Raw genomic sequence first — 67,999 nt, forward strand, 5'->3', positions numbered from 1 at the left:
GCACTGACACTTCCCTCTGCTGGACTGACAGGGAGTCTTAAGAGTTCTGCTGCTTCCTGGGAGCCAGGATCCGGGACGTTACTGGAAGGGTGCTCCACTGTATCAAGAGCACAGACTACTATTGCCTGTAGCTCTTCCATGTGGGTACAAATGATGCTGGAAGGTGGAATGTGAGAAGAATCAAAGAAAGCTACAAAGCTCTGGGAGCACAAGTGAAAAACACTAGAGCCCAGGTTATCTTCTCTTTCATTTTACCAGATAGAGAAAAGAGGGAAGCCAGGAAAATATGCATAATACATGTCAGCTCCTGGCTATGAGGCTGGTGCTGTTGTGAGGGTTAGGGGTTTTATAATGATGAGACCTTCTGTGAAGATTATAATCAGTTAGGGAAGGATGGAATCCACCTGTCTAGAAGGGGCAGACCAATTTTTGGGAACAGGCTGGCTAAGCTAGTGAGGTGTGCTTTAAACTGAAAGAATCAGGGAGTGGGGTCCATAATGGCAATTCTCATGCCATTGCAATTGACTGGAGAATAAGCTACAACTGTAAGAGCAATAAATGTTCTTTAGCTGCTTCCAGTGACAAAATCAGAAGGCCAGCCGCCTTAGGAGTATGTATGCCTATGTGAAATCTTCTTGTATTCCTCTAGGTATACCTACACCCTTTTCTTCCCTAAAGTGCCTGTATATTAATGCATACAGCATGGGAAATAAACAAGAACCAGAGATCTGTGTGTGATCACAGGCCACAATCTCATTGCAAACACGACGACATGGTGGTACAGCTCATATGACTGCAACAGGAAAGACAGGCTAGCAAGGCGAGGTGGTGGAGCTGCCATCTGTGTTACTGTGAGGGTACTTATAAGTTGGGGCAGGAGCTCAGAGAGTTGTGAAATCTCCAACCTTGGACATATTCAAGTTTAACTGGATGTTGTCCTGAACTGCCTGTTCTAGCTGACCCTGCTTTGAGCAGGGAGATGAACCAAATAACCTCCAAAGATTCTTTCCAACCTAAATTATTCTGTGGTTCTAATTGTATATATAAATATATTTTAATAAAAAATACTTTGAAAGGCACATTCATCAGGCTGGAGCCCATGGCAGGGGGATTGGAACTGGTTGGTCTTTAGGGTCCCTGCCAGCCTAAGCAATTCTATGATACCATGATTCCTGAATAAAGTGCAACCCAGTCTGCAAACAGAAAACTCTAGGCTGTGTCTTTTCAAGCACTATTTCCATAGTCATTAAAGTGATCAACTTAAAAAAAAAAAATAAAATCCAAACTAGTTTATTTAGTCCAAAGAACAGAAGCTGTGTATTGGAGAGGTCATATTATAGGCTGCAGTTGCACAGATGGAAGTGTTAAATGTTATTCCATGCAGACATCAGAAAAATGTACTTGTAAGAAGTCAACGAAGTCTGCCAGAGGACTGAGGAGGAGTTTTCTTCATTTCTGGGACAGAGTGTTTGGAACAAAGTCATGCTATCAACATGTTCTAAGAAGATGCAAATGTTGATGATCCTTGGGCATTGTTATGTCTGCCTTTCCAGTGAGGCTATAATCTTCATCTGCCCTTTGGCTCTTCTAATGTCATTTATGACAGTGCCAGGGCTGGAGGACTGAACACTGGAGGCAGTTATGTTTGAATGTGATGCCAAGTGACCTTTGAGATCTTGCTGAGTATGACTGAAATTAATGTTCATGTTGGTTTACTCAGGCCTCTAAGGCACTATGTCTGCCACAAAAACTGATTTTTTTCCTGGGTCACACCTCAGATGAACAGGCCAGACCCAGCACACTGATGTCATTGGAGGTGAATGCTTGGCTCCCAGGTTATTTTCTTGTTACTTCTGCTCCTACAGAACATCTGTTTCAGGGCCTGATTGTCCAACTAAAGGCAGATGTGTTTTAAACATAAATGAGGGACTGTCTTCTCATTTTCAGCCTAAAATTAATAAACTAAAATACACATGCTTTTTCTTTACTACCAATCTAATTTATTTTGAAAAGTTTATTTCATTTTCCAGCGTTTGTTCTCAGTGCATTTTTTAACAGCAGCTTTGTCCACATCAGCATCATTTACTAGAAAAATAAGCCATACTCTCATGGTCTCCTGCAAATCTTTTTGCATTTTTTGTCCATTTGTCTTGAACATGACTAACTAGCATGTGCGCCATGTTTCAGAATCTATTCAGATACATGTCTTGATTTCAGCTTATCACAGAGTTTCAGCATCACAGGATGGCTGAGGTTGGAATGGACCTCTGGAGGTACCTGTCCCAGCCCCTAGTCCAGCAGGGACACCCAGAGCAGGGTGCCCAGGCTCACATCCAGGCGGCTTTGGAAGATCTCCAAGGAAACTCCACAGCCTCCGGGCAGCCCGTGCCAATGCTCTGCCAACCGTACAGCACAGCAGTGCTCCTGCTGTTCATGGAGAGACAACTGGGTGCCACTTTGTGCCCATTGCCATTGTGTGCCCTTTGTGCTGCTGCTAGACGTTTCTAGCTCATGGCCATTGTGAGAACAGCAAGAACTTCTTTGTCTTAGTTCCTAATTGTTTCCAAATAATGAGCATATGCTACAGGTATTTGTTACTGTTTTCCAGATAAGTGGTATCATGTTTTGTAGAGATTAATTTAATCTCAGTCCTACTACTCAAGCTCCCAAGGTTGCACAGTTCTTCCAAACAGCTTTCAAGCATTTTTTAACTGGCTTTTGACTTGGAAAAGTAAGAAGACAATCATGAAGCAGCAGATGAAATCTGCGTTCTATGTTGTTCTATTGTTTGAAATGCATATCCTGATTTGGGTAGTTAGTCTTTATTTGTTTCTAAGAGAAAATAAGTTATGGTGAAGAAATAGTGTAAATTAATGAAAAATTAGAAATGTTACATGTGCAATTGTTGAACTAAAAAATAAAATGACGTATTTCAAAATAAAGCAAAAATCTCTATTAAAAATTCTGAAAAAAATCTTCAACTTTTTACCATAAGAAGCACAGAAAATCACTGCTACTCTAAGATTATATTATAGTGCAGAAAATAAATTTCTTTGTAGGCAGTAATCTTTGTATTTAGCACTCTTAAAGATCTGTAGTAAAAAATGTAGAAATCATAATTTGACCACGAAGGACCTCTAGTGGTATAAATACTTCCAATAAAAAAAATCCTCACAATTCTGCTTGCTTGAAATTCTATTTGGAATCATTTCAGCAGTTTCAGATTAAGTTCACCCATGATATTTTGTTTTTCCTTTTGTAGATAAAGTAAAAGCAGAAAGCAGTAATATACGGTTGTCTGTGTGTGCAGTATAGCATTTCACTTTACTTAGAGCAGATGCTGTCAACATAAAAATTATTTGTTTTTTACCATTACAGAAATTACAAAAATAGCATAGAGGAAGACAGTTGGTCGACTGCAGGCATTGAGCAGATGAAGATAGGAGATAGGGCTGTGTCTCGTGTATGGCTGTGCTAATACTTTTATACCTTCTCTAAACAAAAGCAGTCTCCATCGGTGAGGCAGCAGGAGGGAGCTGTACCACCAGCTCCTGGGCTGCATGGAAGGTGTCCCTGGAGCCACCAGCATGGCTCAAGGCAGCCGTACGGCTGACATCCCAGAATGTGCAGATGTGGTCACACCTGAGGCGAACACAGAATCGCAGTAAAAGCAGGAGCCTGAAGCAGGACTGCCTTAACGCAAAGTCACGTTTAGATATCTCAGGTATTTCTGCGTTCATGGCTGTGCTTATCCACAGGTCATAAAACCTTCCTCAGGTAGCAAAGTTTATCATACTGTGAATTGAACTTAGTCCCAAAGTCTAACAAATGTACCTGTAAGACACAGCCCACCTAGGCTGATTCCAAGAGAAGAGCTTGACTGGAGGCAAAAGGCAGCAGAGACTCATTTCCCACCTCTGGAGAATCAGCAGATCGCAGATGAGAGAATAGACTGCAACTGTGGAGAGCAGTCGTGACAACATACGCAATGTCTGCTACTTCTGCTTCAGCCCCGCTAATCTTATTTGTATTCTAAGTTATGTTTCTGCATGACCAGCGTTACCTGACTCATAACTATCACAGCACTGAAGCTAATCTTCACAGACTGATTTCTTGTGGGAGTTATAGCAGAACCTCTTTTTCACTCATTTTTATTAGGAACCTCGGGTTTGAATCCATCACCCGTGATGCAGGCAGGAGTCAGCCACTAAAACATGGTGCAAAACGCCACCGGCTCCTCCGGGTGAGCTGCGTGCTTTTTGCTAGGGTGTGGGTGGCGGCATCCGGGCTCGATACATCCTTAGGGTGGCACTCGTCGCCAAAGGTGGGGACCGAAGGCTCGGAGGAGCTCAAGGCCGTATAGAAATCTGGGAAAAATCAAAGGGTGAAGGTCTGGGGCAACCACTGGGACTGAAGAAGGATGGGGCTCGGGACTCCCCACGACAGTCAGGCCAGGCCCACCGCGCCGGCGGGGCCGAGCTCGCTACGGCAGCGAGGCACCGGCAGCTCCCGGCCGAGCCATGCCCCTCCCGGGGGCGGCCCCTCGGCGGGCACAAAGCTCGGCTGGGCGCGAAGCGGCGGCTCCTCCCTTCCTCCGCTCGCAGCTGGACCGCGTTACCGCGGCGCTCGCTCCGTTCCTGCGCGGCGGGCGCAGGTTTGAGGCAGCGCCGCGCCATGGAGGCCGAGGATGCCGCTCGGGCCGCCGCTGGGGCCGCCGCTGGGGCCGAGGCGGCGCCGCCCGAGACGGCGCCGCCCGAGACCGCCGCTGCTGCTCCGCGCCGGCTGCTGGCGCTGCTGGGCGACAAGCTGTGCACCTGGTGAGCGCGCGGCCCGCTGCTTCCACGTGGAGCCGGGCTCGCGTCCTGGAGAACGGGCTCGGTAGCGCGGCCGGGCTGCGTTGCGCTCGTGCCGATGGGCTGGGAGCTCTGGGCGGGGAGGTGAGGGCGGGAACGGGAACCGAGGGTCCGGGAATCTGGTGTGCGGAGCCGGAGGTGTGCCGGGTTGCGGGGCTGTGGGTGTCATCTCACGTGTCCGCTGATGCACCGTGATTTATTTGTTTATTTTTAATCTTAGCAATTCTGGCTTAGTATTATTTTTTCTGTTTTCGTCTCTGTCAACTTCGCGGCAAAGAAGGAAAGGGAAACAGGAGGGAAGAAGGTAACAGAACCAAATAGCTGACGTGAGTGCGGAGTCTAGAAGGACTTCCCTTCCTCTCGTCTCTGGAATCAGCTCGGGGCTGAGTCCCACTGATGTATATCGCTTAGCGCGGCAGCGCTGGTGAAGCATGGAAAAACTGGCGGAAAGCAAGCGGTGCAGGCATGGCACGTGTCCCTGCGCTAGTCAGCGCTGCCTTAGTGAGTGCAGATGGCCTCCTGTCCTCAGCCCTCGGGAGTTTCCGTTCACTTACAAATTCAGTTTGCGTCTGAGGGAGAAAATAAAGAAGTGTCAATTTAAAAAGCTTTTTTGTGGGCTCCGGACGTGGTTTCAGGTAAGCACTGCACCGGGCATTCCCTGCTAACAAGGAAGCGCTGGCTCCTGCCAGCATCGTGCTTACACTCCAGAGTGTGATGGCAGGGATGTGCAGGGATTTGTGCTGGTCAAGTACAGACCTATTCTGAAGTGTGAAACCTGCCTCTCTTTTTCTGGTTACAAGTTTTCTGTTCCTCCTGCATTTCAGGAGTGCCCCAAAATACAAGATGGAACTAGCAGGAAGTGCTCAGTAATCTCACAGGTACTGATGTTGCCAGATGTTGCCAGAGGGCTGTATTGTTTAGTCTGGGTGCTGCTTCAAAGAAAATAGAGCTCTGGCTGTCTTCTCCAAAGGCTTCTCTGTTGCTACTGAATTTTTAATTTTTTTTTCCAGGTGTTTGGAGGCTCTGCCACTTGAGATTTAGAGGCCCGAGTTATACAAACGTTTAATGTATACAGTAGACTAAATGGACTTTGTTGTTTTTCCACTCCAGTTCGTTGCCTTTTACAAATTAATTGACCTCCGTTTCAAAGCAGAACACTGAAACACTGAAAAGGTTGACCTAGAAAAACCTTTTTCTCCTCATAATAATGAAATAGGCTTCATCTTGCACTTGTGTTTCCTGTACCGATTCACATAACTGTGCGAGGTGGTTCAAACAAAGTGGTCTCTCCTCTTTCTGTTTCCCTCATTTGGGAAGGGTTCAGTAGCTGAAGCTGAAATGTGAGTAAATGCTCTGTTTGAGGTTGCCAGGCTTGACCTGTTGGTGTTTAACTGGTGACATCAATAAAATTTTTAATTTTAGAAGAGTGGTATTTTTTTTTTTTTTTTTGTGAGGAAAAAGATCACATGAAAATTACAGAGTTTATTAAAATAATAACCAATAAAACCGTTAGCAGTGGGCCTATTAGAGGTTCTTGAACTTTCTGATCTATGAACTAAGTATGTTTTTATTGTTTTGATATGCTCTTCCTCTGTGTTTCACCCGGAGCCACAGAGCCACCAGCCTGGTGTTCTCAAGATGCTGAAGGCTGTATGCCAAGTGGCTGGACCAGCAGTGGCCATGGAACACATTGTGCCAAGTTCTCACTTGTTCCAAAAATGTCTCTCAGCTCTTATAGGAATAGTCAGATAGGATGTATGGCCTGATGGTATATCAGTTCGGTTTGGTGATCTTACACTGTTATTTCCAGCCTAAATCAGCCTTGATTCTAAAGGGAGAGATGAAATGATAACTCAATAGCCACTTGCCAAGCGGTTTAAAAAAGCCAAAACAAAAAAAAAGCAAACAAAAAACCTATAATTCTGGCAACAACAAAAAAAGCCCCACACCACCAACAAAAAACAAACTTATAACTAAAAGGCTGTCTTAGACCACTTTGTGTCATCAGAGTCCAGAATGATTTAGTCCTTACCAATGCATTAAAAAAGAAAGACCAATTTCTAACATGGAAGAGTTAATTATTAATAATGTTTAAAAAACAAAAACAAACAACATGATGAATTATTAAGAATCACATTAATCAATAGCTATATCATGAAGTGAATGGAAACAGACATCTTGCATGCATTTTTCTGATAAGAAGTTGTCTTGCAAAATGTAACCAATAGAATTTAAATTTTACTCTGAAATTTGGCAGAGGACAAAGCACTTTGGGTAAGGTTGATTTGGGTAAGGTTAATTTGCTGTGTAAATTTGGTGGGCACTGAACTCATACAACACAAGGAAAGCACTTGAGCACATGTTCCATGTGGGTAGCCTTACCGTGTTGAACTGCTGCTTTGAGCACTGGGAATGTGCTCTTGGTTTCTTGGTTTGAAGAAACTCACTTTGGCATGAAAATCTGTGAGTAGGAGAAAAATAAAGAGAGTGAGGCAGAGACACAGCCTTGCATTCGCCTTCAGTGCTGTAGAAGGGAATGCAGTAGGAGTGCCTTGGCATACATTAACCACATGGCAATCGCTGATGTGGCAGCCACCAAGTGAGCAGCTCTGCAGGTTCTGAGCCTGCTGCTCTTCCCACTGTAACAATGGGAGAACATAATTTCCTGAGTGCTTCAAGCTGGAGAAACTTAGTTGTTAGGATAGCTGAGGGTCAGCCCTATTGAGAACCAGGCTGGTTTTGGTAACTGGTGGTTGAAGCTGATCAGTCATTAGCAGATGTGAGTGTCAGCAGATTTTCTTTTTGCCGGGTTATTCTCCATGTGCCAAAATGCTGCGTATGGAGACCTCTGCTCTAGAGAAGTGCAGGTGTTTGGGAGATGTGAGGGCTGCCTCTTGCAGAGCCTGTGAGAGTGTTGACCATCTTGACTCAACTGAGGCCCATGTTGAACAGGTGCAGGCCTGCAGGGTGCTCCTGCCTGTGCTGCTGGAACCATGTTTCCCGTTGCTCCTGTTCACCATGTTATTCCTCCTCCATATTGTAGTGAGACTTCTCCTCTCATTGCCTATGGGGTGGCAACAGGAGAGCTGGGAGCAGTGTTCAGCTTCCTGGAGGGAGGAGGGAAATCTCATCTTTGAAAATTTAGCTGGCCTGTGTTATGTTCTGAATGGTGCCGGGTGGCCTGAGTTCTTCAGGTGAACGTAAAAAGACATTTCTGCATCAGTCAGAAGGAATGGCCAGGATGTGTGCCAGATCTTCGCTCATATGTTTACCAAGTGATACAGTCGGATCTTTGCCAGAATAAAAAGTAATCCAGTATTACGGAAGTAGAGTAGCTTAACAGATTTTTTTTGCTTTTTATTTCTTTTTGTCAGCAATCGCTCCTTATGTAGGTGTGCTTTACAGCAGTGTGTACAGTTAATTCTGTGCTACAAAGTAGCTATGAAAAAATTCTAGCTGAAACATGGGAAACACGGTCTCTCCTTACTTCAGCATTGAAAGTGCTGAAGATGAGACTGCTTGTTCAAGCACCAGAATGAGGCATTCACACTTGACAGTCTTACAAGGTTGTCACAAGATCAACTGACAGTGTGGATGTGCACCATTACTGGGGTGCTCAAGGCAAGCTATAGCAGAATGTAGTACTTGTCTGTCTTGGAAGTAAAGTACCGCTGGGCTCACAGAGATTTGCTGTCTCATCTAAGAGGGTTTGGAGAAAAATGTGTTTAGCAGCAGTTAAAGTCAGGTGAACTCTGAGATCAGGCTGAACTGAAAATGAATTTCAATTCAAACTGCAGCAACTGCAGCAAATTTCAGCGCAAAGAAGTCATGTTGCATCCAAAGGGAGGCATGGTTTGAGTTGGCTTTGACTCCCCAGAGCACACCCTTCTTGTAGATGACATTGGCAGCTGGATTGCACGTTGTAGCTGGATCACACTGTAGCTGGATTGCACATCATAGCTGGGTTAGCTGGTGATTACTACATTCAAGTGACACGTTAGAAAAAAAACAAGTGGTATTACTTTCTGGTAGTGTGTCTGGAATGACTTGCCCTGTGTTGTCAGTGGAGGGCTGTGGGCACAGGGTAGATGTAGAATCCTGATGAGATACTCTTTCCTTTCTCAATTACTCCATAGGAACAAATTTGCTGCGTTGTGCAGCCAGATAAATTGTCGTTGGTAGTCTTCAGAGTAAACAAATTTAGAGGTGGACAGACCCATGCAGGCAATGCAGCACTGAGGTGATCTCGCTGTACATTACTTGTGAGTGTGCAAGCAGTAAGGTGGTAGGACTCTGCATAGCTTCAGTGGCAGGAAAAGGATATACAGCAAGCTTTGCATGGCTCTCTGTGTAGGGACATCTAGGTTAGTCACTTCATACCATGGGAGGAACTGCTATTGAAAGAGCATGAGCTTTTCATTTCCCCTAGCTGTGAATTGCACTTTAGAAGATAGCGTGATTGTTGGCACAAATGTGCTCTTAACTCCATCATCAGCTGCACCAGAATGTAATCAATTGTAGCAGAAAAAATCCACAATAAGTATTGATGTTTTTGTATTTCCATAGCACTGCTCATCTTAGGGACTCAACTCACTTGCAAAGGCTCAAATCTTCTGAGATAATTGTTGTGCCACTCTTCACACTGCAGATTCCTGATGAACAAAGTTGAGATGAGGCAGTGGAGAACAGGAGGTGTAACTCAGAATGCGCGTGTCAAAATGTGATGAGAATAGATCATTGGGCTGAGCCTGCCCAGCTGAGTGGAGGTGCTTGCAGCATACTGCAGTCTTTATTAGCTGATTTGGACCAGCCTTACCAATTTTTGCTGGCTGTTGTGTGGTCGAGACCTTCAGTATGGACACAATGCTGCTTGCTGGTGAAGTGAAAGAACATCGATAGGCAGTAAAAAAAAAAAAAAAAAGAAATATCAATCTATAAAATGGCTTTTTCCCTGTAAAATAATTAATGAATTGGAATGTTTAATTCTAAGCTTACTTTGTTCTCTTTCATATTTACAGGCATATTTTGAAAACAATCCTCCTGGGCCAGATGCTGTCCTTGTTTATCTGTGGGACTGCTGTTACAAGCCAGTACCTAGCAGAACATTACCAAGTGAATACTCCAATGTTTCAAAGTTTTATCAACTATTCTTTACTTCTTCTAGTTTATACAACAATGCTGGCATTTAGGACTGGTATGTAAAATGTGGGATGAAAGAATCTGCTTCCTTTTTTTTTTTTTCCCCACAGTTTGAAATTACAGAACTTACTCAACAGTTGGCCTAGCTTTTGTAAAGATCCTGCTGAAATTACCGCCTTGCAATAACACATGGGAGTGAATTGCATTGTTAAATGTGCATGTAACTTGCTTTCACTTCATATTTGTTTTATATTGTTCTTTTTTATTTCAAGTCCTGTGTCATATTAGGGGAAAATCGGCATTGTAAAAAAAATTCTTAGCAAGAGTCTGCTTAATATGGTTGCTATACTGTATTAATTTACTCTTTAAACATTCTAGTTTATATATGTATATATATCTTTGAAACAGTGTCTCTGCTTTTCACCATTTCTATGGTCTTCTCTCTGGCTATATTTTACTTTTGTTATACTTTCCTTAAGCAGAGGCAACCCAAATTCAGCATCACAGTATTACTTATACTTCTTAAAAGAAAGATTCCTGTGCAATATTTGATTGGAAAGAAACACACTGACTGCTGCTCTTTTCTAAACAGGCGGTGACAGTCTTCTTCAAATTCTGAAGCAGAGGTGGTGGAAGTATATTTTTTTGGGACTGGCTGATGTTGAGGCCAATTACATGATTGTAAAAGCCTACCAGTACACGACTCTCACGAGCGTTCAGGTAAGGACTATCTCTATTTTGAACTGCTGCTTTGATTGCGGTTTTGGACTCATTTCTGAAATGAGATTCATAGGACAGACATGGAAGCTATTTAAACCTGAAAAAGCCTTTCAGGATCTATTTTCTCTGCAGTACAGAGAAGAGCATTCTGCAACATTTCCAGGAAGCAGAGAAAATTGGCTGATATTATCCATTGCCAACTCTTGAGTTGAACTCTAATTATTTTGATAGAAAGCACTTCTAAGAGTTTGCTGACAGCCACTCAGGGTTTTTTTTTCATGACACAGTGTAAAGATTTTGGACCAGATAACACTGGCTCAGCTTGAGCTCTGAGTATGATGGGAGTGAGGTAGATCAGCCTGGAAGCAGTGGGAAGCTTTGCAAGATGTAACCCCACGTGTGAGGACATATTGGAAGTCAGCTGGTGTTTCTGAGCATGCAGTGAAGAGCCAGTGCTATGGCTTTTGGCTGTGGCAATTCAGAACTCTCTCTATGAGATGGGAGGGAGGTCAGTATACCAAAATATCAGTCAACAGTCATGTCCTCAGGAGTGCCAGTGCTTGATACTTCATTGCTGCACTGGGACACGTTTGTTCTAAAATAACAGCAAGACTGTGGTGGCAGTTTTTGCCACGCTCCACAGACATGAACTATGTCTGCCAGGACAAGGGAGGGGACAGTGCAGAAGCAAGAATGGAGGGTGGCAGCCTATGCCTGCTTTTAACAATGGTGAACCTGTGGATCAGGTCCTGGCCTGATATTACCTAATAAAAATTTTTATTACCTAAATAAAGGCATAATGTATGATACAAAATCAGCTGTTAGTTGAAAAGGAATGTGTAGATATCACTGTTCTTGAGTCAAAGTAACAAAAGTTAATATTTAAAAGAAATATCTATAAAGCAATGAACACCTGTGGTGTAGGCTTCCTTTAGAGAGCTGTGGTAGTGTTTTCTTGTACTGTTGAAGGAACAGTAATGTGCCTTAGGGGTTATTCTTGTCGCATTGCCACTTCATAATTATGTATAATGGCTCATTAAGTCTTTAATTTACTTACAAATAATGCCTCAGAAATTACAGACTTAAGAATGGTATGTTTCAGGCTCAAGATCAAGCTAAGCTGATCATTGAGATGCTGTTTGATCATACGCTTTACAGCTGAAAAAGCCGGGACTTTGATCCTTCTCAGAAGTGGTGAAGTGTTCCCACGATATCTTTCATAGTCAGAAGAAAGAGTAGATACAGTGGGTCATGGAGTCCAATTGCCAGATTCAAACATTTACTAGATGTGCATGTGAGAACCTCCAGACTGCTGCTTCAAGTGCCAGTTCAGTAACTGTGAATTTACTGTTAACTACCAGCTGCAGTCAGGTTTCTTGCACATTTTCTGAAGTCACGGGGTTGAAATGGGATTCAAGACAAAAAAGCCTGCAGTTTACTCCCATGCAAAGCATTTGCTGTCAGCAGCCAGCATCTTCTGCAGTTACATTAGAATCTGTGGTTCCGAGCCTCTGGCTTCAGTAGTGGCTGTAAGTGGAAGCTCAGCGTGTGTAAGAGCAAAGCAGGAGTATTCAAGACTTTCCTGAATACAGTTTAATTACTATAAAAATGGTGGCTGGCTGGAGCTTTCCCTTAGCTTTATCTTTTTGTTTAAATGTAGGTTTCCGCTCAGCAAGGGACTTCCATGTGTTTTCACACAAACACAGGAAAAAAACCAAACCACTTGGTTTTCCTTTAGTTATGAAATGCTAGCATTGCAGGGAGGGGTTGGAAAAATTTTTAGAGATAATATCAGGATGGCAACTTCCCTTTCTCTGTAAATACAGAAAAAGACTTTGGTGCACAGCTGGATCTCCTGCTGGGCTGTGGCTGAGACTTCCTCAGTGCTGGTGTGCTCCAGGCTGGAGGGAGGACGTGGCTGTATTGCTGTCCGACCATGTATTTCATAGCAAAACTAGAAGTGGTGCAGCTATGGTTTTGTGTTGCCAAAGTTATTAGGCACAACTAGCATTTTCTCTGTTGATAATTCAGGTGGAGAAATTTTATAGGTAGAATATCAGTTTGTGGAAGAGTATGAACCTTCACAGGAGAAAATCCAGGCTGGAAGCTTGGCTTTCAGCAGGAACCTGCCTGTTGGGAACCATGGGGGAGAGTGTGCAGGCTAAGCTGCTTAGCTTTAGTGCTGGAGCCAGCAGTTATAACAAACCAGTGACCTCCTGCAGTCCGTGATAATTGATTAACCATGTATTAAAACATCTTTTAATGATTTACTCACTCTATCCTTAAAACCTTCCTATGAGCAGTGTGGCCATAACCTGGCTTGGGTCAAAACACTCATAAATCAGATCAAGATGTTACTGTTTTTTTTCCCCCCTGTGTGAAAATACAGGCTGGAATTGAGTAAGGTGAGTTTGCTGAGGCTCTACTGACAGTAGTAGTCAGTACCACAGTACTGCCATAAATGTCATAAAGTCTGAATAAATAAACTTCATTCTTTTAAACAGTTCTACTGACACAATTAATTGTGATGGTGTTTCTGCTTTGCACCTCTGTAATCTCGATCCTGTGCAGGTGAGAGCATTTTCTACCAAAGAGCTTTGTAACATGGTAGATGAAAAACAGGCAAGATCAGTACATGGAAATCAGATACATTTTTTCTGAGTGTAACTGCCCCCTGAAACAGATTGCAAGTATGTGTTCTTCATCATTTGATGACTGGATGTGATGGCTGCAAGTCCACTAACAGGGATGCTGCAGCTCTACAACGTGTTATTGGTCTGGATGCAGCAATTTCCTATCTGATGTTACCAAAAGAGATCATGGCTGATTATTTACTTCTTCCTTACATAATTTTTTTTTTTTTTTTTCCCCAAAGGTTTTGATTCCATTCTCTGTTTGAGTTGGAAAATAGCTTGGAAGTTAGAAAGCTGCATGGTAACATCTCAATAAACAGGGAAGCAAAAGCTTACTTATTAACAGAGGAGATGTCTACTCTTGGGGAGATGTGTGTGAAAACATTTTTTTAATTAGTATTTTTGTAGTATTTCTTCACAGAGAAATTCCTATTTCAGAGAAGTCTTTGTTTAAGACTGTGCTTTCAAATACATTTCAGAATTGATTCAGAACAGAAGTGGAAAATCTTGATTCATGAGAGCTGAACCGTACTTGTTGGTGAAACAGATAAATGACTCTTCTTGATACTTGTCAAAAAAGTCAAAGTAGGGGGAAGTGCCAGAAAATCACAGGGCTTTTTGTTGTTGTTGAGTTTGTTTGTTTCTTTGTTTTGTGTTTTCGAGCCCAGACAAAAGGTGAGATAAAGTGCAGAAACTCATAGAATATTACTTATTCAACAGCGAAGTTGCCCTGAAATACGTGATAGGATGTATTACAACCTGTGTGGTTCTGAGGTCTGATGATACAGCCTGGGCAAGCGCCTGTTCCTTTATGCAGACCTCTCATGCTGGACAAGCTGGAAACAGTCCAAAGAACAGAGACAAATAGGTGGAAGGATTAGAGAGCACCATTAGGGTTTAATCTGTAACAACCTCTTTCATGCTGTATTGGTAAGGCTTTAATATTTGTAGCTATGAAAGTTCAAGCTTGCAAGGCTTTATTGAGTCTGTTTTGTTAAAATCCTTGTGGGCAGTGGCTGAACTAATGAGCACAAGAGTATGGTGGTAGGTAGAAGCTGGCAAAAGCTGACCATGGAAGGACTGCTGGCTCTTGCCTTTATTTGTAATGCCTCAGCCATGGCCCCAGTGACGTGGACCCCATCCTTTGCATTGATTTTAGGAAGCCAGGTTTTAAGGGTTTAAGACTAATTTGTGAGCAGGCTTTGGAAGGCTCACTACATGTTCTGCTGTAAACTGGTCTCTAAAGTACGGCACTCAACTGAGGCAGGTCAGAAAATCCACTTCATTTTTCTGTAGTCAAATTAGGAAACAATGTCTATTTTGTTAATTAAATATTGAACCAATTATGATTAGCTGACTGTTCTTGATATTAGTTGGTTATTCTGGAACATTATGTCCATTTAATGCTGCTACCCATTTTTCTGCATTAAATATACAGCTAACTCTTGCTTATTTTTTTCCACTGCGACAAGGGAGAAATGAGTATAGCACAAGTGAGGCAAAGGTGTGTAAGATTTTAGGAACACACAGGGAGGTAGTAATGAAGAAAGAAAACAGAAGCCAGTGTCACTGCTTGCCATGGAGTGCAGACATCCTTGAACTTAAAATCTGCTCAGGGCAGTGTCTGCAAACACATCCGAAATGCTTCTGTGCTCCTGCTTTTGTGCGTGTTTGCTGTTGTGGCAAGGACAAATCACAGAATTACCTGTTTCTGACTGAGAGTCAGCTTTAGCAGAGTAATGAACTGAAAAAGCATTGAATTGTACATAATTTTAGGAAGCTGGGAGGTTGAGAAGCTGACTTAAGGAAGCTGCTTTTCTCATCTTGTTCTCCTTTCACTGATTTTGCACATGCTTTTCAGCACCTTACAATGCTTTTTGGTAAGATCCACTTGAAGACAAAAAGGAAAGGAAAAGAGAAGAGAAGAAAAAGAAAGAAAAAAGAAAAGGAAAGGAAAGAAAAAACCTGCAGATTTTTGCCTTATTTGCCTTGCCTTATTTTTGCCTTGGTGTAACATTGGATCATCTGTATCCTTCAGCACTTTTGGACTTTAGCACTGTGTAAATGCATCCCAAACTTCAATCACAGATTTGAGGAGTGAAAGATGAGCTAGACAAAACGTGGAGGGGAAAAAAGGGAGTGAGTGAACAACCTCCTTGTACTGGTGTCACAGGAAGCGGCGTGGCTTCAGTGCAATGTCCTAGCACTAATTTGTGAAGCTGCAGGAATTGATTAGATCCGTCACTGCAGGTGTTTCCAGATTAGTGAGTTTTTTCCTAGAGGCAATGCCCACCAGCCCCTCCTCACTTTTGAAATGCATTTTATGATAAGATGTGGGTGTGATCCCTCCTGCACTGAAATGAATCCACAAGGGTTGTTTTGTGTCTTTCAGTAACATCTGGTTGTGATGGAAAATAAAATCCTCAGCATTTGTTTTCAGGATAGAGAAATCCAGATTTGGAGTGGCCTTCTAATCAAAATCATTTCTGCGCACACAGCTACTGGATTGTTTTGGGATTCCTGTGCTGATGGCTCTGTCCTGGTTCATTCTCCGTGCAAGGTACCGGCTGATCCATTTCATTGCGGTTGCTGTCTGCTTGCTGGGTGTCGGAACGATGGTGGGTGCTGACATTTTGGCAGGGAGGCAGGACAGTGAAGGTAAGGAATTCTGTATTGTGCAGGGAAAAATGGGGTCGTGGCTTCCACAGTGGGCTAACTTGCAAAGGAGGAAGAGAAGCAAATGCAGGGGGAAGGGTGTAGCTTTCTTTTAAAAATGAAGAAAACACATTGCTATTTGAATTTCTTCTCCAGGAAGGCCCTTTTAACTGGGGTTAAAAGGGAAACACTGGTGCTACATTTCATTCATTGCTGTTTATCAGACCTGATGAAAAGACTTATTCCTGAAGGCTTGTTCATTTCATATGTGAGATGGTCTGAGAAAAGATGCCTCCTCTCCCTACAGACTTCATCTTATTTGCACTCTGTCAGCCTATGAGCAGACTTTTCTAGTGTGCAGTTTTCTATGTGTGTAAAAAGCAGGATAGGAAACTGTCGTTACCGTGATCAGGCAGTGTACAGCTAAGCCTTGTTGGCATTATTTTGGGACCTCTGCTTTAGGTAAGGTAGAAAGATAAATTCAGGTTAAGCTTTAATTCTGTGTTACACAAATATCTTGGCCCTAAGGGAGACAAATGCTCTTTCCCTGCAGGGCACCTGAGCATTACTCAGTGACTTGCTTGTTGTTACTGTTGGTTGCCTTCATATTGCAGATCTATCTTTGCAGTGATCGCCAACTGGCTTAGGGAAGGAAGTTTGAAATCAATTCAAGGTTTTAAACAACAGCAATTGCCTTGCAGAATGGCTGATCCGTGATGGCATTTACTGATAACGGTTGTATTACAGGGAGTCCCACTCGGATGGTACACACACATCACAGCATGACACGTGTGCCACCCATCTACAGTACCTACTTTAGATCTGCCATAAACCTGAAACTCAGTCCAGGTGCCACTCAAATGAACAGATGCATTTTTGCCTTACAGCAAAATCAGGGGTGATACTCAGAAAAGTGTAGAGCATCTCTAATCTGTACTTTTCTCCAGTTTTTCTGCCTAATGTTGGCAGAAGCAGGACTGGACCACACTGTACAGCAGTGGCTTGGTAAGTGTCGTGCTCAGCTCCTTCCAGATTATGCCAGAGGTATGAGCAGTTAGCAGGGTCAGCCAGCAACCTGCTTGCACACAGACATTTCCTTACCCCCTGCTTGCTAAGAAAACAGATACTAGAGATACATTTGCTTGTCTATTTAAGGAAAGTTGTTTTTAAAAAAGTGTTTGCAGCATTGCCCTTATTGTGGATTAATATTTCTGTACAGGAAGTGACGTGGTGATTGGAGATGTCTTAGTTCTTCTGGGTGCTTCTTTGTATGCCATATCTAATGTGAGTGAGGAATACATTGTGAAAAATCTGAGCAGAGTCGAGTTTCTAGGAATGGTGGGCTTGTTTGGGACTATTATCAGCGGTCTGCAGCTGTAAGGATCTAATATTTATTTTAAAACTAATTAAGACTATTCTACAGATGATTGCTTGTCTTCAATGAAATTACGTTGTTAAATTAATTCTTTGTTGCCTGTCCATTTGGCCTACATGGGACTCCTATTTGAATTTTATTTTTGTGGCTGGTCAGCATTCACTTTACATCCTTTTTGTTTGTTCTGCTGTTACTACAGCAATTCTAAAGCTCAACTCCTGCAACTGAATAGGTATGATACTTGGCTTTATTTTGAATTTGGTTGACCTTCATGAGGACATGCAGTACACTGAGGACTGCTTGCAGGAACGTATTTCTTAATGGCTTTTCCCTGTGGAAAGGTTTAGGAGGTAATCGTTAGAGGTCTTCTGTATTAAACTTTGGTTTAAAATAAAGCCATGGATACTCTTACAAATAACCCTAACAGACCACATGCACTTAAGTCTAACTAATTAATTTTATGTTCTTAATTTCTCATCATTATAGTTAATGATTTCCTCAAGTGGTGTATGAAATAAAAGTAAATCTCTGAAGGATGAAAAAGTCTGAGAAGAAGGCATAAGAATTAAATAAAAGTGCTCTTCACTTTCAGGCACTTTAGTTTTCAAGTCTTTTTTCAGGCTTTTTAGATGTTGGAGTTAGTGCCATTCAAAAACATTTTAAACATAAATTAAAGGATTGCAAATCAAAATGTTTCTTATATATTCTGCTCATTAACTTCTCTACTTGAACACAAGTAGGTGTGTTTGTTTATTTCTTTTTTACTTGTTATATCTTTTCTCTAATTTTAGAGCCATTCTGGAGCAAAAGGATATAATGAAAATTCAGTGGAACTGGAAAATAGGTATGTGTGTAGCAAAAGGATGTTTCAGAACACTGAAAAAATGATAATCATTTAGATTTGACACGCTGATGTTTTCATTTGCTTTCTCTGAATTTTAAGCAACATTCTTATTATATTGTCACAAATTTATTGTCTGTAAACTTTGAAGCACTCAGCAAAGACACAAGGTGTGCAGCGTTGAACGTGGAAATTTGAGTTCAGAATTTGCGTTTTCCTTATAAAAGTCCAACTCACTTAATTACAAACATGTTTGGCCTTGGAAATTTGCAAGAACATTTTTCTGTTGTCCTTCCTACGTGAAATACTGGGAGAACTGGTTTTGTGACTCATTTCGATCTCAACAGAACTGCACGTTATTAGGAAATGTGATTCTAAATGTCTTCAGACAGCTGCTGTGTTAAGTAGGGAAGAACAAGCACAATCTTGTATAGATACAATCATCTTTGCAATAGTGGGTGGTCTTGGAAAATAAGTATTTTGTTGCTTTTTTCTTAAATTTGCATTTCCTTATATTTTAGCAGTCCTTATTCTGAAAGATAAACGTGTAGAGTTTTGAAACATCTGAAGAATGTCAGTGATCTGTAAGATTATTATTCTCTGCCTTAGAAGTAAATTGCCATTTTGTTTTTCAGCATTACTGTTCATAGTATTTGCCCTGTGTATGTTTGGGCTGTACAGCTTCATGCCAGTGGTGATTAAAGTTACGAGTGCAACCTCGGTCAACTTGGGCATTCTTACTGCAGACCTCTACAGTCTTTTCTTTGGACTCTTCTTGTTTTACTATAAAGTAAGTAATTTCTCTCACTATAGTTAATGTTTTTATTCCAAAAATATAGATAAAACATTTTATGAGCCCTTGAACGATTGTTTGCAGTTGTAAATTTCTGTATCAGTCATCACTGACAGATGTCAGTTAGGACTCACAGTTAATTACCTAGCATTGCACCATTAGGCAGTTAAGTGATTTTTTAGAAACAATTTCATGCTTCATGGGCTGTGTATTCATTGAGAGATAATAATAATTTCCCAAGGTAAATGGTAGAGTTTTTGCCGTACTCCCTGTGCGAAGCTCTGTGGTTGATTTGGTTCATCTCTGCAAGCATCCAAAGAAAGGGTTTGCATCTGACTGTTCTGAAAGAGTAGCAGTTTGGCTTGATCTCCATAAATCAACATTTTCTTTTAAAAATGTAATGTGTTCATTACAAACATAACAAAGAGAGGACTTGAATTCTTAGTACTGCTGAGGAGTAACTAAAGGAATTGAAAAAAAGCAAAAAAAGCAGATAAATGTATTATTCTGATTGCTGTCCAAAAGGCAATTACATTTTCTGCTCTCTGAAATACTTTTTGTAGTGCTTGTCCAAGCTTAATGACAGTGCTGAAAACGTTTCATCCCACCCAACACTTTCCATCCAGAGTCATTCTGGGAACATAGCAAATTACAGCAACTGGAGTAATTAAATCAGTTGCTCAGTGACTAGAGGGGCTCAATGAGAAACTTGTGAACTTTGCTTAAATTACTTAATTTGTATGTGGTTACTTTCTCTTCAGCATTATGGAGAACCAGTTTTGGAATGGTAGGACTCAGTGACAGCTAGATGTTAATTTTCAGGAGACTCTTACCTCAGTTTTCCTCTATGTTTTGAGTTCCAAAATTTGCTCCAAACTGCTCAAAACTACAGAGCATCCATCGTAAATGAGTATAGAAAATGAACTGTACTTACATTTTAAGATTTAAAAATATCCTTTCAAAGTCACTTCCAAAAATATATTTTGCAAAGTACAAATTTGTACCTGTGTTTAGAAGCAATGAAGCAGCCAAAAAAGGGAGCGATAATAATGCCACAGCCCTCAAGATATGTTACCTGTGGTCTTCAAACATTTATGTTGAATAAACTCCTTTACAAAGAGTATACTGAAAATGCAGACGCTAGATGGAGTTACAGTCCTCCGGTAATACCTCAAGTATTCTTTCAGCTTGGTATTGAATAAGGAGATATGACCTGTATGGACTAAAATCAGAATCTGCTCAAGGATGGGTTAATTCTCAACAGTCTCTGGAATCATCAGCATCAAGTGCAGCCACTTCTTTGTGCACACTGTGAGAGGGGTCTGGCAGTGACGGTGAATTTCCCAGCACAAGCGTATGGTGACATTCAGTCACATCCTTAGATTCTACCCTGGAAAAGCTCTGCAGGTGCTGTGACACAGACTGAAGGAGAAGAGCAGATATCACAAGGTTGGGGTGCTTTAGCTTGCTTTTCCGTTTGTGTGGTGATTTCCAGGGTCTCTAGCCAAGTGATTACCAGCTAGGATTTGGAGTGACTTAATTTTGGTTCCCTCTGTCTCTTTTGGATCAATCTTCTGCTATTTCAGCTCCATTCACTTCATCCAGCTTTGCTGCTTGACTAATATAACATATTTTTCAAGGAAATCTTAGGAAGCTGGTGAGATTCCTGGCCTGCATTAGAAATAGTGTGGCCAGCAGGAGCAGTAAGGTAATCATCGCCCTTTATTCAGCACTGGTGAGGCCGCACCTCCAGTATATGTGTTCAGTCTTGGGTTCCTCACTACAGGAAAGACATTGAGGCTCTGGAATGTGTCCAGAGAAGGGCAACAAAACTGGTGAGGGGTCTGGAGCACAAGTCTTATGAGGAGCAGCTGAGGGAACTGGGATTGTTCCGTGTGGAGAAGAGGAGGCTCAGGGGAGACCTCATTGCACTTCACAACTTCCTGAAGGGAGGTTGTGGTGAAGAGGGATTTGGCCTCTTCTCCCAGGCAACGAGCAGGACATGGGGAAGTGGCCACAAGTTGTACCAGAGGAGGTTTAGGTTGGACATAAGGAAGGATCTTTTCTCTCAGAGAGTGGTCAGGCACTGGAATGGCTGCCCAGAGAGGTGGTAGAGTCACCATCCCTGGCAGTGTTCAAGAGGCATCTGGATGACATGCTGTGTGATGTGGTTTAGTGCTTGTGGTGGCAATGGTGATGAGGAGATGGTTGGACTAGATGATCTTGTAGGTTGTTTCCAACCTTGTGATTCTATGATTCTATGATTTGGGTACGTTTTGGAGTTTGGCAGGCTGTGTTGAAAGTAGAAAGTATTGCAACCTACCGTAGGGAACCTGCTTTAGCAGGGAGTTGGACTAGATGATCTCCAGAGGTCCCTTCCAACTGCTACAATTCTGTAGTTCTCTGAAGATGCGCTATGTCCATCGTCCCACTTCTTAATCTGTGGTTTGGCAATGGCAATGCAGAAGATCTTAACAAACTTGATGAAAAAGTATTCTTGGCTGCGTATAACTTCAGCACTTTGTATTATTGAATCTGATATATGAAGAAAGCATTTATTTTTCTTTCAAGATAGATGAATCTTGGCAGTTGTTAGACTTTGAACAGGCAAGTGAGTGATAGTGAATCAAATGTGTGACGTCCCTCAGCAGTTTGTGACCTTACCTCACACACTAACTCCTCACTTGCAGTAAGGCACCCAGACACCCACCTTGTAGAAGGTGCCATGGTCATCCTCTCTTCAAGGACTTGCTGAATGTAGGGAGGAAACCAGTTTTGGTTCCACTTACTTGGCTCTGCAGATGGTTGAGCTGTGCAGAGAGCCAGATGCTTTGGTGAATTGCAGGAGGGAGAGGTTCATTTCTTGCCAGGAGGTAAAATACTTGTGATAACTGAAATTCTCTGGAGAGCAGTGTTCTAGCCTTCACATGTATAAAAGCTTCCCTTAGGTATCACCACAGTTAGGGCCATTTGTTCTTTCTGTTGAAAATCATAGATATTCCCTGCCCAACAGTAATGAGGAGGAGGTGCAGAGGAAAACAGCAGCTTATTGGTAAATAGAGTTGGTGAATTTTGATTTCCAGACTTGAGTATAGAGCGTGATGATCAAGTTTATTAATATATGTCTAAGAGAAAGGGTGGCTTTTGCCTTCTTAAAAGAAGGTAGTGTTTGCATCTTTTTGCATGACAAAAGACTTAACACATCTTTTTCCTCTGCCAGTTTTCAGGTCTTTATATCCTGTCCTTTGTCATCATCATGGTGGGCTTCATCCTGTATTGCTCAACTCCAACTCAGACTGCAGAGCCCACCACCGTGCCACAGCCGCGCAGCGCTGGCTTGGACAATGCTGCTCTGAAGCTTGATGAAAATGACAGCGAAACGCCAACTCTAACTGTACAGTTTACAAGAGGAGAATCCGTGGTGGTCAGCACTGATTGAAAAATGGCAGCATTTCAAAACAGAGCTTTTATTTGATTGCCAAAATTTCCTTCAAATATTAATCTGGAGAACTGTTCTACTGCCAGAGCGTATGTTGTACTGGGCTGTTTTTAATGCACTGAATAAACTTTTTAAGGCCAGATCCTCAGTCAGTGAAACTATATCGATTTTCTCCTGCAGAGAATCTGGCCCTTGAAGAAGACAGAGTAATATTTATGTGGAGTCTCTACAAGGTGAGAGACTGTTATTTTTAAATGCTTAATTAGCTTAGCAGCAAATGCTTGGGGGAGAAAAACTAAGCCAAAGAAAGTACTCAGGTCACTAAATGGAGTAGATGTGCTTTATATTTCATTAGGGACCTAAATCTGCAAGGTGCCGTCTGAGGGCTGCTGGTTCCCACATCTCAGTGCCAGGAACCCTCAGTGTCTTGCAGGAGCATGGGATCTCATGGGATCTGGTGCTGTAAGACGTGTTATGTGCACACACCTTCCACGTGCTGATGGACCTTATTTGTTCACTGGAGGCATTTGCGTCTTACATTCCAGCTAATGTTTGTCTCTTCATATTGCTGCATTCTTTGTTGCAGCTGGGGCTGCAGCAGAGAACAAGTATTTTATTTTCTATTTTATTTGTAAGGGCGGCTTGTATATGTGTGTTTCTAATTTTTTCTCTCAGTAGCTTGCTGTTTGGTGCGCTCCTACTAGGTGGAGACCAAATCAGTACTCTGTTCCATAAGAACTGATTTTATTTCTTCTGGATGAGACAGCAAAAAGAAGTTTGAATTGAAGTTCACTTCTTGGCGAAGTTCTCTCTGAGATGGGACACATTTATGCAGAAAGATTTGAATACAAGTGGCATTTCATAAAACAGTTTAAGGCTTTAGCCAATCCTCATTGCAACAGTAATGATATAGTCTTCATAAGGTTAGATGCTTTCAGGAGATTCATTGGTAATTTTCTTCCCTGTCTTTATATTTTCAGTAAAATGATTAAAATACTTGAAGCTGCAATTTTAACATCAGTAAAATAATGTAAGGATCTTTTTTTGTATAAATCTTCACAGTTCAGGTGTGCAAAGTAACAGTGAATAAAGTTTTCAGCAGCTGAAGAGTTGGCTCTCAATTTATTTATTTTTTAAGCTCAAATTTCTTCTAGTGCTTAAACTTATTTCATTTTCTTTACCCAATGATTTCTTTAATGACAAAATTTTATGATAATGAGTAAACATGTCAATTCCTGAAGATACTGATAATCAAATGACACAGACCGTGTGCTTTTGATGTAGTTTATTTGAGTGAAATGTTTAATAAAAAATCTCACTCCATTTTATTCAGCAACAGCAAAACATTCAGCTCATACTAAAGCAACAGACATCACCTTTTTACTGAGTGTTTGGTGCATGGGAGGGTAAAGAGATACTGATGTTTTTGTGAAAAGCATTTAGGCTTAGTTATCTCTTGCTTTACAGTTTGGGTTAGATTCTGGTGATAGATGAAGGCATCTCAGCTGGTGCATCTGTAGATATCTGTACATCAGAAAGTGGACAGAAAACTAAAGATCAGGTGAGGAAAAGTCTGGTGGCAGTGGATACCTGGGAGAGGCCGTCTGGGTGAAGGAGTTCTCTGTATCTAACTTTTGATGCCTGCATTCTGGAGCTAAATGCCACCCACTGCTACCTGTGTCATAAGTTAACTATGTGCAGTTATAAAACAAACGGCAAGTAAAACTTACAGAATCATTAATGTTGAAAAGACCTCTGAGATCATTTGTCCAACCATCAGCCCATCCCCACCATGCCCCCTAACCACGTCTCTCAGTGCCACATCTCCGCGTTTCCTGAACACTTCCAGGGTCTGTGACTCCACCACCCCCCTGGGCAGCCTGTGCCACTGCCTCACCACCTCCTGAGAGGAAATGGTTCCTTATTTTCAACCAGAACCTCCCCTGCCGCGACTTAAGCCATTGCCTCTTGTCCTATTGAATCTATAGGTGAATGTTCCAAAACTGCAGAGCTTTTGGCCTAGGGTGGGATTTAGCTCCTAGATGTAGCTGGCTATATAGTTCGTGTAAAAGATTTCCTGGGGTCCTGTCGAAAGGCACCGTATGCAGTCTGTGGCACCTGTAGGGCCTAGCAGATAGGAGCCAGTGTTGAGAGGAGGCCTCTGGCCTGGAGAAAAACGTGGAGGCCAGGTGACACATCCCAGGTTCTGCAGGACAGCACTGTGGCCTTTCCTCAGGCTGCTGATGCTTTCCTGATGACTGTTCTGTGCCACGTATGGTCTCTAAGTATTTAATGTTGACACAGCTGGAATTGGGTGCGGTGAATGCCAGGTGAAGCAAGCCTGCGGCCCAACCTGCTGCATTTTCTTTCTGTGGTCGCTGGGTGGCATTTCAGTATCTGGAGTTTGCTGAAGCAGCTTTATGTCTGGTGGTGAGATGGGCTGTGTACGCAGCGTGTGCCTTCAGCCAGGCTGGCAGCAGTGAGCTGAAAGTGTGCTAACCTTGGAAAAGGAAAAGTAAGTTAGCTCTTAAGTTGACAGTGTCTAATATATATTCTAATATTTCCCTTTGCAAGAAGACCAGGGGGAAGATTTTGCCTGCGTGTCAAAAGACAGACCTCAAAGGGGATGCTGTGCCACCAACTTGTGTCAGCAGCCCCACCAGAGACCCAGCTGGTGTCCCTTAGTGGCCGAGTGGCAGAGCTGAGCCAGAGGGGGTGTGACAGCTTCCACAGGGGAAAGCTTACCTTACTGATGAAGAAGCTGCTGAGTTCCACTGTCCTGAAAACAGTGTATATCCTTTGCTTCTTAGTGTTCAGCTGGTGGCTGCCATGCTCCCAACTTGCATTTTGGGCGAATATATGGAAATAATAACACACCTAGAAATGTAACGTACTCCACTCTGACAAGCGTGATCTTTGCTATGTGGCAGTGATGGTACAGGAGAACCATCTAATTAAAACAGCTTGGTGTGTGCAGTACAAATGGAGCACCATCCAAACTGAAGTAATGAAATGTGTCAGTTTATGCAGCATTGCTACTCAGTATTCATAGTGGAGCAAGCCCATGGTCTGGGTGCACAGGTGTTTTTGCAGCTGTGATCAGAGAGATCTTACCTGATCTGAGAATATCTTTTAGAGTGATTTCCACACAAGAGGTGGAAATCACGCTAGGGAGAAAAATGCACAACTTTCTCTTTTCCTCATTGCTCACTCATTTTGTGCTGGGGCAGTGTCTGGCCACAAGTGATTGTGGCATCCTACCCTTCTTTACTGCCTAGTGTCTGGATGAGGAACTATGAGGTATGCTTTAGTAGTTTGTGATAGCAATAGTAATGGGAGCACGGTTGGACTAGATGATCTTGCAGGTTGTTTCCAGCCTTGTGATTCTACGATTTTACAGTCAAGAAAAAGAGTTTTATCAAGAAAAAAGAAGTGATTGCACTTGCTGCGTTGCCTGTGTGTGTCCATGTGACAGAACATATATTTGAAGCCTAGATTTGCAATGTCCAAAGCAAAAGGCACTGAACCCTGGAGCCTGCTCTCCATGAGATAGGTGCTAGACTGTCCACTGTCTGTCCTGTGGTTGGGAAGGAAGCAGGTACAGGCTCTTTGAGAAAGACTTACTGCTTGAGAGTGTAAGTGACAGCTACATTGCTCCTGAGGAAGTAAATATTCAGTTAATGAATCACAGATGACAGATCATCTGGAGCTTCTAAGAGAAGGTGCATGGAAGTTTCTTTCTTGTGTATCTTGTTAATAGTGGAGTAAGCTGGAGAAATAATCCAGTTGTCACTTGCGTTAAACCGAAATATTTCAATAAAAATGTGTGACATCCAGCCTTCCTCCACAATTTGGTTACAAGGACATCAAAAATTATTTGGCATCAGAATGTCGTGATGTATTGGAAAAGGAGGAATTAGTGCAGCAGTAATTGAATGGTGACATTATCCGCACTAGAATTTGAGGGAGACGATGAGCTTTTGGACATCAGCTATTTTAAGGTTTTTGACCTTTCATACATCACACACATTCAGTTCTACATGATGTGATGTCTGGGACAAGCATATCAGTTCTTGTCAGCAGCATTCATTCTCATGTTACGTATTGTGTGCTTTTTCATTGAGTTATAAATATCTGTCTTGTAAATATCCATTTCAGTCAATTTAAGAAGTTTGACAGAGAGAAGCAGCACAAGTTACGAGATCAGTCATGAGCAATTTTGGACTAGCAGACAGAAGATTCCTAAATAGCCAAAGCGAAGTCTCCTGGGTCTGTCTTGGTCTTTCACCAAAATATTTAAGTTACTGACAACTTTAGAGTTAGATCTGATGAGAACCTGATGAGCTGTGATTTTTAACTACACCTAAACAGGCATTTATCGGACAAACAGCGTTGGAGGTGTCAGAGCCTGACCATCCTGATTTACAGTCCTTGGAGGGATCGATGCAGCTCTCTTATAGAGATGCAAATATTTCCTTATCAGAAGTTCCTATTTAGGGTGTCTAGTTTTGGGTAGAACCAACCCATTCTCACAGGTGTTAGCGTCTGTAGTAATGGATTATCCAAGGTAGGGAATTAACCATTTATGGGGAAGTCAAGAGAAAGATGAGCTTAGCAGCTATGGGAAGCCCATAGCAAGTTCAGCAGGATTTGTGTGCACCCTTCACTCCTCTCTAGATACAATTTAATTTTTCTCTTGTATAAGAGCGTTCAAAACTGCAAGTTGTGGATTTTTATAGGAAAGAGCCAAAGGAAAATTCTTTCTTGTACAACAGAGGTCTAAACATTGCAGCTGGTTGTTTCAGAATAAAATTTATTTTAGTTAAGCTGTAGCATCTCTTCAAAGTCTTGATATTACATTCCCAAATACTCAATTCTGGAAGTGGCAGAGTTGAATTTTTTGTGAGCTGTGTTTTGGTCATAAAAAGAATGAAGAGCTCTCTGGGAGTAAGCAGCCTCTGGGAGCAGGTTCCCATGCCCTTCAACACTGATGTATTTTTGTTAAACCACCAGCTGGGAACAGTTGTGATTTTTTCATCTAAGATGTAGGACCTGGGGTCAGTATTGGCAAACTCAAGCTCATGACATCACTGTATTCAAAATAAACTTCTCTGCCTCATCTCCAGCTGATCTCTTTGGCTGTTGATACCAGTGGCAGAACTTGCACAACAAGGCTGAGCAATCACTGCAGCTACAGCTGATAACTAAGGGGAAACTGAGACGGAAAACCTTTGCACCTGGCTGATTGGTGGGTCAGAGCACAGAACTCAAAGCCGGGAGTAAGGCTGCTTACAGCCTGGCCCACATCCCACCTGTAGATAGATGTAGATAGGTCTGTAGATCTGTAGGTAGATAGGCCAGGTGAAATGCACTCTTCATATTCCCCCCTGCTGTGCCACCTCATGCCTTACCTTCTCCACCCATCTGAAATGCAGCTTGTCTTGGATGTGAGAATATCTCTATGCCAGCAGAAAGCAGTGAGATCATAGAATGGCTTGGGTTGGAAAGGGCATTTAAGATCATCTGGTTCCAAATCCCCTGCTACACCTCCCTCTAAACAGGTTGCTCACAGCCCCATCCAGCCTGACCTTAATTGCTTCCAGGGCAGGGGCATCCACAGCCTATCTGGGCAACCTGTTCCAGTATCTCACTGCCCTCACAGTAAAGAATTTCTTCCTAATATCTAGTCTAAATCTCCCCTCTACCAGTTTAAAGCCATTTCCCCTGTCCTGTTGCTAAATGCCTGTATAAAGAGTCCCTCCCCTATAATCATCATAGATCATGGAGTAGTAGAATATCCCAAGTTGGAAGGGATCCAAAGGATCTTCAAGTCCAGCTTCTGGCTCCACAGAGAATCCAATATGCTGTGGAGAATAAAAAGAGTGAGAAATCTGAATAAAGCAGGACTGCTGCGTGAATGTTCCAGAAGGCAAAAGCAGAGAAACTAAAGGGATAGTGAAGATGCCTCCACAACCAGCCCATCTCTGGAGCGAGCAACTCCCAAAACACAGCTCAAGCCCCCTTCTCTATAATGTTTGAATAATTATTTGCATCAGGTGCCGCTGGTTGGTTGGGATTTTTTTTTTTTTGCCAAATTTTTAAAGCAAAAAACATATTTAACTTCTATGTCTCCAAAGACATGTAAGATCTGTGAATAGCTAGTTGAAATGTTGTAATAAAGGTATACTTTGCTCCCCAAAGTCCCACTGTCAGAGCATTGGGAGTACTTTGAGGGAGCAGGCAATGAATACTGAAGCTGTATTACAGATGACTTCCCAAGAAGGCATTACAAAAGATGGCTAAGAAAAATAATGGAGATGTATTATTGTACAAAATGAAACTGTTATGTTTATTTAAGAATGTCAAAGTATCTTTATAGAAATACCAAGGCTTATTTTGTATTGAGGGCTGGGAACAGAGCAATATCTCCAGAATTACAGGTCACTGAAAGTTTATGTAAACAGCAATTCTAGGAGAATTCTTGGTGCTATGACAGTCAAGGGCGACGTTGCTGCTTTTCATCTATCTACATCGTATCCTGGGTATTTTGGTCAGCAGCAGAGCACTCTGGCAGGGAGACGTGCATCTTCCAGTAGACTGCAATGTAACTCAACTGCACGTAACCAAAGAGATAGTTGGAAACAATTTAAATGTGGTCTGCACATGAGCATGGATGCTCCTCAGTCCTCCAGAAAAGATTCGTGTTGCTTTAGCTCATTATTCCTGTTGTTTAAGGAACGCGATATCCATACACAGATGTTTGTAACAAAGTACAGAATGTTTTAGATTCCTCAAACTATTGAGCTACTACAACGCTCTATCCTTGAAAAACTAACCAAAATCATGCCAAAAATTAGAAATTGCTAAAAAAGCTTGCTTGGAGTAGAAAGCCAACCAACCTTAAACAAGCCACCGCTTCATTTTGTGATGATAATATGCATATGTGCATAATATTTGTGTCCTGAAAAAATCAGTCAGTACTTAAAAGCTGAGCCAGTGCAGGATAATACCAGCATTCTTGCTTTGGTGAATTATTCACAGCAGAGCTCCTTCAAATCAATCGTGAGGAGACTGCTATGCTCCTTCAAGCTAAAAAGTCTCTGTAATTTGTCTCCCTCTGCCATTCGTGCCAGTGCCTCCCGGACTTCCCTGAAGAAATTACTTTCATTTAATAAAGTTTATATGTTGCATGTGTTAAAAAAAAGAGATATCCTGCTGGGTAATCCTATCTCTTGTAACATCTGTAAATTAATTTATTTTTTGAGAGCAAGAATGATTTATAGCTCACAACAAATCTAAAGAAGCATGACTAAATTAAGGGGAGCGTTCAGGCAGCTGGAATGCAATTACAGCTTAAATGCACATGCCGTGTTAATGTGATATTAAGGTTATGAATTTTGTCAAACAGGATTCAGTGTGCACAAAGATCTGGTGCCTTCCTCCCTATGATATTTGTCTAGTTGTGCAAACATAAGAAATGTCTGCATTATTGAGAATCAATCAGGCTTTCATGTGTCCATACACTAGATGCCTTCTTATCTCGGAGCTGCACCAACTTGCAAATGGTGACACATGCTGTGTTCAGCAGGAGAGATTTGGCTTTTATTCTGCTTGTTTTCCTTAATCTGAGGCATCAGGCAGGAAGGATCTGCTCGCTCTCCTTGCACCAGAACATTGCTGTGCCCACAGCAGCGCTGGCAGGAGCCACAAGGCCTGGCCCCAGCTGGGACACTCAGTGAGAGGATTCTCTCCAGGTCTCAGCTTCCAATTGAGGGTCATCTGTCAAAGTCAGATGTCCCTCAGGCTTTGCAGTTGGTGGCCACTGCAGCATTTGGGCTGTTGTTTGGCATGGGTCCTCCCACCAAACTGGCCCGTGGGAATGGATTGAATGTCTGATGCCCAAAATCACCTTTATGTCCCAGCTGAAGCAGGGCCCAGCCTCACTTTTGTAGTCTGCTATGAAATCCACAGGAGATAAGTTTACTGTATGGGATATTTTTAAAATCTTAAAACTTTAATCACAAATATTTGCAGGAGTTCCCCAAATAAAAACAAAAATTTTAAAGTGTCCCTTTCAGCTGCTGCTCTCGCAGGTGGGTAGCTGCAGTGGGGAAGGCAGTGGGGAGGTCCATGCAATTGGTTGTGGGGCCACATCAGCCCTCTGTCCTACGGATGTGGAGGTGCTCCTGGAGCTGGTAGGCTGTCCCAGAGCCAATCACTTCTGGCTGTATAAGTACGTACTGTATCTTACAAACCAAATACCGATAACTAAAAGAGGTAGATTTGGGTTCCCAAGCAAATGGCACAGCAAGGCCCAGACCCATATAGCTCAGCATTTTCATGTCCAGTGGAATGGCTGCACTGCCACTGCCTGCAGGGAATGGTTGTAGCCCATGCTAAGCCCTGACCTGCCCCAGGAATGGAATGGAAGAGCTAAAACCATGCCAGCATCCAAGACAGAATCTCTAGTACACATGGCTGCAGCACAAAGCCTGAGCCTGTGCCTTGGTCTGTTGAGTTTTTTGCACAAATGGAGGCTGCAGCTTCAGCCAGAGCTGAGAGTTTGCATCTACGAAGAGAACAGCATTGCCATGTTCACTGTCGGTAGTACATGGAGGGCTCTGGGAAACACAAAAGCACACCAAATTAAGCCTCTGCTTTGTATTCGATTGCAGCACAGTGTTGTTGTGACATTTCAGAAGACCCCACCCACAGTCCAGGTGCCTTTTAAGCATCCTTTGCTCCCCTCTGCTGCATGGTTTCTGCAGTGAATCATTTGGGTTCCAGGAACCTGCACATACTTCCTCCTGGAAGCAACAATGATGAGTGTTAGTGCAAGATTCATTAATGCAAGTGTGATGGCAGCTTCTTAAATGTCTGGCCCATGTGCATACCTGGTCCTACTTTCTTTCAGTGAGGTCTGTTTTTAGTAGAGGACAGTCAGACAGTTTGCAGAGCATGCATTCCCATCCCTTAATGCTACTCTGCAAGTTCTGTTGTGTGCACTGTGATGGGACGCAGTGGTTGGGGTGGCTGCTTCAGAGGCTCTAATGAGCTGCTGTGACTACTGCTAATTGAACATGATTGGAGAAAATCTTGCACCAAACCATCTGGGTTATCTTAAAGGTGTTTTCAAAATTCCTGCCCATTCCAAGGTGTCTATTTTCTCTACTTTCCCTACTTTACAGTGCCTTCACAGATTTTCTGATAGCGCTTGAATGACTGCTGAGAAAAAATGTGTTACATTGAGGGAAGATAATGATTTATCCAAACGTGAAAGACATTTCAAAAGACAAAATACTCCGGCCCAGAGACTTAACCTAAAGGCTCCATTACCAGAATTATGATCTACTAAGAGCTGGCAACTTTTTTAAAGAAAAGAACCTTTCATCTCAGTACTGAAAGAAAAGAATTTGCAGAACTGCTACTTTTTGTTTCTGCCTAAAGCGTACAAAAGTCTTTTAGAAGTGTTATAAGGCTGCTGACAGAATTTAAGGGCAAGTTTGTTGGTAACACTATGAAGTCTTTCACAGGGACTGTCTCAGTTTGTCCCTAGTTCAGTTAGCAGAAGTGACAGATCAGTGATATTTTATTAAAATGGTCCAATATTCAGTTTTTATTGTAAATTGGGGATGTTGTATGTTGGATTACTTGTTACTGGGTCAACCTGTAGCCTCAGGGAGGAGTTCCTCTGAAGTTTGTGCTCTACAACCTGTAGACAGCACTGATGGGTCAATGTCCCTGAAGCCAACCCTTTCACACTCTTTCCATAAGAAGGGAAGAGAGAGCGGATGACAGCTGCCATTTAATTTTTGTCAGTGAAGGACTGACCTAAGGATGCTTTTGTTGGATACATTTTGGTCTCATTGCTGGTCGCATTCACTGATGTTGACTAAAATTAACTTGTGTGTGTGCTGCTCTCCCCTTTTCCTGACAGCAAATCCTGCCTACACATACTGGCTGAGCAAGCAGGGGCATCTCGGGTTGCTCAAGACATTATGGTCAGGCAGTGGGTTGAGGAGTGAGTGGCCATGAGTGGCCTCATGGAGGAGCATCACGGACATGGTGCATGCCTCTATTCCCACCACCTTCTGCCTTTTACTGCTGAATGCCACACAGATAAGAGCTGTTTGCAAGAACACTGTGGTGGGATCCAGGGTCACCCACCCAAGCCACTGCTCCCGCAGCCAGACCTGGGGCTGTGCCATGCACAGATGCGCCTGGAGGCTTACGAGCATCTTGGTATCAATGTGAACATGGTGCTGTTGAACACCTGGCCATCCTGTTGCTGAAATGTAATCCTGCCTATGTCAGGGATAGGAAGGGCTAATTAAAAGTCTTAATTATGAAGGCGACACATTCCTGTGCATGCTCTGATGCTTGCAGTGAGGACAGAGACTCACAACAACAGTGCTCCACAACTGCATTTGCAGGAGCTCACAGAGTTCCAGCTCTGCATAGCCCTTGGTCCAGCCTAGTGTGGAGATGCAGCAGGACTATATCCTTCTGGGACTTCCTCCCCTCCAATTAAGTTTCTGCATACTGTGACCTCTGTCTCACTATAGTAAGATGATCCTCTGGCAGGGGATTCAGTTGGAAATTAATTAGTGGAAGCAAAACATTGTGAATGCATACAGTGCTAGATTTTTATTCTAATGACCTAGTTAATAATTTCACTTCTTCAAGCAAAGAGGGAAAGCAGTGTGAATTTCAGTGCTTTGATCATGCTGTGACATTTTAATAACAACTTGCTAAGATAAAGGTCTGTAGTGTTATGCAATAGCAATCTGAAGGTCTTACAGTAGTTTGGAAAGAGCCCCATTTGATAGGTGGACCAGTCACCTGTAAAAGACCTGTATGCCACTACAACACTGTTGAAGGGAGGCTGGCATGTTTCACTGGTGCATACAGGACCATGATCCAGAGCAGGAAAATGCCCCCTCTTGCACCATGCTCAACTGAGGCAGAACATGCCCAGAAAACCGCTCTTCTGCACTAGGGACCAGCAACATTGCAGTTTTATATGCTTATTATTTTCATTCTTTTTCTCTGAAAATGTATCCAGACTTTATCTACTTAATAGAGAACTTCACCATTTGCTAGTGACATTCAATATTCTTTTTTTTTTTTTAATTTTGAAATGGCTTAATTGACTGAAGGCCATGTTGCAGTGATAGGTCTGCAGGCAAGCAGACTGTTCTGGGTGTCTGACGAAGCTGTGGGAATCAACAGGACCTCTTCCTTCTCATTTTGAAACCAAGAGCACATACCTATGAGGATATAATGAGCTTCACCACTTACAATAGTACTTACGTGAACTCATTCAACATAAACAGCAGAGCACAGGAGCTCCAGCATACCAATGCCCTGCATTTGTGTTCCGTGCTGGAATCTGTGCTAAGCAGATAATTGCAGAAACAATGGATACCTGCATTCAGTACAACAGATTTCATGATTTCATCTGCAGGTTTGCTGCAGTAATGGGAGGCACTTTAATTCAGATATTTTAAAAGTTATTGTGTTGGCACAAAGGCAAGGATGTAGGAGGGTTTTTCCATGACTAGGACCCCACTTATAAGCTAGCAGTTACCACTTTTTTTAACCTTAAGGGAGATTTTTTTTCTTTTTATTCTGTACTTCATTTTTCTCAGTTTCCTTTAATATGAGCCTTTTATTATTATCATTATTTTTATTTATTTTTTTTAAGGGAAAGTGTTCAGTTCAGGCAGTGGGACACCTACTCTTACCAAGCTGCATCAACAAACAGTACAGAAATAACAGTGATGGATCAGCTCAGAACTGTTGGGAGCAGAGGGCATGAGGCTCACAACAAAAGTTGCTCCTGGCCAAGTAGGATCATTCTTTGAAGAGTGAGCTTTGAGAGGTATTCAACTCATAAAGCTGGCACCAGAGCTGTGGCATTTGTGTCCTCTGCTTGGTGGGAGATTGAGACTGGAATGCTTCAGATTCCTTGCAGTGCCCTGTCATCAGCTGGTTGGAAACCTTAAATCTTTCCAAATAGAAAAACAATTGGAAAAACTTTGTCACATTTCCATGAATTTAAAAATACCATTCTAATTACCTGCAGCCTTGTGATTGGCTCCACAAACAGGGATAGTACTCATTTGTTAGATGCCATCAGCCTTGATACCCATAAGCTCTTCCTAAATGGAAGAGAACTATAATAAGGAGAGTGATGCACTACAACTACTGTCAGTTTTCTCAGCAGTGCCTTGCAGTGCCCTGAATAACCACTTTTTGTATTAGTTTGGAAATAGTATCAATTACTGCCTCGGACCATCTCTGTCTATGCTCGCACATTGCTGACAGCAGCGTTACGGAGCCAAATTTCTGGCATTTGTAAACAGCTGACATTAGCTGGTCAAACACTGAGCAGATTTGTTTTCAGTGACTTTGCTGTGCTCTGTTTTATCGATAGATTCTCCTCCTCAGGAGTGCTGCCTTGCTGACAGCAGACTTTAGTTAAAAGTCCCTGTCTGGAGAAAGACTTTCAACTGCAAAGGTGTTAGACTATTTTCAAAGCTTTTTTTTTCATCAGAGATAAGATCTGTGCTTGCCTACAGTCAACATCTTGGAAGCAATGTAAACAAAACAGAAGCCATCAACAATCTGCATTAATATTTTAAAATGGTGTTCAATTATTTATGGCAAAGCTTCAGAGTATTCTTTATAGAAAACTTCAGTGTAAAAGAGTCGCCTTGAGATACATTTCTTCCTGATCAGTACTGCACCACTGGGAACAGTTTTTAGGGCTTTTATTTATCAGAGAACATTGGCAACATTTAGTTAACTTAGAAGAAATACATTAAAGCCACTTTGTATAGTGGGGTTGTGGCATCATTCACTTGCTGTTTGGGGATGCAGACATTGGCACAGGCTTATTGGGTTACAGCCCGCAATACACACAGGCACAATGGAGGTGCCTGAAGTGCAGGTTTACTCGGAAAGGATGGAAATAAGCTATTTTATTACAACTTCTCCAGTAACACAGTGGATCTGCTGCAGCCTGAAGAACCATGATGACGGCCACTTCCCGAGGAGCTGAGCCAAGGGGCTACGTCACAGGACTGTTAGGTGGCTGAGGAAAGTCATTTGATCTTCCAAACTCATGTTTATCAGGTATTAGAGGGGCATAGGAAGATATCAGCTTCTTCTGTAAATGCTTCTGAAGGTAGAAATGAGACGTAACTTATGAGCATGATTGGCATAAGGGCAATCAAGCAATAAGGGCTTAATGGTAGTACAGATTTGCAGGAGATAAAAGTTGTTTCCTCAGAAACACTCCTCTGACCACCAACATCTCTGGTCTGGATGCTTACCCTGCCTCTCCACATTATTTTCCCCCTTTCTGCAAAAGGATCTTAGCTTTTCTGCAATCACAGCATTGAATTGAGATACATAATTCCACATCAGTGGACTTTGTGAGAATCTCAGATTTATTGAGGAAGAAGATGCTAAATGCTCACTGATGTATCAGCAGATCATTGCTAAATCCAGAAGATCATCTTCTCGATGTCCAGACTGGTGTTCTCTTGCACAGCCCTGGCGTTCTTTGCCTGCTGCAGAAGTGTGCAGTTGTGTCATCTTTTGATGACTTCTGTGTTACCATATGAAGTGTGCGGTGCTCTAAGTCCTGTTCTCAGGGAAAGCATCATAAGTACCATGATAGTTAGGTTAAAAAGGCAGAAGCACAGGCAGATTTACTGCTTATCTATTGGTGTAGACAGTGCACAGAAAAAGAAAAAAAGAAAAAAAGATATTAATAGAGATTAGTGTAGACTTACACAGTAGTTCAACTAAAGGGAGTGAATTTCATCGCTTCTGCTGGGAGTTCATCTTCTCTTTGGCTATGTTAGCCTGTTCCTGCTGGGCATTGCTTTTATCTTTGACTAAAGAACGCTTCTGAAGAAGTTTCCCTGGCAATTTTTAAACTTGAAACTATCTCATAATCTAAGGCATTTCAAAGGGGAAAAAGAGATTCTGGACCAACCTGCGAGGAAGCTATCACACTACCTCTGAAAAATGAGTGTTCTCCTATATGTGAAACAGAAGAGCACTGAAGAGCAGAAAAGAAGCCCAACCCTCAAGTTCCAGTTTTATAGACAATAGGAGCCAAGTCAGTGTACTTGGAAACAAAAACACTGTTTGGAGACAAGTTATTTAGAACTAATCTAGCAATTAATAAGCACTAACTTGCAAAGAACTGGCTGCAGGATCAAACCCAGAGTTGTGCTCCCCCAGGGGTCAGTGTTGTGACCAATACTCCTAAATATCTTCATCAGTAACATCGACAGTGGGATCAAGTGCTCTCTCAGCAATTTTGAGGATGACACCAAGCTGTGTGATGCAGTTGACATGCTCAAGGGATGAATTGCCATCCAGAGACACCTAGATAGGCTTGAGCAGTGGGCCCAGTGGGCAAGACTCACTATCAATGCAAGATGAGAGATGAAAAAGGATTGAGAACAGCCCTGCTGAAAAGGACTTGGAAGTACTGGTGAGTGGCAAGCTAGAATGAGCAGCAGTGTGCTCTCGCAGCCAAGAAAGCCAACCATATCCTGGTCTGCATCAAAAGCAGTGCGGCCAGCAGGGCAAGGGAGGTGATCCTGCCCCTCTGCTCCATGATGCTGAGGCCTCACTTGGAGTACTGCGTCCAGATGTGCAGTCCTCAGTACAGTCCTCAGGAGAGACATGGAGCTGTTGGAGTGCATCCAGAGGAGGACCACAGAAGTGACCCAAGGGATGGAACAACTCCCTGCAAGGACAGGCTGGGAGCTGGGGCTATTCAGCCTGGAGAAGAGGAGGCTCTGAGGTGACCTGACAGCGGCCTTTTGGTATCTAAAGGGGCAATACAAGAAAGAAGAGGACAGATTTTTTAGCAGAGCCTGTTAGGACAAGGCAAAATAGTTTTAAACTCCAAGGGGGAAGATTTAGGCTGGATATAAGGAAAAAGTTATTTACAGTGCGGTTGGTGAGGCACTTGCACGGATGAATGCCCTATCCCTGAAGACACTCAAGGTCAGGCTGTACGGGGCTCTGAACAACTTGATCTAGCTGTGGATGTCCCTGTTCACTGCAGGTGAGTTGGACTATGTGGCCCTTAAATGTCCCTTCCTACTCTAAGGATTCTATAATTCTACGATTCTAATTCTTGTGATTTTTTACATCTGTGGGTTCTGGTGACCTGAGATGAGGTGGGGTCTTGCCTTTTCAAAAGAGTAATTTTCTTGCTCTTGTGCTTGCTGAAGAAATGTGATCCAAAGGAATAATAATGGTTTAACTCAAAAAAGATCTATATTTGCTGCTCTTTGAAGAAAATTATTTGTTTGGTTTTGGGAGGAACTGACTTACGGTATTTAAATGTTTGGAGCTAGCGGGACTAACTCAATCTCTTATTTCTGTGCTTAAAACTTTCACAGGCTCTCTGCAATCACAGTACTGACGACACTCAGGGACCTGAGTTTTCCCTATTTGTGCAGGAATTCACAGTAGTGAATCCTTGACCTTGGTGTTTTGAGAGCAGAATGAGAAGAAAAACAAAGCTAATCTCCAGCTCTGATTGTATGGTGATTTTACTGGCTTGGAGACCTCCTGGTGATCCAGGGAAGTAAATTCCTGCAAGTGCAGAGGGCTGGACCTGATGACCTGAAGGTTTCTTCATGTCTCAAATGGAGATCCAGCTCTTCTAGCAGCAAGCCTACTTTGTATGTAGCAAATAAAAAGTTTCTCATGTTGTTTTCAGTGCCAGATAGTAGAATGAAGGACAATCATTTGTCATTTTGCAGATAACTTATTTTGGTGATACCAAATGAGTACTGTTAGGATTATTGCCACATAAAATATCACTATAGTATCATATTTAGGCATTGAAAGATCCAAACTTATTGAGCTGGCTTTTGTTTCTCACATGGAAGGTCCATAGAAAGACTTTGTTTGGTATTGAAGTCCTTTTAGGTAAACTGAGTACGTATGTGAGCTCTTAGATGCTTCTACTGCACATGGCAAATTGATTAGCACTACCATAGCTCTTCCAGAGTAGCACTCTTTGTCAACACTCCCAAATAAAAATCACCATATCCATACATACAAGTGCAGGGAGGGACAACTGTCTGTTTATTCAGTTTATTCACCTTGTGATTGTGCCAGTTCACAGCAGTTTTCTGCATATGTGAATTTGTTTCAGAAGTTCTCATCATCTATGGTACCAGTTTTTAACCCAGTGCTGCTACTCTGTATCCAGCAGACATCCACACACATCCACCTCAATTCCTGGGGCACTTTCTTGTCATCTTGTGAGAGAGAGCCTGATTATATTAAAAAAGCGTATGAGGGCATTAGCACAACCACACTGCAGCATTCCTGCAAGAAACCATTGCCTCTCTCCATTTCATCAAGCTTGAGCGGAGGAGGGGAGGTGTCTGTAGCTCAGCTGAGCTGTTGCAGAACATGGTGCAGATTTTCAGGTTGTAAATTAGTTTTCATCTACATTAACCGTTGTGTGCATCTCTGGCTTTCCTCTAAACTGCAGAAGTTAGAGCAATTAGTCTGATTAAGTACATGACTGCTGAGCAGCCAGTATAGACTCTAATAAAGCACATATGCTTTTTCATTAGAACAATTTTCATAATGTAATTCTATGAAGGCTTGTTTTCATTCACTGAGCTTCACATTAATTGTTAACAGAAAGCAGAACAAGAGTTTTAATGTTAAGGGCTTCCTCACTGTTTTTTTGCTGTAAGAAACTCACACCAAAATACAGGGAGATAGCACACATTTGGATATACCTCAGCGCAGACTTGCTTCCCATGTTAGAAAGCATTCTGAAGAGGGCTGTAGATGGGGAAGGCAAAGCGTGTGAGAAGCGGCTGAGAGCTCTGGGTGTGCTGAGCCCAGAGCAGAGCAGGCTGAGGGGAGGCCTCATGGAAGCCCCACAGGGCAGTGGGCACGGCCCCGAGTGCTGGAGCTCAGGGTGCGTTTGGCCAGCGCTCTCAGACACTGGGTTTGCATTCTGGGTGTTCCTGTGTGGAGCCATGAGTTGGACTCCATGGTTCTTGTGGGTTCTTCTTCCAGTTCAGGACATTCAGAGAGGGCCCTCAGTGGTGGATTTCCTCTTGTTCGTCACCACAGTCTAGCCCTGCACTCCTTGGGATCGTTCTGGAAGTGTGGTAAGTGTCAGATGGGGCAGAAAAGGCTGTCCTGAAGATCAGGACTGATAAAACAGAGCAAAACAAAAAATGATGTGAGGGATATTATCAATACACATCAGGTGAGTTGCATATTTTCCAGATATTTGAATGTACAGGTTTTCTCTGCTTAGTGATTTGAATGAAGCATGGCATATTCAGTTGTGCCAGTAGAAAAGCACTATTTCCCAGTCCCACAACCAGAAGCATCTTTAGACTTCTTTTGTTCCCTCATTCATTTATTTGCATCAAATAACTTCTCTATATTCCATGTTCCATATATTTTTATTCTGGCATACATAGATTTAAATTCTTTGTGTTAGGAATGTTGTTATTTAACTGCTCAGCACTTTTTCAAGTGGTGTTCTGATCTTCAGATATGACCTGACAAAATATAATGATGAAAATTGTTGCAGTAAAATATAATGATAAAATAGTGCCTTTCAAAGGGCACATGTGGAAATTGCTTTTCAGGTGTTGTGAAGAACTTTTATTTACCAAATGGTTGAGAGACTTTATAAATTAGAGATAGCCATTAAGATTTTGAATTTATTCTCATGTACTTGAGAACGTAAGGGGATTCCTGTCCATAAATCTGCAGTGCTCATTTAAGAAGATGACAATCATGTGTGATTCAAGTGATTTACAATATGCAAAAGCAGCAAATCAGAAAGCCACAGCAGTCAATAACAGCAGTCAGGGGACAAGGAACAGTAGTTAAAAATGTGTTTCTGCAAAACATGTCTAATATGAATGATGAGTATTAATAAATATCACTGGCTTAATGCAAATAAATATCACGTTAATAAATCTCACATTCTGCTGATGAGTGCTTCATATTTTAAATACAGTCTTTCTTTCCCGCTGCTGTCTTAGCTGCTGGGATGGATTTTTAGCCATGGCCTACCAGGATATGTGCTTGGCCGCCTTGAGTCTCTACAAAGCAGTGGAAGCAAGAAGAAAAAGTTGGAGGAGCACCACACCCCAGCTCCTGATATCAGGAGACCTCTGAACAGGGTCAGATAATGCTTTAAGCTGTGCTCCCTGGTGAAAAGCTGGTGACAGCCTTTGTGAGAGTCCTATTCATTATTGATGTCCGTGGTTCAGCTTCCATGAAAGTCCTGGCAGCGTAGTGGGGCTTTTCTTACCCAGGAGGTGTGTTATAACCCCAAGGGTAGGAAATTAATAAAAGTTATAACTAAAAAAAAATAGAAAATCAAAGACATTCAGCTATAACCAGAAATCCTGCGAACTTGCTCTGGAAAAACCTGTTGGCAGCAGCTGAAAAACCCGAAAACTTGAAACCTGCAGTGAAGTGATGGGAGCCATGGGCCCCGTACTGCTCCCTACTGGCATCAGGTGGGCAGTGAGGCAGGACCAGCAGGGTCCAAGCACGACTGCTGAGTGGAAGTGCCCCACGTTTTGCCAGAGTTGTGTGGATGGCATGGGCTTGGGTTAGGAGAGTGGGAAAAGGAGGATACAAATGTCCCCCAAAATGGACCCACATTACACACACAGACAGCTCTGTATGTTGAGGAGCCTGGGAAGGGAACAGGCTGCAGAGATGTCCAGCTGATAATGAAACTCTAGAAATCAAAAATAAAGCAGACATAGGCATAGATTTCTCCTCTTTTGCCACTGCTCTTTCTCACTTTGCTTTACTAACCCTTAGGATATGTTTTGTAAAGCCATTTTTAGGCCACAATCCTTTTTAGATGAATTTTCTTTCCCTCTCAATAAGTGAAACCTAAAAAAGGCGAAAGACATCTTGTAGATCTCCTTAAGTGGAAAACACCCTTGAAGTATGCCTGGTAGTGATCTCATGAGCAGCTGTCAGTCCTGGCAGGCAGCAGCAGTCCAGGACTTGCTATTCTTAGACCAAGAAAGCATAAGTAGGTCAAGTTACAATTGGTTCTTGTAAACACCATCCTCACTAAAACCAGACATTGATCCAAGGTCAGAAATGTGCAATATGCTGAATCACAGAGATAAAATAATGGGGGATTTAGTCTCTAAGTACACATTCTTTTGGTTCATCACCATTTTTACCAAATGTGTTGCGACCTGTACGCTGCATGTGGTTCAAGACCTCTCTGTGGTGGGGAGATGCCATGAGCCTTCCCTGGCCTGGCAGAAACAAGACAGCAGTACAGCTTCGAGATGCCTTTTTATTTACGTATCCTGTGGTAAAGTGAAATAGTTAATGAGACTAAAAAGGAAGTTGCAACTTGATATTTCTTCACACTTCCTAATGAAACACAGGGTATGTGTGAGCAGGGTAGCTGTAGGCACAGTGCTGCAGACCTCTTTTTCAGACCTGAGATCAGTGCATAGATTGTGCTGGTCCAAGCAGGTTTCTGACTCCTGGAAATGAAGCTCTTTGGCTCATGCTTGTTCCCAGCCAGCTCCAGCTGCCCACAGGCCCTACAAACTAGTAGGAGTGACCCTGCTGACTAAGAATTTCAGCTCCCATTCTTCCCTTTCGTCTGCACCAAGTTGAATCTCCAGGGAGCAGGACATCAATGAGTAACCAAAGGGCCACCAGGAGGTGCAGGTGCTTAGAATGGGGCTTCTCCTTGGTCCCTCCTTAATTCCCGTCTTCTCTGAACCCATTTATGAACTTTGGAGCTACTCACATCTGGTTGAAATCACACCAACCAGCAATGCACAGCTTTTGTGGTGCTTTTGGCTGGAAGTAATTTCCTGGGAAGGAGGGACGGTGCTGGGCAGCTGGGATGGACCTGCAGGACTCTGCCTTGCCATACTCCTGCCTCCTTCCAAGGGTGACTGTGCTTCCGCCAGCGCCCTCAGTGCTTCATGACACCTTGGTGTGGCCTCAGCTCTCCCAGAGCCACCCCAACTGCCTCTGTCTTTCCTTCTCTTTCTTCTCTGTGACGGAAACATTCAAACATGGAAGGAGGTCATCTGTCAGCTAAAAGGAAGCATTGGGCTAAAATGTGGTTTGTAAATCTGACGCAGATTGCAGTCCTGCATTTATTTATTTTTAATTGCTCGATTTTATTCTCAGTTTTATTTGCTTTGTGGGCTGGCATTATAAATTTGTTTCTACTCTTATTCCACACAGGTATTACATTACAGCTCAGGGACCTCCTCCACATTCAGCTGAGTGCTACCTAATTATAGCTCAAGCTGGCCTTTACACAAGCATAACACCTTTTTAAATAGCATTCTTCTCTATCAATTTTCTCTTGCAAATGTTGAAGGTGTGCTACAGTTGCTTACAGTTACTTTGATGGGGAACCGGGGCCAAAACATCTTTAGCAACATCGAGCTCACCTTGAGCATAAGAAAAAGTTCTGTGCTTAATTGCAGTGCAGCAGAACAAGGTTTCTAGACAAGCTGGTAGGCAGGGCAGCACGAGGAGGCTGATCCGTGAACTCCCAGCATAAAAGACTGAGTCTGAAACATGCCTTGCTTAGTGTGAAATAAAGGATTGTCTTCATTTTGAGGCTGAGTCAGTGGATTGCTTACATTTCTTGCCCTTCTTGAAAGAGATTGAAAATGTAACGGTTGTAATCTCATTGTTGGTCAAAGAACAGTTTAAATCTTTAATAAACTGGGTTTTTAGTTGGGATAGACTTGCCAATACATGTGATTTACAATGATGATCACAGTGTGTTTGAATTCCTCCTTGCAGCTCCATCACATGAAGTCACTCTAACAAACAAGAAAACTCCACTTCAACTGAAAAGCAAATATGCATCTACTGTAGTTAGAAGAGCTTGAAAATAGGACTCCTAGGGCATGAAACTATCAAGCAAATGACCTCCTGCCCCAGCAGTTGGTGTTTCACCTTTCAAGTCTTTCAGGTTCTAAACAAGGGGCAGCAATAATAACGCTGGGAAGTTCACAGGTTACTTCTGGCTGCACTGCAGCTTTTAGTGTGCAAATAAAACTGTACTGATATATAGCTGAAACAAGGTTCAGCAGCAGCTTAGGTAGGTCCTACCTTTACATCTGAGTACACCTTTGTATTAGCTAGGCTGTTGAAGATCTCTGTGATGCGAACCTTCAGGAGGCTGACAGATCAGGCCAACCTTAAACTCTTCAGTTAAACTGCCTGTTAATTCATTCATTAGCAATACACTTCCTAATGGGCAATTCTTACACAATATTAACCATCATTACTACATGGAGAAAACTCTTAGTCCTTTACAATCATAGCCTAAATTAGCTGTGATGGCACAGCACCAAGGAGCTAATAGTTCGGAAGTGGTTCCTCATCACTCAGAGTCACCAAGATCAGGTTTGAGAGTAGGAGAATTTGGGGCTCTTGTTTATTCCTAATGTTTTTATACTGCTGCCCCTCTCCAAAAAGGGGCTTTGCTCCTATACTGCTTATCTCATTTGCTTTTGTCTTGCTATTAATGCTGCTTGTCCTACCTATTCCTAGGTCCTTGTGATTGTCTTGTATGCTGTTGTTTATTACACCATTTTATCATTCATGATGAAGGCACAGTAATATCAATTATATCCTGACCAGTGCACTTCTGTACATGCCACAGGCCCCTATCTTGTCTGTGCTGTACTACATGGATATGATTTAACCTGAACATTTAATTATGCCCTTCTATAACTGAGGTAGTAAAGAAGCTGAGACTGAAGTAGATATGACAGTAATTAAAAAACAGAAACACAAAACACATCAGAATCCAAAGACTCACAAAGAAAAAAAGAATTGAGGAGAGGCTAAATCAATTAGAAACCATGATCAGATTTTTTGTTAGCAATTTCAGCCTCCTCCTTCTGGCAAGACCAGCCTGGCTGCAGGACTTGCTGTTTCTGAAGCTTAATGGAGACTCCTGGGAGCTTTTTCTTTGTGTGACTTTCTGGAGCACTTTGTCCTGAGAGAGCATTAGATTCACCTCTTGTATCCTCCTGGGTGTTTCTAGTGGGTACCAGTGCTAAGGCAGATAAAGCAGTGGTCCAAATGGCAGTAACTTCCTTTCCTGATCCACCACCAGAATGGGGCATCCAGAACAAAGAATGACTTTGAAGCCTGTGAAAAAACGTTCTGGGATCCCAAAATAATATCCTGCAGGCTACATGTGGTAGTCATCATTGGGATCTGGAGAGGAGTTGAGACAGAACTGAGTCACCACAACCCAAAACTGAGACCTGAAGTGTCCATCAAAGTGATCGAAGCCATGCCCCAGTAAGTGCCTGTGCACCGCCCATGCTCACCAGGCTCCATACTGTTTGGGTGCAGGGACTTTGACTCTGTGCAGGATGTGCAGGTTGGCACTGCAACTCACTTGGAGCTCTCCAGCTGTCCCATGTGGGTCCCTTGGGGATCCACACATTGATCTCTGCACCCACTATAAGGCACATTTTTCATCCAGCAGTGCAAAGCAAGGCATTTGGGACTAATGAAATGAGAGGTACTGGGAGAATATCAGGACAGTAATCCATGACAGAAGTGTCCTTCAAGTGGCTTGGCTAAATACCTGATGGAGCGTGAGGCCAGAATGCTAGGTGTCTGTTTCATATTTCCTGCTCTACGCTTCCTTGAGATGTTACCACAGCCTAAACGCGGAGCAAGACTCACAGATATATAGAGGAAATCAGCCTCTTTCCAGTGGTGTGTAGTGTTTGGACAAGGAGCAATGGCCAAAAACTGGAACACAGGAAGTTCCATACAAACATGTGGAAGACCATTTTTTTCAGTCAGGTTGGTAGAGCACTGGGACAGGTTACCCAGAGAAGCTGTGGAGTCTCCTTCTATGGAGATCTTCAGGACCCATCTGGATGCCTACCTGTGAGACCTACTTACTGTAGGGAAGCTGCTTTAGCAGTGGGTTGAACTTGGTGATTTCTAGAGGTCACTTCCAATCCCTGAAATTCTGTGGTTCTGTGATCCTTCTTCAGCTGTGAGCTTGTCAAAGATTACAGTAGACTTCAGTGCTTTTCTTTCTCTGGGAATACAGAGAGGAAATACATCTCACCTCAACAGAAGTGCTGGGATGTGCTGAGTGCAGAAAGGAGGTGACCAGGTATTGTTTTCCATTTGACCTCATACCTTTTCTAGATGAAACCCCTGATTGTTCTTTTTCGGAAGTAGAAAACTGAGAACACTCTTTCTTCATAGAGCTGACTAACTTCTGAGTTATGTAGCATTTCCTCCTACTGCCAGGGCTGGAAGCTAAGGACAGCAGTGAGTTTCAGCCAGTTCAGAGCTACAGCTCCTCAGCAAAGAAAGTAACCCCCTGCAGAATGGGAGTTAATGCTGTGCAGCATCCTTCAACCCCCAGAGAAGGGTCTGCTTCTTCAGCCTTGCAGAGTGTGGATCACAGGATTTGGCCCAAAAAGGTGATGATAGGAAGGGTAATATCAGCAGTGAAAGAGGATATTTGAGCCAGAAATCCTGTTGGTTTAATCTCTTCCCCCTGGTAAGCACAGACCCCTGCAAGTGTGCTGGGAAATGCATCCCACACCCACAGACGGCTGCATCACTCCATCCTTTCCCCTGTGTCTAGTTTCCAAACTGAAGCATCTTGGTACATCTGAGGAATTTGCAGTCCTTTTGTGAAACAAAATGTACCAACTTCACACCAGACCATCTGTGTTTCCCTTCAACAAATGATGCAGCTTTTGGATGAGCAGAGATGCACAGACAGAGCAGAGCGGCGCACTCCTCATTGCTACCATTTGACACAACGGATACACGTGCAGCTTAGGCCTAACAAAACAGAAAAAGCTTTTAAAATAATGAGACCGGTTACACTTCAGCTGTATTTGCATTTATATTGCCCTGTCATTTCTTGTATTGCAGAGAGCTCCTATACTGGTCAGTGGCAAAACCTCAAATGGCCAAAATAAGACTAATCTTTTTGTTAAAAAGGCCCCTATTTGAATTTAAAACATCCCTGTGACAATTTCCCTGGGGGCTGATTCATCAAAACCCCTGAAGTGCTTTCCACTTCCTAAATGTGAAGAGCTCTTCTGAAATCAGCAGCTGACTCATGCAGAGTGAAGTAAGCACTTAAGCACTGGATGGGATGCTATGGTGGCTCGGTGCACAGCTAGGCTGGGGGTGCATGGGTTGGCCACCTGCCAGACTTATGCACTCATTATTATCATCATTTGCCACTGGGCAGAAAAGATGTTGGTATCTAAAAGCTAGGGATGCTGTTGAGCTTTCCTTCTCTTTCCTCATCATCTCTAAGTTCAAACAGGTCTGCAGCTCTCAGAAGGCTCTCAAAGAAAGAAGCTTTCTGTGGATTTAAATGCAAGCATTAGTGTCTGCTTGGCTGCATGCCCCCAACAGGCTGCACTGCAGATCCACCTTCCTTCCACTGAATAATGAAGGGACCTTTTAACTGTCTTGAAACATGTTTTATGCTGTGTACAGAGGGAGTTTTCAGACACAGACTACTTGCAGGGTGATTTTTTGGTGTTAAATCTATTTCATCATCTTTGTCCATTCTGACGCTGCCTCTGCAACTAGACCATGACCTTCTTTACCCTAACATAACAGTGGATTATTTAACCAGTCCTCTGAGTGAGGACTTGTCTAATCCTGCTCGACGTGTTCTCTTGCTTTCCATATCTGAAAGACTAAGGACAGCTGAAACAGTATACTGCAGGATCCTCTCTGTAGAAATAATTTATCCGAACAAGTCCCTCTGAGATCAGACAATGCCCAGCCCTTCCTTTATGAGGTTTTGAAGCAAGTGGTGGCACAACGTGACCCCGTCTGCTTGGCTCACATCTTTCTCTGGCTGCACATTGTGCCTTTGTTGTTTGAGACTTATGGTGATCTGGGAAACCTGCCAGACCTTAAGCCCATATTGGTACAGGGATGGTGTGAATATATATATAACCACGTGCTGTAAGGGATACTTTAAAGGCTGCTCCAGCATGGACTAACAATTGAACAGCCAAGCTCTCCCGGAATTCTGCATCTATAAAGATTAACTTTCAATCCTCAATAAACTATTGCTTACCTGTCTGAAAACGCCATCAGATTCAGAGTATCTGCATCCGTGATGAACTCCAGGACTGTAGTAAAAAGACCCCAGGCCACGAACACAGAAGACTGTGGTACCAATGTAACAGGGGAATCAATGGTACCAAGTAGTACAAGGGCAAGAATCTTCATTCCTTGAAAATGCAAGGCAGGCAGGGAGCTTCCTATCCCAGTGATGGGCTTGACTAGGCACCAGAGGAGCACTCAGGAACTCCTTCCCCAATCCCAAGCAGCTATAGACTCCACCAGCAATGGGTGGTTGGAAGCAAGGCATTTGTGCCCACAGCATCACTTCTTTGTCTGTCACCTCCCTGTGGCTGGTGTTCTGCATCAGCTGAGAGCTGGAGCTCCAAAGAGACTGAATTAGGTCTCCCTCCTTCCGCTGACTGCTGAGGCATCACAAAGGTTGGTCTCTGTGGGCTAATGATGGGCTTTGGCTGTATGCCCCTAAGCCTTAATCATGAAGACAGGTGAGCAAAGAAAGTATCATGCTGGTTTTCAGTGTAAATGTCATCGTTTTGTCCTCTCTTTGTTCTGGAATTATCTAGCAATAAAGAACATCTCATGCCACTGTTTCATTGTCTGCAAGCTGTTGATAGCAGAACAGAGCTTTGTCTTCAGTAATAATAAGGAAACCTGAAATTCAAGCAAAGGAAATTGCTGTATGCAAAGTAAATAAATAATTGTTTTAAAGGGATTTTTTTTTTTTAAATTATTATTATTATTTTTTTTTGTAGCAGTAGTTCCAAGTTTTCCTCTTTCTGTCTGTGCAATAAAAATCCAACATCCTATTTCAAAGATCTTTGTCCAAATGAAATAAGGAGACCTGTGATGTTTTTTTTTGTGTGTGTTTTCTTGGCCTGCAGGTCCATCCAAGTTTTACAAGAGTGTAAGTGGTCCAAGACATAGGCAGAATGAGCATCACTTGAACCAAAGAGCATAGAAGTGCCTCTCTGTCTTTCCTGGGATTTAAGTCAGACCCTCGAGGGATGTTATTCTGCAGCTGTTTCTCCCTCAGCACACTGAAACTGCTATTTGCAGCAAACATTAACTGCTTCTCTGCTACAATTTTCACATTTACTCATAAATAAACTACAGGAAAACAAAGTGGCATACTGACAGAACAGCTGATATAAATGTTCATTACCTCTGTGAACAGTTCTCATGATGTGTAGTGAGAATTAAACTGTAAATAATTCCTCCCCACCCTATGAAGAAGAAGAGGCATTTTAAAATCTCACCCAAGGTGCTGGAGATTTTCCCCAGGGCTTTCTTAGCTCTAGCTTTTAGCAAAATGGAACAGTGTTTAAAAAAAATAGTCTTTACCAACAGTTTGGTAAAGTTTTCCTAATGGGAGATGATGTACTGGAAGCACAGTGCAGCCAGTTTAACACTTGTGATGTTCTCTGGTAGCTGGGATTATATGAGATGAGGCAAATCAGGATGCAGTCCAAATGAAAGCTAAGCAAGCACACCTCTGGACCTGCCTCCTCTTACTGACTCCCTCCCACTAGGCTCAGTTCAGGCTGTGATGTACATATTGGGCTGAATGCTGGGTGGGAATTGGCTTTTTGGTTCATTTGGTCCTTGCCTGTGTACCTTCCAGTACAAATTTCCATCCAGATAACACTGCTACCTTTCATATATGTTTGGAATTAGAAGTGGAGGTGTGAATGATTTGCCTCCTCAGTTATGCATTCGTTAGTGCATCACATCGAGTTGCAGAATGGTTGAAGTTGGAAGGAACTTCTGGATGTCATTTAGTAGCTGCACTAGAGATGAGAAAATGCCATTCGATAGAAAATGCCTTGATAGCTGAGCTAGAAATTGCCTTTTACACCACCATGAAACCATCAGGTAGACTCTCTGAACACTGGGCAGTTTCCCATTCCCTTTAGCAGCCTTCACCCTCGATGGCTCGCATGCTGTCCCCTTCAGATCAGCCCACACTCACATCAGTCCTGCAGGCACCATATGTGGCAATGACCCCTATGGAGATTTATGTAGAATGCAGAAAAAGGGACACAGCAGTCATCGCTGGCAAGAAGTCATCTGCTTTATACCTGTAGCTACACAATGTTAGTGTCTTATGAGGAACACCTATGCAGTAAGAGCAGAGCTCCCCTATTTCTTAGTATATCTTTTGCACCCTTCTTGCATTGCTTCGACTGTGTCTTCAGATCTGACTTAGTGGTGCCAAGAGTGAATGCATTCATGTTTATCTCTTTCAGATTTGGGTGAAACAGTTTGTTCTCTCATACATGCACCAAGCAGGTGAGCACTAATTTAAAACTGGCTGTTACAGCAATGAGAGACTATACCCCTTGAAAAGTCCCCTTAGTGTTTTCCTTACAAGGGACACGGAGGCAACATTTGAGTTACTGAATACCTTTCTCCACTGAGGTGCTGTGTTAACAGTGTGGGCCTGTTCCCAGCCCAGTGGTACTTAGAGCGCAGAACATAATGATGCTGGGGTTGTGCCTTACTCCACCTTGTCTGCTTCAGCTGTCCCGGGGCTAATCTGTGAGTCCCTTCTCCATCTGTCTCAGGAAGGCTGACTACTAGCATGGGAGGCTGGATGAATTCATAGCCTACCTTGGGAGGAGGCTCTTGTATCCTGCATGAGTGTATGAAAGCCAGGTGCATTCAAACACCTATTGATTCCCTAAGAAAGGAAAAGACCCTATCCTAAGTCTGTGTCAACGGAGGAAAGCTAATTTACTAAATATGAATGCAATATAACACAATACAATAAATATAACTGGAATTGAGGCTAATAAATCAAATAAAATGAGAGAGAGTGTCCAAAACCAAAGGTCTCACTCTAATGCTGAAGACGAGATGGCTGCAGATGAGCCAAAAGGGAAGAAAGGGTATGTCTTGTGACCTGTGAAGAGTTTTATTTTCTCTTCTGAATGGAAAATGGAAACAGAACAGTGAACAGTCCTCTGGGATACATAGTTCTTCTCTTCTGAGATAGGTATACCCAGAACTATCAACTATCCATGGAACTGGAGCACTAACGCTTTAACTCCCAGTGCACTACATGATATTATGATGTGGAATACTGATAACAAAAATCATAAAACCATGAAATTCCACATCTTATTCCACATTGCTACATCATGCTTGATATATTATATATATAGACAGACAATAATTACCATTCGTTAAACGCACACATATATAAATATACATATATACACATGGAATTACTGACTGCACTCCCCCAACATCAAATTCCCTTGTGGTACACAATGAACATCCCCATCTTTCTGCATCACCCACCAAGTGGACCAGGTCCCGGAGAAAAACAGTTCCATGCAGAGTTGCCCTTTCCAGAAGCTGGAAGGCTTTCCCAACACGTTCTTTACTTGTAGTACAGAGTCCTTATCTCCCTCTACAGAATATAGGTATGTGGACTGGGTGGGACCATCACGATTGATAGATCCTTGAGTATTGGCCAATCAGGTGGCTTCTGCCAAATGCTTCTCCCAATGCTTATATTTTCCACCACCCATTGCTTTCAACATGGTTTTTAACAACCCATTGTAACGTTTGATTTTACCAGAAGGTGGTGCATGGGGCTTCTTCAGCACACAGTGTCTCTTCTCCTCCTCATATTCCAAACTTTTTAGCTTCAGGCCAGTCCATGATCACTTCTAAGATTTCTGGATGGCTGAGGTTCCCCATCCAAGCTCGCTGTGTAATCAGTGCAATCCACTTACTCCAAGTGGCATCAGTAGCATGATGGGTGGAGGGAACCTTTCCTTTAAACATCCAGTTCAGCACTGGCAGTTGAGGTGCCAGAAGGAGCTGTGTGTCAGTACCGACTACTGCAGAAGCAGCCTGAACCACCTCATACGCGGCTAAGATCTCCTTCTCAGTTGGAGTGTAGCCCTCTTCAGACTCCCTGTATGCTTGACTCCAGAATCCCAGAGGTCGACCTCAGATCTTTCCTGAGGCTCTTTGCCACCTCTTCTGTTCTAAACGAGGTGATGTTTGTTTCAGCTTCCATATTCTCACAGGGGACTTGGAGTCTGTCTCGCTCAGCTTGGAGTATGTCTCGTTTGGCTTGGAGGCTATCTTGTTCATTTTGGAGACTGTCTATTTTGGATTGGAGTCTTGTTGAGATAGAAAATTCTTTCTCTCAGCTTGGAGATCTTCCCTTTCAGCTTGTAAACTTTCTTTCCCAGCTTGGGAAACTCTTGCCTGGTTTTAAGATTCTCTTTCCTGACTAGGAGACTCTCTTTCTTGACCTGGAGATTCTCCCTCTCAGCTTGGAGACTCTCTTTTTCTACATGGAGACTCTGTTTCTCGACTAGGAGTCTCTCTTTCTGGACACGTAGATTCTCCCTCTCAGCTTGGACTCTTTCTTGAAAACTCTCTCTTTCAGCTTGGAGACTCTCTTGCTCATTTTGTACACTCTCTTGGAGACTCTCCCTTTTGGCTCTGAAAGTCTCTTGTTCAGTTTTGGAGACTCTCTCCCTCTCTGGGATAGTATTGAATAAGGCCTGATAAGCATAGGCCAGGCCCCAAATAATTTGTGCCTCCTCAGATCTGTCTGAGCCACTACATCCCTGTCAGATATCTGCTTAGGCTCTCAGGATCTTGCAGGTGTTCAGGAGTAAAGTTCCATGACACTGGCGATTCTCATCTCTCTAAAGTCTCTCTCCAGTCCCTCCACATTCCCTGCCACTCAATATTCTCTGGTTTTGGGGAAGGCTTTCTCAAAATATTATAAATACAGATAGTGAATGAAATGATGATGGATACACTTTGATGAGCATTCAAAAAATGCATAAGGGATTCAAGGGAGAGACTGGAAGCCTGTTTAAAAGCAGGTTCTATAAAATTAGCAGCTCCCTGTGGAGTCATACGCCACATTGTATGCAGATACCGGATAGATACTTCCATCAGAGTTTTCAATTTATCATATATACATATAGCTCCATAGAGCAGTGGCAGTCTTAATTAAGGCCCAGTACGTTCTGGGTATTAAAAGAGAAAAAATGACTGAATGCAATCTCTTAAAGAACAGTTTCATGAGAGAAAGCAAATACATTTTTTTTTCTCTTCACCGAAGCAAGTTAGCAGCACTTAGAAAGTTTACAAATATCCCAGAATCTTGGCAGTCCGCCCGGACTTCAAGGCCCTGTTTTCAGTACAAGTGCTGCAGTACAGATAACATTTCCAACAAAACTCTCTGAGAGCAGAAAGAGATTTATTCTAAAATTTGTTCTTTTCCCAGCCAATGTAACCTGCCCACAATCTCCACCAAAAATGTCAACGGTTTACCCCCCAGTTTGGCCCAGTTCTGTGACTAATGGGGTGTGACTCACACCCCAGGAAAGAGGGAAGGGGAAAAAAGGGGAAAAGGTAGCAGATGGGCCTAAAAACAGAACAGTGGCAGTGATCTGAGGAGGAAAGCTAATTTACTAATATGATAACAGAATGCAAGAGAACACAGTATAATTGGAATTGAGGCTAATAAATCAAATAAAATGAGAGAGGGTCCAAAACCAAAGGTCTTACTCTAATGCTGAAGACGAGATGGCTAGGGAGCACACACTGCAGACAAGCCAAAAGGGACAAGGGGGATGTCTTGTGACCTGTTTTATCTTTCCCTCTGAACAGAAAACAGAAACAGAACAGTGAGCAGTCCTCTGGGATACGTAGTTCTTCTTCTCTTCTGAGACAGGTATACCCAGAACTATCAACCATCCATGGAACTGGAGCATTAACTCTTTAACTCCCAGTGCACTCCATATTATGATGTGGATAACAAAAATCATAAAACCATGGCAGTCTGTGTATATGCCTGTTGCTCATTTTGTATCTGAATGGTGCTTGACAAAAATGATTTCTTGACCATGTGCTGTAGCAATGAAAGCCAAACCAGCTGAAGGGAGCAGTGAGCCTTCCTTCAGATCCACTCTGTAGCAGGATTATGACCTGCAGCTCTTCTAGTGCCCCATTAATCCCAGGAGGTGACATACTATTAAATGTTCTTATCACTTTCCAGAAGTTCATTCTGCAAACATTTCATGGGCCATAAATGGAACAGCTGTTCCCTCATGGCACCATTAATAGCACAGATCCTCTTTGCCATGAGGCTCGTTCCCTTCAATGCAATAGGACTGCCTCTGCTCCACCCGTCCCCTGTGTAAGTGATGAGAATCATCACAGAATCTTAGAGAAGATGTGCTGCTGCTCCTCCAAGCAGAATTTTACACTTTGCTTTTTATCTCAGACACAAAGCAGCAGCAAAATAATGGTCTGGGCAGTCTACTGTGAGAGAAGATATCATGGCCCATGGATCTTGCCCAAATATTATGTCCTTGATGTGTCTGGTTCACAGTGTAGATGGGACTTAGAGACTGTTGTGGAGCACAGAGGCAGAGGCATCTTCATAGCAGGAGAAAAATCTCGGAGTCATAGATTCATTAAGGTTGAAAGGACATCTAATATGTTCAGCTATCAATCCATTCCCACCATTCCCACAGTGCCACATCTCCACATTTCTTGAACACCTCCAGGGATGGTATCTCCACCACCTTCCTGGGCAGCCTATTCTAATGCCTCACCACTCTTTTAGAGAAGAATTTTTTCTTAATATCCAAATTGAACCTCTCCCAATACAACTTAAGGCCATTACTTCTCTTAAGAAGGTCTGGGCCAGAGCCGAGCTCCCACCTCTTCCTGCTCACCTGAGGCTTCATCAAGAAGAGGAGGAGCAGCAGAGACACAAGCCTGGCAAACTGATTTCTGTTTTCTTTCTTAACTGGAGCTTAGCTAAAGTTTCAGCAAGACTGTGAACGAGGATTTGCACCTAGCCATAGGGAAGATAATGGTCAAGTGTGGCAAGCCATGCTTTGTCCTACAAATGATGCTAAAAACGAAATGATGTTGCCAACTGATGCTATGTGGTGAAGGCCTCCTGCCAAAGAAATTGGTGTAACAGCTGGGCTGTCACATCAGTCCAAAATGCTTCTCTCATGATACAAAGAGCTTGCTTCCTGCACTACTTTTGTGCTAAGCCTGGTGGAACTGAGTAATGCAATACATCTACTCCTTCACTGCTATGTCATGTGCAATCCAGTAAGCTGAGATGGGAATTTGAAATTTCTGGATAAAACAATAAAAATCTATAAAAATTGTACAGTAGTGAATCTGGCAGAACTGATGAGTGCCAAGGGACTTCTTAATGTCAGAAGGACAAATTTAATTCCCCATGGAGACAGGACTCAGTGGATGGCAGGTACCCCAGGGATGTTCTCAGGGCAGGTGGTGGGGGTGCTGCAGGCAGATGGCTGCAGTCTTTGTCTGCACTGTCTCTCACTTCTCTGGGTTCATCATGGAGTTCCACCTCTCCCAGTTAGCAGTTACCACTCACTGATGATCTATCTGCACAGGCATCCTGACCAGCCCAAGCCACCATTCTCCTCACATACGTGTTGAGAGATGTGCACAAATTGGAAAAATTATGAGATGCAACAGCTCTCCACCTTCATGGCAAAGTAAAAGTATGTGAGACGTGTGGCCAATTTTGCCTATGGGGTCTCTTCTTCCAATGGGAAGCAGGATGCCCAGTTTGGCCGACCTGCTTATACCAGTGTCTGATGGGAGTGCGTCACTCTCAGTGCTCTGCCAGATTCTGCTGCTGCCAGACAGTCTGCAGAGAGTGTGTAGGGCATGGAGAAACAAGCAGGAGACATGCTCTGGGAACATTACAGAGTCCCTTCTACATACAGGCAGCACACTGAATTGGTGAGCCTGGAAACCCAGGGCTTCCCCTTAGAGAACCCAGCTGCTCTCAGCTGCAGGGTTATGCCTGTGGCCTGATCCATGGAAAGGAAGGCTGACAGCTGCTTTGTTAGCATCCAGGTTGCCTAACCAAGCCCTGCGTAAAGCATTTCAGAAAGGAACAAATGGTAATGTGTCAATAGAGAGTGTGATCCTTCCAGGGAAGGTATGCTAGCTGAACAGGCAGTGCATGTCCTCGTTTCTCCCCTAGCCATGCCATGCTGCAGTCTGTAGGCACAAGCGTAGGTGTCTGTGCACTGCTCACTCGCTGCTCTCTGCCTGCAGTTGTATACCCTCAGGTAACACAGCCTCCATCTGCTCGTGCTGAGATATGTTAATTGATTTTATAGAAAGCAAAAATTGGATTTAACAGTTCATCAGTGAGGCATGAGGTGTGATTGCTAAGACAAGAAGTGGGCAAGGAATGTTTGTCATAAATGAAAGAGGAACCTTAACCTTAGTGTTGTAGCTTGTGAGTGTTAAGACTTTGCTCCCTGTGTGTTACTGGCCAGTAGTCCTGCTAAAAATCATCGTTCACTCTTAACACATGTCTTGCAATGAGTGTAAACAGACATATGTCTAGCAAAGCAGATGGGAAGGTAGCCCCTAAGTGGCTAATTACATGAGATGTGGGTTTTGGCCAAGGAAGAGGAGAGAAGTGCTGGGGGAACCCAGACTGGGGGAGGTTGCTGATTTGGGCTGCTTCATGATTTGGCTTTTCAGAACTTTGTTTCTGTCAGATCCTGACAGTGCCTCAAGCTCAGCTGCACTAGTGATAGCTGGGAGCAGGTCTGGGTCCAGGGTGGGAGGGGGTTTCTGGTTGTCTGTGTCTGACTTTCCTTTTATTCCGTAATAGCACTGTGCACCAAGAAGGAATAACAATTTATTTTCACTAGGGATGTACAAAACTCAGGTCTGCATGGTTTTATGCCAAGTTTTGATTCCACTTGCTCAGGGTAACTGATGGATCTGATTAGAAGGTCATTAGAGACCTCTTGACTCTCTTTGGATGTATGCTTCAAAGATGGAAGGCTGTGTCAGTGCTGAGTGGGGATCTGCTCCTGCCCTCCCACCCCGCTGTGTCTCTGCAGCCCTATGCACAAAGCCCTGTGTCACAAAGCCCTATGGGCTTTGTTTGTCCCAAAGAACACAGACAAGGCCACCACATGCTCAGGACTCAGTCCTGCCCTGGTTAAAATCTGTAGCTAGATTCCTTTTGAACCAAGGAAAGAGAGAAGACTGAGATCCTCCATGGGCCTCCATTAACACCAAGCACACCTGGACAGGAAGGAAAACTGATTAAGACTTGACAACTTTAATTAAGGACGTTTGCCATTGTACTTCATATTTTTCTCAGGAATCAACCACTTACTTGGGTTGCTATGGTTACTTAATATTGTTATGCAAACCCAACTCAGCCTATTACTGGAATGCTGAAAGTTGGCAATTTGAAAAATAAATACCACAAATGTTGCATTAATCATGCCAGAGCTCCTCCAACTGTCTCAAAACAATACTGCTTGCACTGAAGGTTGTCTCCCACTTGGTTTTGGCTCATGGAATGGAATGTTTTGAGATGAGCATCGTGGCTTTTCTCACTGGAGTGAGGCTAATTTATACTGATGCATATAATTCATATTAGGTATTGTATTTGGATCAATAAATAAAATAAAAATGTTAATATCAGCATCTCCCTGCAGAGGATTTTTCTGAGTGTGGTAGGCCAGCAAGAGCAGATTTTAGCTACCATTCAGCATCACTTTATCTACTCTTTATACTAGCAGAGCACACTTACACTTGTAAAACAGAGCTGGCAGACTTACTGGCTCGCCTTGTCTCAGGTATCTCCTGAGGAATTGGGAGTTACTGACTACAGCATTCAGAAACTCAAACTGCTGTAAGAAACTGCCTAATCAATGACTGCTGAAACACATTGACACCAGGGCTCATTCTATGAAGCATTTATGGAGATAAATTTCCTTTTTTTGTTTAAATTCAACAATAGTTCTGGTTCAGCTTAACTTGACTGCCTCTTCATCATTCAAAGTCTGGACCCAGAACTCATTCCTGCACGTCCCATCTGCAGACTCCCGTGTCTCCTTGCAGTGACTGTAGGATGAAAATATGCTGCTTCCACCTCTAAGCTTTATAATTCCAGAAGCAGGACTGGTGCTTTTTATCTGGTATTTTTTTTCTCTTTATGGGACCCCGGCAATGGTCTCAGCTTGCTTGCTCTGTTCATATGCTTCTCTGAGTGTTCCTAGGGGAGATACTGGTTTCTTTTCCACGTTCTCAGGTTTGGACTCTATCTTCTCGTGGCAGGTGATATAACTGCCTTTTTTTACTAGCTAAATACTTCCTGAAGGTCTGCTAGCTATACGAATGATGGCTCACCGTGGTGCTGTTTCCTTTTTTCCATTCCCTGTTTCCTTCCCTTTCCTTCTCTCCCCCTTTTTTTTTTCTTTCTATTTAGCAGGCTGAAGGTAGCAGGGTGTGTTGGCACAACAGCTGGTGGGCACCTAGTAACTACAGGCAAGCCTTCCTCACAGGGACTATTTACAGCTGCTGTATAAATGACTCCAGAGATTTAAGAACTCACACGACAGCTGTATGGGATGGAGCTGAAAGATTTTCATATAGCAGTAGTGCTGATATGGTGGGTCACAGAGATAAAGATTGTATTTCTGTGTGGTGCTGGCACATGGTTTATTAAAGAATCATTTCATGTAGGAGAACTAAATACCTCACTGAGTCAGGGTGAGGGGACAACCTGCTGGATGTCGGCAGCACCTCATGTCCTGCTCAGAAAGGAGTTTAAATCACCCATCTGTCACAGAGACAAACACCCTGGTGTGCTTTCACAACTCTTAGGATGCAGCCAGCAGGCCCTAGACCCACAGGCTCCTTCACTGCCCAAGCGTCCAGCCCTGTGCCAGGAACACAGAGACATAGAATGGCTTAGGTTGGAGGGGATCTTAAAAATCATTTAGTTCCAACCCTCTTCTGCTGGATCAGGCTGCTCAGGGCCTCACCTAACTTGGCCTTGAGCACCTCCAGGATAGCTTCTCTGGAAATAGTTGGGATCGCTGAGCCCAGTGCTGGAAGCTTTCACCGCATTGATAGCAACAAAGGTGTCAATCAGTCTTGATCTAAGACCACTGTGCAGTTTTGCTCAAAGTGTTTCTTTAATGCTATCCCTTAAACAATCATGAGTTGTAGAGAAGACCTTTGTCAGGGTATCAAGCGTGGCAGACTCTCATACTCATTTTGAGGAAGCACCGTGGTGTACAGCAGAGCCCATTGACAAGAACAGATGTCCATCAACCTCCAAGAGGTCTCAGTGAAGACCGAATCTAAAAGATTTTTGCTACCAGCTCCTCCGGATGTTTGCAAAGCCCCAGGCTGTGTAGGGGGAGCAGATCATTTGGGTGTCCTCAGGGTCATCCTTGCCCCTCCCTGCACTATAGACCTCCAACCTACACACTGTAAGCAGTGCAACGAGGAAAACCTGCTGAGTTTTTCAGCCTATCCACCTTTCTGTCAAAACTTCTTATCAGTTTCCTCTCTGCTGAGCATGTGAAGCTCATCCGGCCCTCAAAGCCTGCATACAGAAAGCTGCTCTCCTCTCTCTGCCTGTGCCCTGACCCTGCCCGAGTAAAGAGATACCAGTTCAGAAAACAAGATGGATCATATTTCTCATTTCTATGCATTCTCCTTTGACTACAGCTTCTACAGTCAGTCCCTCTCATGTATTTATCTGCTACATTACAAACTGTTATTATCTGACCAAATGTGGAGCTGATTTTTTCTTTGCTCTCCTAGCACCTTGTGTTTGTGGGTGGAAGTCTGCTGGTTCAAACAGACATTCTGGAGACTGTGTCTGTTGCAGTAAGAAATTTTGTTGATGTGGCAAAGGCAAGAACAGTTCTGCCCTGAAGATGTTGCTGGTACAGGGGCTGAGAGCCCCAGGATTCATCCTGCACCTGCCTTCCCAGCTGCACTGCTGCCCAGCAGCATGTTTTAAGCTTTTACACTGGGAAGAGTGTGGCTGCAGTAATCTAAATTGCTGAGACCTTGACTCTGGCTGCTGACATAAGCTTTACAGAAGGTTAAGCCCCAAAGCCTCTCCATAGCTTCAGCCAGTCCTGGCTGGACAGGGGACTGCTGTGAGAGCAAGTCTCAGAGCACAGCCCTTAATCCCTTGGCAGCTTTCAGTTATCTTCTAGGAGAATTCATTACTGCAAGGTCTGGTGGTAAGCATCACAAGGCAAGTTGCTTTTTAACACTTTACTTTAAAGCCCTGTGAAAGACAAATGCTGTGTTCCAGGACACACATCTGTTCAGAACAAGTGAGATATAAAATACACACATTTTGGCTAAGCTTTCTGCATTATTTAACCTCTAATATTCAACCTCTTAAATGCTGTTCTCTGTCCTGAGTGCCCTTGAGATAACTGTGTACTGTGTACTGCTATTGAACTGATGTTTTCTTCACTCATGACTCATTTGACTAAGTCTGAAGACAGACAGATATTAAAGACAGAAACTGAGGTTTCCCTCTCTTTTCTCCTCTTGCCTTCCCTCATATCTGTGGTGGCTTAGAAGGAATTTGATGTTGTCTTCTTTCCCCATTGCACTCAGGGCTGTATGCAGTCTTCTGTGGGATAGAATCACTGACCTGGGCTACCTGTGATGCCCTGGGGGATTATTCTGAGTCACAGTAGTGCAGGTTTTGTCCAGCTGGAAATGCTGGATAAAAATAACCAAGGAGTGTTTTCTGTCTCGGGACTGAATGTGAAAAGAAGCCTAGAAATAACAAAGCTAAAAATGAAAATGATAAGCCTAGTAAAATATAATAACAAAACTAAAAATAAATGAAATCTGACAGAGAACAAAGATCTGGCAACAATTATAAATGTTTATGGGACTTGTGGCCCACAATTTGACTATATAGCAATCTTCTGTAATGCACTCTTTTTCTTATTATCTTAGATTTTCTGCTCATATTCATCTCACATAACTGTGGAGACACAACATCTAAAACCTCTCCAGAGTGCTGTAAATATCTATTTTATGCGAAATAAATTGCTCTCTGGAGTACTGTTTCTTCCCTCTGACTGGAGTGTGATATTTCAACTTAGAAGAGATTAATCCCACTCACCAGACACAAAAAATAGTGATACTTTCCTGCTGTGTTCCCTTTGAGGATCAGTCTTGCTAGCAAATCAGTGTGAAGTTCAATGTGAATGAATGAATGTGAAAGCACAGTGATGAAATTTGGAAGTTTTATGAACATTTTCATTGATTTTTTAGAAGGACAAGAGAGGTGAGCAGCAAACATTAGCAATATGGATCTACTCTACATGTCCAAAATACAAACAGTGAAGATCCTCACAGTACTGCCATCTCATTCTGGAGATGCCACTGCTCTATCTACAGGACAAATCCCCTGTGGCTTTGCCTTGTAGATAGTGCTGTGATTTGCACACCTGCCTGGAGGAAGAAGAGAACTGGATCCAGGTCTACTCCTCCCACCTGCATCTATCACTATAGCAAATGGCAGCCCAATTTGCTGTGCTTTGGAGGGATGGCACCCCCCTCTGAGTGACATCTGAGGAGTAGTTCAAAACCTCTAGCTTGATGGAGAGGTTTAGATAGGTGCAAATGTAGGTGGGATCTCTGGGCAGGGACATGGTGTGCAGTTGGCTTCGGAAGATGTAAAGTTCTATTCTTCTAATTGAGGAAGGAGCTCAACACTGCTAACACATTTAGCTCTTAAATGAAAGGCTAAAAGTCTTAATGAAAAGAGAAGGCTAGACCCACTTGTGTTTAATCAAACTGAGTTCTGTCTGCAGCCCCAGGTATGTGGCTCACAAAGAATGAGCATTTCAGACTTGCTCAGGCAAGTCATGTACTGTGTGTACAAATAGAGCATGCTGCTGCAAACCTAGCTTCATACAGAGTAAGGATCAGTGGTTTAAAAGAGTCTTCTAAGAACATACAATTACATTAGAGAATAAGTGCCGATTTAAAGATGAACTCATTATTAGCAGATTAAAATATGTATGTACTCCAATTATGTAAGAATGGCTTCAAAAGATTATGTGCTGCTTGATTATTAGGTTAGAAAGAACTTGAGATAGTCACAGTGACTTTAAATATAGACTAGTGCCTTAAGTTTGAGTATGTGAGGCATGAGGAGGCAGCTTTGGCATAGGGCATGTGAAAGCTGAGAACATCCAGATCTGTCATAAAACGAAGGAAAAATAAAAGTGCCAACAAGAAAAACATTCAGCACAATATTTAAACCTCTGGGGTAACATTTAAGGTAGATCAATTGAGTTCATTCTCTTTTTTTCCTTCTTCCTGTTTTTGTCATTGGTATTACATCCTTTGGCTGAAGAAATCATCCTTTTGAGCCACAGTCATTAAAGCCTTGGAGTCTTTGTTCATAAATATTAGAGATATGATTTGGGAGATGGTTCAAAAATTCCAGCCTCTGTCAACTGCAGACTCTAATCCAGGTCATACTGGAGGCAGACATTCCAGGCACAGGTTGGGTTGGCAGTCAATGTACAGGCATGGTCCACAGCTCAGGTGTGTTCACTGGCAACTTCCGTTCAGTGATACGTCTTTGTGAAATGCATGTACATGTATATGTGCATACAATATTAATATCTGTATGTAGATGTGTATATATATACATTTGTACACAGGAGTGTTCTGTTTGATGGTATCGAAAGTATGTGTAACAGCAGTCTGGCTTTTCTATAGTTACTTGGGACTAGCTTTCTTCATCAGAAAGTGTTTCTTAACTAGGAAGAGATCAATTCTAGCTGTTTCCATGTTGCTGGTATGTTGAGGAAAGTTAATTTCTCTGCTATATAGAGTATTTCAGCTTGCCATTTCTTTTTTGTAAAGTTAAAAGTATGCAGTTGTGTAGCTCAACTGTGAACAGCTTCCCTGGTCTGGGACAATTTCCTGGTGAGCTACAACAGAGGCAGGAATTTTGGACCCTTGTGTCTAAAGGACGTGCTGACGCTGTGAGCAGTGAGATGAGATAATCTTGAGAGCCAGCCTGATAGTCCCAGTAGGCTGTATCCCAGAAATGAGAAAATATTCCAGCAAAGACCACTTTACATTTGCTCTGTTTCTATCTGCTTTCCCCAGATGTCACTACCGGGCATTTTGCTGGGTTAGATGAACCTTTGTTCTGGTCCACTGATAAATTCCTCTGATCCTATGTGCTCTTCTAGGTTCTCCTATAAGATTGCATCCCAGCAAATCTGTGTCTGTAGAGAAAAAGGAAGGGTATGCAGGAGTTGGGGTGTTCACTGGCAGTGCTAATTAATGTTCCCTGCTTCCAAGAAGGGAAGCTTTTCTAGCTGTCATGGACGAAGTCCAAGAGGAAGGAGTTGTGCTGGGGGACCATGTGGGGAAGAGAAGGATTTGAGGGAGGATCAAGGCAGTTGTATCCCTTGTTGCTCTCAGGCTGGGGGGAGAATTTTGAGTCTGGATTTCCCAAATCCCCTGTAAGTATGGGACTCCAGCAAAATGAGGGCACCCAGCTTTGCCTGAGTTTTCCCCTGAGAAGTCAGGCAATGGTTAAGCCTTTGCTCCCTCCTCTGTATCCTTTAGCATAGGATACTGCCCACTGATGTTGGCTTTCATGACCCTGGAGGGCAGGGGTAACAAAAGGGAAGACTTCTATGGTCCACCCCCTGTCCCCAGTATCACTAGGGATGCTATTTATGGAGCTCACCCAGCAAAGCCAGCAGCCCCGTCTGCCTCCCTGGTAACCTGCAGCTATTTGTTGTGGTTTGTATTCCCTCAGATTGGTTTCTGCCAGCTGGGCTCCCTCACTGGGCACGGCAGTGACATCTGAGAGTGACAGAGGATGGATGAGCCCAGAGAGGGGGTGTCACAGCCTGCCCCAATACGCCTGAATGTGTCAAAGGCATCAGAATCAGCAGATAACCTCCATCCTGCTTGCTAGATGATGGCACTGAGGGTGGGGAACTGATGTGCAGTCAGCTTTGCACACTTTGGCATGACCAGGACAGTCCTGCTCGGCAGCATCAGACATTGGCCCCTCTATGGAGATACTTGAGCAAAAGCTCCAAGTGCTCATCCAAGTGGCAGCACAAAGTCAGCTCCCAGCTCAGCCTAGCTCACCCTGCTGAGATGTACTGGTTTAAAGGAAACAGATGGCCATTTACTGCCATTTCCTTTCATTCATGTCTATAACAGATTCTAGTTGCGCTGTGGGCAAAGTTAAGGTAAAGGGTTAAGCTACGTAGGTTGCAGAGCAGAGTGCTTTCTGGGAGAAGACACTACAGGGCTGCAAAAACACTTCTGTGCATGTGGTGGCTAATGGGAGCACCGATAGCAACATGGAAAATCGCTGAGGGAAGAGCGTGCAAGTAGAATCACAGAATCATACAACAGTCTCAGTTGAAAAGGACCACAATGATCATCGAGTTTCAAACCCGTTATGTGCAGGGTCGCCAATCACCAGACCAGTCTGCCCAGAGACACATCCAGCCTGGCCTTGAATGCCTCCAGGGATGGGGCATCCACAGCCTCCTTGGGCAGACGGGGACTCTTCAAAGCAAAGGGTGATGCTTTCCAAACCTCCTCGTCTCAGAATTTCCCAGAAAATGCTCCTGGATTTTATGAGGCTGTGTTTAAACACAAAAAAATTTTGTTCCTTTTCACTTTCTTTTAAACACATATGAACATGAGACCATAAGGATGGCATAGAGCTGTAAGCAGGAGACCAACAGCTGTGCTGTACTGAAGAAGTGAACTGCAGCAGCTAGAAATGATCTTCAGAGCTGCTGAAATCAGCACACGAGCTTCTGCACATGGCTCTTCCTTGCCTTTTCTTTTCTCCCCATGCTGGGTGAGAAGCCCCCCAGGGGCCACAAGAAATGCCCTGTAAGATCCCATTGCTTCCCAAGGGCAGCCTGCTGTCCTGCCCCCAGCACAGCATGCTGTGAGGAGAGCTGAACTGAGTAAACCAGCTCACAGACCCCACAGCTTAAACAGCCTTAACCAAGCCTTGCTGCCCAGCTTAGCCCTTTTAAAATATTTTGGGGGTGATGTCAGCACTGAGCTGCCAACACACTTGTTGCTCTCCTCCCTCAGACTACTTCAGTTCCCACAGTGGGACGGGGCACCAGACCGAGTGGGAGATAGGCAGAAGCCGAGAGAGAAATTGTATCTACAGTGTCTCAGAGCCCCAAAAGGAGAACCACTGGGCTCCATTCACCTTCATAAGGTAAAAAATCCCAACTTGGCTTACTTATTAGGTCAGATTTTCTCTTGCCCAGGGATATGGGAGGCTGGCAGAACAGCTTGGGAATGGAGGAATTTGTTAACTGCATGCAGTAGGCTTTTAATATTTAATCTGCAAACTCAAGCAGTTTCTATTTAAACCTTCTGCCTTCATTCTGGTACAGTACCAAGGCTTCTCCTGTTTGCACCATAGGTACAACAGTCCAATCTATCTTCTCTTCTCTTTGAAGATTTTGGTTGTGTGCTGAAATTCTTTGTTTGTCCAGAGCTTATGCCTCATTTGTCTAAAGGGTTTATTTTATTTACACGGCATGCAAATGGGATTGGTGCGTGGCATTCCTGATAAAGCATCCTCATTTCTCTGTATGAACTTATGAACATGAAAAATTCAAAACTTGCTGTGATAAAGTAAATAAAAGTGATAACCAACAGAAGAGCTTTTGAATATAACTTGAGTGGAATTGCTATAGACCTGTAGAAGCTTGAAAGTGCAGGGAAGTCAGAAGTTGCTTGTGAAAATCCCATTTCATCCACGGGATTACCTCACAGTATTTATGAAGTTCTTCAGAAAGGAAAATGCTAAACCTTAAGTTCTCCTTGCACTTGAAGTGGTACCATCAATAATTATCTCTTTTCCCTCTAACTTTTAGAGGAGAAGCTGAAATTCAATTTTTTTTCCAGCTGTAGTATTTCTGTGCAAAATTTTACTTGCATCAAGACTCTTTAAGGAATGCTGGATAAGTATCTGGGATAAAAATACAACAGATTTATTAGCTTTATTAGCTTTAACAAATCCTAGAGATGTATTAGCTTTTTTTTATAGGAGAATGCTTTAAAACTCTTTTCTTTAAAATATGAAATATGCAAACAAACAGAGACTAGAGGATGCTGAACAGAAGTATATTTATAGTGTACATCAATTTGAAGTAACCCATGGGATTGGGATTTATTTATTTGAAATGCTGACACAAAGCAGAGCAAAATTCCAGGGACTGCTCCCCCTTGGGACAACTGTTTTGGGGTGAGGCTGAGATTGATTCTTGTCAAATGCTGGCAATCCAAGAAGGCGATAAGCTGCTGGAGATGGCCACTGCTTTGTAGCACCCGCAGTGCAGACTAACGCCTAGGCACAAAACCCAGCATTTATTCATGCTGATGCAGATAGCTCTGCCGGACTTGCCTTTCTGTATCTGTTCCTCACTTATTTTCCTTTTCCCTTACAAGAGCCTGTGACCTGAAGGCTGAGCTCAAGGAAGCTCCCTGCTAAGCCCCTGCCGGCTTCCCCTTGCTCTGCCCGCTGACCTCTGCTCGCCCGAACATCCCCTAAAATGGAGCGATCCACACAAGAACTTTTCCTCAACTTCATGATTGTCCTCATCACTGTGCTGCTCATGTGGCTTCTGGTGAAGTCCTATCAGGAGTAAAGGACGGTCAGAAACTCTCAGAGCTGCTCTGGGTCTCTGTGGGCAGACACCAGTAACACCACCGCACATCTCTGTTATGAGCTTTCGGTCGATTCGGAATGCCGTGATCTTTTTTACTCTCTAGTCTCTGTTGCCTGTGTTCATGTTTGTAATGGGTCTGTGATGGTGTAATTATTTTATTCTGCACTGATCCAGCTGTAAAATGCAAGAACCTTAGGAAATGTTCAATGTGGCTGTAAGTGCTGTGCCCCTTTGCCCATGTGCCCGCTTCTTTGGTGTCAGGGCAGGGTATAACCCCTGCAGCATGCAGTGGGTCTGTCTGTTAGCCAGCTTAAAAGGTACAGACTTGCTTAGCAGAAAGAAATGTGAAACCCCTGCTTTTGCTTGATCTTGTTTCACCTCAATAAAGAACATGTAAAACTGTTTTTTGTAGCTTTTCTGACTGCTGTTCACTGGAAGATCCACTGATAGCTGCAGCATGGTGCATCACACAGCTCTGGTGGTTTGGTTGTCTCTCTCCCCTGGAATTTATTTGCACTTTGTAAAAAATTGCTGTATAGTGACAATTGTGCACGTTAGCTGATGCTCAGCCACACAGGATGAGCTGATTCCAGCAACTTTTACGTCCAGTGTGATTTACCCCACCTGTGCTGTGGAGGTGGACTTCAAAGAGAACCTCTATCTCATAGATAATTACATTTTCTGAAGCTGGATTTTGAATGAGGATTCCGACAGTCCTATTTAGGATTGAGCTGTGCTTGTTGGAGCTATGCCTGTGGAGAGGAGCTGATGCTGTGCTGCAAAGGAGTGGAACTAGATGATGTTTAAGGTTCCTTCCAACTCAGGCCACTCTGTGATTCTTTGATTTGAATCTCTTCTATCTGGACTACTCTACTCTACTCTACTCTACTCTACTCTACTCTACTCTACTCTACTCTACTCTACTTTGTGCTACTCTTTCTAAAAAGCACAGCTTTCCACAAGAAGGTAGCAGTAGGGGTGCCATGCTGCTGACGCAGATCTCTTTGCTCTGCAGGATCCTGTATGAGGTGGAAAAAACTATGGGGCTGTGTTTAGAGTTACTGTAGTCTGCATCCTGGAGTTTTTAGGTGGAGCTGTAACTGCTGGGACAGCCTTAAGGACAGAGAGAACATGGTGTGTGACAGCACTGTTTGTTACATGTGTCTGGTGCTTAGAGACTGCTGGGAACTGCCCTATTGTCCTGGGTTGCTTTGTCTATCCTGGTGTCTTCCCACCTCTCCAAGAAACCCTTGTGCTGTTGCAATGAGAAATTTCAACTATTGTTTACTCAAGGTTATGGCTAAGGGTGAGGTAACCTCCTCTCAGGAAATACTGAGAAAACTGAAACATAGAAATGAATTTGCAGTCTGTCTCTGCAACCCACCTCGCGCAAATGCTGCAGTAATTTAACTAATTTACACAGTCTGTTTGTGTTCATAAGCTGTGGCACGCAGGAGTGGCTGGCAAAGGACACGGAAAGATCTATTTTTAAATATGGTGAATACTTGATAATTCATCATGAAAGACTCTCATCTTTCATAAGCTGTGACTCCTTACCCCTGCTGAATACGGAGTCTCCAGCCAGCATTGTCAGACCTTCCTTGTGAATTAAAAATAGACCTTTGGGTTCTCCCACGCATCACAGCTATCACCAGGGACATTGCTGCCACATGGGAGGGCTGAGGCTTTTAAGCCAGTGCCAGAACATGAGAGCATTTCCCAAAGAGAGTGATGTTGTGAGCAAATCAGTGCACATTTTGTCTCGACACAAGCTAGCAGGGAAAAAATGGAGGTGTGGGTTTCTCA

At 43.1% G+C, this 67,999-nt stretch overlaps 2 protein-coding genes across 3 annotated transcripts; both read left to right on the plus strand.

The window, feature by feature from the left end:
* Window positions 1-4,627: 4,627 nt before the first annotated feature.
* SLC35F2 (solute carrier family 35 member F2) lies at window positions 4,628-23,661 on the plus strand. Of its 2 annotated transcripts, none has more exons than XM_048935399.1 (8): window positions 4,628-4,817; window positions 9,872-10,047; window positions 10,585-10,712; window positions 15,844-16,003; window positions 17,220-17,376; window positions 18,167-18,219; window positions 18,852-19,006; window positions 22,230-23,661. In XM_048935399.1, the coding sequence occupies exons 1-8, from the start codon at window positions 4,675-4,677 to the stop codon at window positions 22,446-22,448; spliced, it is 1,191 nt and encodes a 396-aa protein (XP_048791356.1). In that variant the 5' UTR covers window positions 4,628-4,674; the 3' UTR covers window positions 22,449-23,661. The 2 variants fall into 2 exon arrangements, with proteins under 2 accessions (XP_048791356.1, XP_048791362.1); XM_048935405.1 differs by lacking the exon at window positions 4,628-4,817 and adding an exon at window positions 4,962-5,488 and having other exon boundaries at window positions 22,230-23,659.
* Window positions 23,662-64,490: 40,829 nt separating this feature from the next.
* SLN (sarcolipin) lies at window positions 64,491-66,597 on the plus strand. Its single transcript, XM_048935542.1, has 2 exons — window positions 64,491-64,731; window positions 65,973-66,597. Exon 2 carries the CDS (start codon window positions 66,077-66,079, stop codon window positions 66,170-66,172), a length of 96 nt encoding a protein of 31 aa, XP_048791499.1. The 5' UTR covers window positions 64,491-64,731; window positions 65,973-66,076; the 3' UTR covers window positions 66,173-66,597.
* The last annotated feature ends 1,402 nt before the right edge of the window (window positions 66,598-67,999 follow it).

This window comes from Lagopus muta, chromosome 1 (assembly GCF_023343835.1).
Source record: "Lagopus muta isolate bLagMut1 chromosome 1, bLagMut1 primary, whole genome shotgun sequence".
Lineage (NCBI taxonomy): Eukaryota > Metazoa > Chordata > Aves > Galliformes > Phasianidae > Lagopus > Lagopus muta.

Coding starts and splice junctions, on each gene's coding strand:
- SLC35F2 (XM_048935399.1), top strand. CDS start 4,675: ATGGAGGCCGAGGATGCCGCTCGGGCCGCCGCTGGGGCCGCCGCTGGG. Junction 4,818..9,871: donor GGCGACAAGCTGTGCACCTG/GTGAGCGCGCGG, acceptor TCATATTTACAG/GCATATTTTGAAAACAATCC. Junction 16,004..17,219: donor AGGGAGGCAGGACAGTGAAG/GTAAGGAATTCT, acceptor ATTTCTGTACAG/GAAGTGACGTGGTGATTGGA.
- SLN (XM_048935542.1), top strand. CDS start 66,077: ATGGAGCGATCCACACAAGAACTTTTCCTCAACTTCATGATTGTCCTC.